The 53,130-nt window shown below is 55.9% G+C and overlaps 5 protein-coding genes across 8 annotated transcripts; 2 read left to right on the forward strand and 3 right to left on the reverse strand.

Moving 5' to 3' along the window:
• Positions 1–1,048: 1,048 nt before the first annotated feature.
• On the reverse strand, positions 1,049–23,708 carry LOC118157533 (armadillo-like helical domain-containing protein 3). 3 transcript variants are annotated; one of them, XM_035311916.1, is made up of 14 exons: positions 23,327–23,708; positions 16,800–16,911; positions 16,299–16,355; positions 16,017–16,163; positions 15,001–15,108; positions 13,784–13,876; positions 12,837–12,911; positions 12,084–12,170; positions 8,041–8,097; positions 6,964–7,007; positions 5,269–5,329; positions 4,617–4,663; positions 3,854–3,929; positions 1,049–1,195 (listed from the first exon to the last, which is right to left on the reverse strand). In XM_035311916.1, the coding sequence occupies exons 2-14, from the start codon at positions 16,899–16,901 to the stop codon at positions 1,064–1,066; spliced, it is 1,086 nt and encodes a 361-aa protein (XP_035167807.1). In that variant the 5' UTR covers positions 16,902–16,911; positions 23,327–23,708; the 3' UTR covers positions 1,049–1,063. The 3 variants fall into 3 exon arrangements, with proteins under 3 accessions (XP_035167807.1, XP_035167809.1, XP_035167808.1); XM_035311918.1 differs by lacking the exon at positions 23,327–23,708 and adding an exon at positions 22,406–22,424; XM_035311917.1 differs by lacking the exon at positions 23,327–23,708 and adding an exon at positions 22,281–22,387.
• Positions 22,883–27,466, forward strand: LOC118157530 (Hermansky-Pudlak syndrome 6 protein-like). Its single transcript, XM_035311914.1, has 2 exons — positions 22,883–22,887; positions 23,751–27,466. Exon 2 carries the CDS (start codon positions 23,854–23,856, stop codon positions 26,224–26,226), a length of 2,373 nt encoding a protein of 790 aa, XP_035167805.1. The 5' UTR covers positions 22,883–22,887; positions 23,751–23,853; the 3' UTR covers positions 26,227–27,466.
• Positions 27,346–29,295, forward strand: LOC118157531. The gene is made up of 2 exons (XM_035311915.1): positions 27,346–28,083; positions 28,264–29,295. The coding sequence occupies exons 1-2, from the start codon at positions 27,381–27,383 to the stop codon at positions 28,692–28,694; spliced, it is 1,134 nt and encodes a 377-aa protein (XP_035167806.1). The 5' UTR covers positions 27,346–27,380; the 3' UTR covers positions 28,695–29,295.
• An 86-nt stretch (positions 29,296–29,381) lies between these two features.
• On the reverse strand, positions 29,382–37,618 carry LOC118157535 (prominin-1-A-like). 2 transcript variants are annotated; one of them, XM_035311921.1, is made up of 25 exons: positions 37,491–37,618; positions 36,358–36,509; positions 35,526–35,587; positions 35,212–35,417; positions 34,693–34,813; positions 34,519–34,582; positions 34,236–34,325; positions 33,963–34,153; positions 33,799–33,873; positions 33,651–33,714; positions 33,369–33,528; positions 33,081–33,233; positions 32,717–32,840; positions 32,511–32,602; positions 32,326–32,410; positions 32,088–32,231; positions 31,783–31,854; positions 31,528–31,617; positions 31,370–31,423; positions 31,205–31,285; positions 30,948–31,016; positions 30,762–30,851; positions 30,578–30,690; positions 30,055–30,072; positions 29,382–29,742 (listed from the first exon to the last, which is right to left on the reverse strand). In XM_035311921.1, exons 2-25 carry the CDS (start codon positions 36,485–36,487, stop codon positions 29,691–29,693), a joined length of 2,400 nt encoding a protein of 799 aa, XP_035167812.1. In that variant the 5' UTR covers positions 36,488–36,509; positions 37,491–37,618; the 3' UTR covers positions 29,382–29,690. The 2 variants fall into 2 exon arrangements, with proteins under 2 accessions (XP_035167812.1, XP_035167813.1); XM_035311922.1 differs by lacking the exon at positions 37,491–37,618 and adding an exon at positions 36,735–37,041.
• A 2,654-nt stretch (positions 37,619–40,272) lies between these two features.
• LOC118157534 (LIM domain-binding protein 1-like) lies at positions 40,273–45,445 on the reverse strand. The gene is given in 13 exon segments (XM_035311919.1): positions 40,273–41,737; positions 42,117–42,215; positions 42,217–42,266; positions 42,431–42,554; positions 42,815–42,898; positions 43,047–43,169; positions 43,376–43,548; positions 43,730–43,832; positions 44,110–44,185; positions 44,391–44,435; positions 44,887–44,927; positions 44,929–44,990; positions 45,367–45,445. Coding segments are annotated over 13 exon segments (1,275 nt in total). The 5' UTR covers positions 45,431–45,445; the 3' UTR covers positions 40,273–41,506.
• Positions 45,446–53,130: the final 7,685 nt, after the last annotated feature.

The raw sequence follows: 53,130 nt of genomic DNA on the forward strand, positions 1-53,130 counted from the left end.
TGAAGTTTTTGTTTTGCTTTTTTCAGTAAATTAAAAAAAAAAAAAAAGAGAATGTGAGCAGGCTGTAGATGTAGGTAAGCATAAATTCTGTCAGTTGTGTAATACAGTGTGTGGGTGGATACATTTGCAACGAACATGGTGAACAGAAGCCCACAAAATGCCCGTCCCTCTACATTTTGTGTTATATGCACACGGAGACTTGAGACATAGGGGGCTTTTTAACTGAAGCTTTTGATATCCATGGTAACCAGACAGAATTCATCCACAGGGAGGATCATCCTTAACTAGGATATCAAATGACCTGAATAGCTGATATAACTAAAGTAACCCAGACTGCTTTTCATTTCATTTCAACACTTCCAAATTGTGCTCTATTCAAAGTGCCTCTATTCTTACATTGAATGCTTTCCTCAGATCTAGATGATGCCATCAAGGTAGGTGACAACAGCCATTTCATCTCCTCTCTTAAACCGGACTACATCCATCCATAACTTAAACAAAAAGGGTTTTACTTTAAATGACTTTGAAGTGTATCTATTTGGGCATATAACATCTCATTTGGAAGAATGATCTCAGTGCAAGAAGTCATTTACAAAGCGTATCAGAGAAAAGGCAACCAGAGGGAGGAATACTTCAGCTCCCAGGCTGGATTCAAATCCCAGTTAATTCAAGGCTGGGGACAGGCGCATTAATAACAAGCAGGAATCCAGCGTGATTTTCTGTAAATCTGTTCCAATGACAAGTAATCCCAGGCAGGAAACCTGACACTAGAAATGCTCAAGAGTAAAAGCCTGCGTAGAAGAGCTAACATGCTGTGTGCCCCTTCACGCAGATACTAGGACAACAGTGTTTTCAGAAGGAGTATCAGAAAAATTTCATTGAGCAATATACAAGGCAAAACAGAACCTACACAAAACATCTATTGAATTGTAGCCAAATACTATTTCTTGCTCATGTTTAGTACAGCAGCTCTCCCCAGCAAGAGAACACCAGGTTACATCTGCTCCAGACAGACCTCATTAGCTGCCATCACAAGGAAGTGCTTTGTTAGTTATTTTACTTTTTAATAGTTTTTCCCCAGAGGAACATTACATTTCTTACCATCTGAAGAAGGCGGGGTGGTTCCAAGCGGAGTGACAGGCGTTGTTGGAATTGGGCTGGTTGGTGTTGTCATGAGACCCATTTCAGGATGGCTCTAATCGAAAACACATGCCCAAACACACAGAGGTTAATAGCTTCCCTGCGCAGCAGTCATACAGACCACTACTTGTGCTGTTTCGTGTTCAGACGTGACTTCAATGAAATCACAAGAAACTTCAACCTCTCCTCCAAAGATGAAAGCTATGTTTCACAACCTTGGACATTTACAGTTAAACCATACGTCAACTTCTTTACTCAGCAAAACATAAAAAAGCAGCGGCTGTCTCCAACAGACAAGTAACATGCCCTTCCCCAGCACAGAATCACAAAAGGCATGCAGAAGCCTACACCATTCATAGTTTCTGACACACACCTCCCCTCAAAACAACCCAAGGGTGTGCATTTGAAGTCTTCCTCTACAATCCTTTAGTTTCTCTTTCTAAAAGCAAATCCTCCTACCCCTCTCACCCTCCACCTGCTCATATTCAAAGACGATAGCACTTTATTACCTCTCTGTACCACCGTAAAGCCCAGGCAATGGAGGAAAAGAGTGTGAAACATAAGTAACACTATTGTTATCGATCCTCTCTGATTCTATCAGCCAGTTTCTCTGCACATTTCATCTTTGCTAACAGTTGCCTGCCTAATTACCGCTTCGATTTTACTCTTCGTAAGCTCCCAGAGCTATCCAAACTGGTGATACAGTCGGCAATCTGCCATGCTATTTTAAATCTGGCTGCCAAGCAGAGTGTCCATTTCACAGGGCATGTTTTACATAAACGCATCATCTGCCTTCATATATCAGCACAATCTCAAAAAAGAAAGGGATACAGAACTGTTGATTTGATGTCGGTTCTTCGGGGTTCTTACAAGTGAATAGGTTCAGTATTGTCTTTGAATATCTCATTTTATCAGAAACCATAAATGCATATATTTTATGGGAAGCATGGACACATACTACAATTCAAAGACAATTTTAATCATCGCATGCACCAAATCAAAATGCAATTTTCCATTGAAAATTTTACATAAAACAGGTTTGCTTTCATAGGTTTTGCCGTGGTGTTTACCTTCCTTTTCCCCAAACATTAACTCTCAGTTGAGAGATAACAGTGCCACCTAGCAGCAAAAACTGAGGACCAACAAGCTAGTTAAGTATACAAAGGGTTCGCACTTCAGGCACCAGAGCTATATCCCTGCTCTTCCTATGTGCTCATACAGTAGCAGGTAGTCATTCAAGCAGTCTGCAGTCCAGCAACAGACACAAACTTGGACAAGAGCTTTCATCAGCTTTTATGAAGTTTTTCAAAGGACAGCATGCCCTGCCTTGACCTCTCTTAAATGAAGGACTACAGACAATTCGCTCAACAACATTAGATCTCAATTTCAATCAAGCCCACTGAACAGTGGCTGCTTCAGCTACCACTTTCACAGATAACTAGTTTATCCTTTTGTTATTAATTTAAGAGCTTTTACTCTGGCTGCTCTTTTCCTACCTCACTTTTTCTCCCTGCCAAAGGCCTCTTCTCCCTCAGGGATATCTTGGCCACACAAAGGCCTGAATTGGTATTACACAGAACTGAAAGCAGAAGACTCTCACAAGCAGTAGGAACGAACAACCTGGGAAAAGAGAGGCAGGGAACTCGAGCAAATTAACCGCCCACGGAACAGAAGCTTTCTTTGGAGGCAGTAGATCTGCCTATCAGGCTTCCTCCATCAACACCACTGTCAGGAGTTCCCCAAAGGTCTCTACTCCCTCTGTCATGCAAAGTGTCTAGCCTGTGATGTACAGCTGCACTCTCTGAGGAGCTGAAGTAACTGGGGAAAGGCGTTAACTGCTTTGCTGTCATCATTTTTGTAAGTACTGCTAGTAATTCATGAGAAAAAAAAAAAAAAAATGAACAGCCTAAACTGGAAGGTCTTCCTAAATTCATCAAGACATCCCTCCACAGCACAATCGTCAGATCAGACAGACTTGTTATTTCTCCCCCAGCAGTGACAGCCTTTGCAAACTTGCACACTGTTTAAAAAAGCATCCAGAGGTTTGCGATCAAAGGTACAGAGCAGCCCACTGCTTCTCAGAAGGCTGCCATAGCTCTGCTTCTTCACCATAAACAGAGCAAGGAGGAATGCTCTGTTCTGGAAGTGGTCTCTCAAGCAAGAGGGATCAGGCTCTCCAAATAAAGCTTGAACACAAAATAATATTTAAAACAACAGCCCTCACACATGGATTAGTTGTTAAGTGAAGGATACCTAAACAAACAACATGCAGGATGTCACAGGCAGAACAATTCATCCAGCTTGGAGCCAGATCAACCTCTTTCCCTCAACTCTAACGTATCATTGGCATGAACTGCTCTAATAGCTGCAGCAATCTTACCCCTACCAGTCATCACACTGCATCTTCCCTGAAGGCATTATCAATAGGACACAGAAGGAATGCAGCTTTTCCTGTTCAGTGGGAAAAATGGTTCATCCTAGCATGAGTTGTGCCCTCAAAATGTAATTATTTTCTGGCAAGGCAGGAAACATTGCCTAAAAGTAAAATAAACCCTGGGCTGCTTTTGATCTTTCCTGCCCATCTACACCCATGACAAGTACCTAGAGGAAAACAAAAAGAAAACTCATCTTTCCACCAATTTGATTCCTGTCTTTTTTCATTTCAAAAGACATCTCCTATGAAGAAGAGGGCAAACACCACGCTGAAACTCACTTGTGCCAGAACTGTGATGAAGTTCCGGTTTAAGTGAACAGCTTCATAGAGGGCCAGCAGTATTGCTTCATTCGTTCTGTGGAAGGGATACACACAAAAGCAGAGTTAATTAAGGGCTAACACCAAATGAGAATCCTGAGATCAAAGCTGCCCAGGAGCACAGCCCATCTGAAATAACGTGTTTTTTTCCAACCATGTAAAAATCTCTCTTTATTTTTTTTTCATTATTAATAATACTGAGCAGTCCATAAAAACACCTTTTTTCAGATCTTAGCTATAATCTTTGTTTCCCTCATGCTGAATGTCTCCATCGTTACTCAGTCTTAAGCAATGTTTTCTTCTTAAAGCCCTTTGTTTTTAGGGTATAGGTTCCTACAGCTACCACAAACCCTCGTATTTTTCACTTGCCCCCTTGATTTAGGGAATACATTCTTCAAGACAAGAGTACATGAACCATTACTTCCTGCCTGCCACTTCCAACATGACTTTTATACATTAAACACACCTCATATAAACCACAGGTTTGTTTTGTTTGTTTAAACACTTCATTACAAGCAATTCAGCAGTGGTTCCTCCTGCTGCACCTTTCTCTTCCTTAAGTAACCAAGAAACCCATTGATTACAGAGGAGTGGTGCCATTTCAGTTACAAGAGAACTGACACCTCTTTCATTTGCTACATTAAAACAGTTCCATGATGGAGGAAATCACATTGACAGAGTAGTGAATTGCCACTCCTTGTGAAACTAACATCTGTTCACTTACTGGACTGATATCTTCTCATCAGCATCTGCTATGAACATGCTGCCCACCTATGGAAAGAAAGAGTATTACAAAGGATGAATTTTTGAAAGTTATTAGACAAGAGAGAAGACATGGATTTAACTAAATCGCAGTGCCTCGGGAGAGGTGTTCTCATCCAAGGCACAAATGCAACTTTCTTTCTAATACCAGCAAAATATAAATGGGAAAATTCCACAAAGGACAGAACAGGATGACCATCTACAAACACATTTTATTTTGTTCTATTGTAACTGACCAATGCTTATTCCGTCAAATGCCAGAAGGAAAAAAATACTACATCTTAAATCCCAACCTGGATTAGTCTGTGATTTTGTGAAAGGACAGTAGAGATCATTTCCCATCTGCTTGTCCCAAAGCAGTAGCAGTTTTACCCATGTCACTCCTGACAGCAATTAACACTGAACTATCCTTACTTTTGAAAGTGCTTTCCCAGCCAGACAATAATATACTCCTCAGAATAAAGCTATTTCAGTTGTATTTGGTTTGGATCAGATCAATGTGTCCCCTCCTCCAGAGCCAAATTCTAACTCAGTTTTTGGAAACTATCACCTTCCTCCTGACCTTCCATGAGGCCCCTGTATTAAGAATAGAAAAGCATTTCTTCCTTGCTTACCATATTAGTTAGGGCTGAGAAGAAACCACTCTGGTGCTCCTCTTCCTTATCTTTGTATTGCCTGAACAAAAAGGAATAAGAAAGAAGCTAAAGGCTTAGAAATGGTAGTATGGTTATCTTCTCTAAATCCTGAGACAGCTTTATCTGATTTGGATACAAGCTGGAGAAAGTTCCATTCACAATTCCTTTTCAAGAAGCCACAAAAAGGGATGCAAGGGTGTTAAAATATTCGTCAATTGCTTAAAGTGTGGGTGCTGAAAGGTGCAACTGATCAACATCTGTGTTGTTATACAGGATATATTCAATCTGGGCTAACACTACGGAGAAGAGATAAGTGACTTTGGAAACTCTGTCCTGCACTGGCGACACAGTATACCACTAACCATATGAACACAGCCAGTAACTACAGACCACTTTAATTCCAACCATCATCAGATACAGACTAAACCACAGCTCATCACCCTACAGCCAGCAGAAACCATGAAGACCCTTAGCTAGTTCATGGCCCAGTCCTGCCTGGTCCCACATCCATCGCCCCAGAGATGACTCGTTAATCTGACCTAACAAACTGCTCTGCTGACTGCTGTCCATTCCTGCCTGGCCTCCTTCCATGGCAAACTAGAAAGCACAAGGATGTTCTGGAGCAGTCTAGGAAACATGACAACATAAGCAAGCATCAGACCTATCATGTACATAGAGCTGGTCCAGAAATACAACACCCATGGGCCATGACATGAGGCCCTTAACTGGGAACTAGAATTGGAGCAAGAAGTCCGATAGATTGGGTACCTCAGATTTCAGCAAATTTGCTTCATTTGACATTGAAATGGGCTAGCAGAGACGATATGGCCATATATTGTCTTTTGTACAGGAATCTAATTACATATAGTGCAACATGCAAAGAAAACAATTGTACATTTTTGGGGCAGGGGAAGGCAGAGATAAGCAGAACAGGCTATCATCTAAGACAACTTTTGTCAGAATGAACAAGGTGGTTGAGTAGGTTTTTTTTGTTTGCTTGTTGATGTTGTTTTCTCATGTTTTACTTTAATATGCTAAATGCATTTACACAGTTTGCTGACTTGCATCATCTTGTAAGTGTATCTATAACAGCAGACCTTCCGAAGGAATTACATTTTCTGGATGTCATCCTCCCATCCCCAAAAAGCCCTCTTGGGTTACCATTTTTTTCCTGAAGAACTTTCTTCTTAGGAAAACTTACATATTTTGTATTGTTATGTATTAAACAGAGGTTGGGAACATTCTATCCCTACTGCTGGCTTGCTTGCTCTTCTTTTAGAAGTGTTATTGCTGTACACCCTTTGCAAGAGCGTAAATTCCCTGATAACCTATGATCTGGCGTTTGTATTGCCCCGGACACATTTGTTTGTAGATCAGGTTTCAGTTAAATTGGAGAAGTACTCAGTGAATCATTTATCTTCTAACCTGGGACCATAACATTTCACACAAGGCTCATACAGAGGTAACGCCCGTGACAATAAAAACACCTGGTACATATGCATTTACACTCGCAGTGACAACAGCAGCTGAACAGAAGTACTTCGAAGCATGACTATTCCCTGCCTTTCCAGATGTATCAGAGCTGTTAAATGATAAGTACTTTAATTCAGAAAAGTTTGTGGAAATGGACTGCAACTACCATGCACTTAAAAACAAGAGACATTTAGGTTTTACCTGTTATACTCTGATAAAGCCTGGGCAATTACGAGTCCCATTCCCTGCAAAAAGTGTTTTAAAAAAAAGTTTATATTACAAGTCTCAATACAGGAAAACAAACAACAAACACAGATCGCACTGCTGCACCCCCCAGTATTCCCTAGCATGCTACAAAGAGTTTCTCCTGCAGAAGTTTGAATTTATAAGACACACTGAGATAAATACGTAAGATCTAAAAAACAAGGCACCAAAATTTAAAGTTGACTATCTAGTTACGTAAATTCAGAGAGGAAAGTTCACTCTCTTTGGGCCTCCAGACATAGCTTACTCACTCAAGAAGCCTCAATAAAGTAGCAAGAACTTCTGAAAGAAGCTTGTATCAGAGGAAGTGTATCCAAAGGTTGGAAACAAAGGCCATAAACACTAATGACATTGTCACTTCTCACAAACAGCCTCCTCCATTGCACAGCTACTGGCCATCCTTCTCTGTCAAGCTAATTTAATTTAATTCAAAATAGCCATTCTCACCCTTTAGTTAGCATGGAGTTTGCTTTTTCTGCAAATCTGAAGGAAAGCTTTGAAGTCCACACCTCTCATTACGCACTGATACTTCTTATCTAGACCCGAATACAAAAACATACACAGCAGCTACAACTTGAAGTATGTTGCAGGACTCTTGATTTGGGTACAAGCTTCTAGCCAGCTGCAGTGTGGACTTTTAAAACAAAATCAGGTAACACATCAGTGGAGAGGAGATGTCCTTTGGCATGAGGTATCTCGTGCCTCTTTGGCAAGTGACAGCAAGTAACACAGATAGCTGACAAAAGCCTAATAGACCAACCTTAGCACGTTCCTTGCTACCTAACATTTTAACAACCCCCACCACTTAACTGAAGATCAAACTGTCCAAATCATGAGCTACCAAATCTATCACAAGAGCGCACTTAAGGCAAAAACGCACTACCCTTATGTTCTTTACAGCAGTACTGCTCCCAGACCCTCTTTGCATCAGACACCACAACTGCATTTGTGGATGGAAGAGCGTGCATGGAAGAGCGTCCCCAGCAGTGCTGGGTAACCGAGTCAGATACTCACATTGAGCGTGGCCTCGTCATCTACGATAGAGAGCTTCACAATGTAAGGATTCACTGACTGCTCAGCAGCAGGGGAGAAGGAAGAAAGAAAAATGGTTTTAAGTTTAGTCTTTACAAGGAAAACAAACAAACACACAAAATATTTATCTTCCAAAGTTTACCCAGCCACCTGGGAAGATTTTCCCTCCTGTCCCACAAAGCAGAACGCACACAAAGCAACAGTAGCCACATCACATGAAGGCTGTTATGCTCAGGACAACTCTTTACTTGCTCAGCCAGGCAGGTTGCTGATTTTATTCAGATGGAGATGGAGAAGAGATGGAGTTGCTGTTCCTTTGCTAGCTGGACTGTCAGTCTTGGAAGTGGAACAGCTGTCCTGACAGCACGTTATCAGTGACACACACACTGTTATGCAGCAAGCACAAGCACTGAAGCTGGGACTCGACATAAGTGTTCTGATATCTCTCTTCTGCAACACCTCACAAAGATTGCTTAAAGGAAGGAGGACTCAGGAAGGCAGACTCAGGAAGGCATGACAATATTACAGGCTCATCTGCTACAGGGACAGAGCTCAACTCCTAACAGTTACCACCACTGAGAGCCAGAAGTCTCTCGAGAATACAAATTATTTGAACTAACCTGAACAAAACACGCAGGCTCCATATATAAAGATAAGTCCTAATAATTTAGGAAGTATTTTAGATTAGCAATGTACTTTGTTGTTGTTTTGTTTACATTTGTCAGTGCAAAACAAGGTGGGTTTGGAACTAGGACAGAGAAGAAAAGGTTCCATCTGTGCAGTAAGTCCAAAGTGGATGGGAATAATAAAGCAAAAATACGTATCAGATACAGCCTTGCAAGTTACGCAGTCACTTGTTTTGCCCAAGGTTTAACAGCAGGTTAAAAATCAGGCTGATCAGAAAACTCTTGCTATTATTGTGTTCTCTGGGAGAATCAGATTTTCTCTTTGGTCCAAGAAAGAAACTGATCAGAACACACCAAAGCTCAACCAGTCGGTCAGCCTGCCTCCAGCAGCACTATCTGCTGTCTTAGAAAATGACACAGAGCACATCTGTGCATGAAGCATGTAAAGAGATTTCCTTGAGGGGGGGGGGGGGGCTATTGAGTAACATACATGCTCCTTTCTGTGCAACCATTCTCCCCTTCAGAAATTTAGTCAAGCAACAAAGAAGCAAGCTTTAAATGTATCTATATTTAACTACAGTTTTTTGAAAGAATGGAGTTGAAGCTTAGTTTGTCTAATTTCATTCTCTTGCTCTCATTATACCACGATGAGAAACTCAGGCCAAGACTCCATACCACAGCTCACACACAGAAGGCTGGTCAACCTGTGATTTGTGACCAATAAAAGTTATGAGGCTTTTGCATGCAGTGGGGCTATGCTGAATTAGGGGCAGCAAAGTTATCCGAATTCCCAGATAAGCAAACTGGCCAATGCCAGCAGGCTGCCCTGAGACATTCCATCCCATCACAGAAAGGATGGCGAACAGGTTCCTTGTCATCTCCAGCCTGCAAACAACTCTTCAGGCTCCCATTGCCCTTTGACTCTCCAAGATGCGTGCTACAGCAAGAATATCAAGGTGCTTGGCCAATAGAATCAAGAAGTCAGCCTCACTTGCTGTGGATCTCTGCCTTCTTCCTTTTCAGTTGCAACTCCCAAAACTGCAGAAGGCTCCTTAATGTTTCCTGTCTGAAATTCTCCATACCTCTGATACATTCCATGCCTCCTCTGGGCTTCCCTAACTCCTTCAGCAGCAAGCAGATGACTAACAGATGCAGTCTACACACAGCATTGCTCTGTACAGGTCAAGGCAGTTTCTCGTGCCTTTCCATTGCAAGTCTGTACTAGCACGATGAGAATATTTCCTGGGCTGCCCAGAGGGAGCACAGTTTGCTCCTGCCACTCCTTTAGAGCCAACAGTTCTGAACAGTTGCTTCCTGTGAGCATTAGTCTGCACATCTGTGATGAACTTCAGTAGCCTACAAGTTGCAGATGCACCCCTCAGACCTCCCCATATTCCTTGCCTGCTTCTCTCTTCCAATCCTATTACCTCACTCTCCTTGGTTTTCCTCTCCCTAGGAATTACAGCAAAATTCTGGAAGTCTAAATTACACCTGCTACTCCACAATATGCGCAAACATGCAATAGCCTTGAAGAGTGGCTAGTAGGCACTTTGAGTGCATCAATGAAGTGGTGACACAAACTTAGAAATAGTTTCTGCCACCACCTCCCTCCAGAAAGAGGAAAAACACAATTCTCAGCTCTTTAAAGTACACACACTATAGCATTAACGTCTTCTTTTCAGTGATGATGGACAGACACAACCTTCTGGAAACTGGGAATACTCAAGTTGTCCTCTATGAGCTACCCACTGTTAGATACCAGCAACCTCAAAGAAATGAAAGTGGAAGCTAGAAGGAGACCATTACCAAGTAATTTCTAAAAGACGAGCCAATTAACACCAGATCAGAAATGTAATCCCCAGGTGAGACATATTACGTGAAGTTGAGAGGTATTAGTAGAAGCACATGGATCTGACAGAGGGAGTGAGACCTCCCCCATGCCCTAAGTGGAAGAAAGTCGTGGAAACAAACCTATGGAAAACAAATCTTTGCTAAGAAAAGAAAGCAGGAAAAAAAAAATCACATATATAATCCCTAGTTAGATGCTTAACTTATTTTTACATCTGTAACAAATGAAGACCAGAGTCCACTTGATTATCCCCCACAAGACTTTTCCCCTGAACGCTCATTAGGGATGATTCAGCAGCTTTGCTGCCAGCCCTGATGAGGCCATCTTCTCTGCAGACAGGCCATCTTGCAGGGAATTGGAGCTTGAATAATGACTCTTTTTGTTAAAGAGATTCATGGAAAATAATTTGAGTTCTGAGAGAACTTTAAAAAAAAATCCAGCTCTTCGGTGTTTTTAAGTCTCTTCAGCACCTGCAGTTTACTATATCAAGGCAAAAAAGCGTGTGTAATTGAATGTGAAGAGACATTGGATATACTGTATGCAGCCAAATAAGTACACAAAGGAAGAGGGAAAACAAAAAGCATTTTGACTAATTTCTTTCAGTTCTGCCTAGCAAGAGACGCAACAAGCAATTCTACTAGGCTGAACGTGAGGTAAAGAAGTTTTCTCTGAGAGTTATTGATGAATCTATTTAAAATTCACTGCTGATTTTATGTTTTAACTTCTAGCAGCCACCCCTTAAGGTGCTGAGAAAAGGACACAGTAAATGCTCTTCATTGTGGTGCTTCCTCTGTTTGGCAGCCTTTTGATTAGTTAGTTTCACAGTTTCCCTATGTAGTCAAATATTTAGTTAACCTTTTACGGTTCTCTCACATTGCATCACCATAAAAATATTTTCTAAGAAATTATGAATAGGATTATAAAACCATAAAATATAGCCAAAGAAGTAAGAGTATACTTCTAACGTTTGAGAATGATTAGCTTTCAGATCAGTGACATCTTTTTAAAGGTACATAATTTTACTCCTAGAACAGAAGTTATTGAGCAAACCAAGGTCATAGCTACACTGGTGGCAGAAGTACAGGCAATACTCCACAGGCAATTTGAAGGAAGACTAGAAAATTCATGTCCCAAAAATATGAAAGAACACGCTTATGTAAAACACGATGATATTCACATTAAAGACAGAAACAAAATCACAAACAACTAATGAATTTCCAGCCTAATTAGATTTTCTTAAGCTGTTGGCACCACAATTTAGCACCAATGAAGTTCAGAACAACAAAAAGATCTATCAACAGCAGCACAGTTAACAGAACTCCAAAGGATTTGAGGCATGAAAGTCTGCCGCAATACACCGACAACCAGGCAACCACCAAACTGACTTTAAAGGCTATGACTGCCTCGCAAAGATACTGTAGCTCTGTGCTGACACCCAGATAAACGTTGCTGTGTGCTGAAAACTGTACTGTAAGCCTTTTTAATAACCTCGAGGACAGTACTAAGTAACAGAGAGAAGAGATGTTTCTGTTACCCAGTAGAATGCTTACCTCATACTTTCTGTAGTTGACCAGCAAGGCAAGAAGGACAACAGCATCATAGCCATGTTCCCTCCGACTAAGTGGGCTGGACAGAATCTGAAATAAAGAATCACATTATTAGGTTCAGGCTTGTTTCAGGAAGCTTGAGGTGACTCCGAGACCACACACAGCAGTGAAACGTATGTACAAAAGCAAATTATACTCTGACTGAAAGAGGATGTCCACAACTTTAGGAGTGTCAGTGCTTCCAAGAAATGTTGCACACAGAGAAACTTACTTATCACAGACAGGATGTACACAGGCTTTCTGGGCATAAAGGGCAAACATATTTCTCAATACCACTGGACAGTATCTCGGTGCATCGCCAGTATTTTCTGTTTCCACAAACCCAGTTCCAATTAAAAAAAAAAAGTACAATTTATCAAAGAGCAGAAAAAAAATCAGTATGTCCAGACTGCCTTTTGTAACAAATTCCTCTGATAAAGGAATCTTCCATGAAATTGGCCTACAAATCCATTCAGCTTCTATCTAAGGACAAATGTCTCAAGTGAAAATACCTGAAATACTCAGTAGTGACTAAAAACAGCAGACTGGAGTAAGGAGACAGCATTAAAAAAAATAGAAACTGTGACTGAGCTATGAATGGAAGCATCATACACTGCCAGTTAGCTTTGCTGCACTGAAAAGGCTGAAAAGCAAACATAAGACTGAAAGCTCTCACTATGTAAAAAGAACCCCTGCAGCTGAAGGAAAAAAACTTACCTGTAAAATAGCTTCGAATATGCTGTTAATCATCACATACTCCAGGATGGTGTTCTGGCTAATGTTATCTGTCACCTAAGTACAAACACAAGTTAAAATCTCACCCAGAGCCTCCCATGATGCTCTAGCTGCCTCTGGCACACACTGCGAACACAAGAATTATACTACCAGATGGACCATTTATTCACAATCTCTCACTTAGTCAGCAAGTCAAGGGTGGGACTAGCACTAGAGCTAGACGGGAAGTAAGGGAAATCTGTCCTGTTTTCTACTCCCACCCTCTCTGGCAAAAGCAAGAGCCATGTACTAAGAAGCTCCCCATTTCTTCTGCAGATTGACATTTTACACAGCTGCATGACAACACGACCAGCAGCTGAAGCAGCCTGCTACACAGGAGGCAGAGGATGAAAAAGCAGGGTTCATATGCTTGACTAAGCAGTTTTCCATCACGCTTGGCAGCAGAGACCTCCACACAAACACAACTATGTCTTATCACAACCAAGATAGTTTGTGGTTGACCATCTCTAAGAGATACTACAACCCTTTTATCCAAGTCATTCTTCACATCCTCACTACTCGTCTACTCCACATTTCCTGTCTTTCCTCAGCCCCTCTCCTCTGCTCCCTTTCAATTTATCTGAGACTTCTAATTATCTTTTTCCCTAAAAAAAATTAACATGAATCCAATTGACACTTCCTACTATGACTCTCCCCTTTTACCCCAGTTGGCACCTATCTCATGAGGTAGAAACAGTCTGCCAGCCTGTGTTGGTGCTGTGGTTGAGCTTTGAAGCTTATTCTGGGCTGTCCATTCTTATCATTCATAGTTTCTTCCCCCCTCCTAAGCTTCACATAGCAGCGTTCTGCTCAAGTTTTGAGCTAGTTCCATCCCTCAAAATGTGACATACATGAGATTTTAAGTTATTATACAGCTGGTATTTATTTACCGTCACCAAGCAGAGAAGCAGCTTCAGACACAAGCTTTTGAGGCTTTCAGAACCTTCTGCACAGAGGAGCGAGTCTAAGCTCTCCATCAGATTCTAAAGAAGAACAATCACATAATTTTAAGTATTACTTTTATGTTATTTGAAATATTTCCTACAAAAGACAGAGATTCAAAAGCGCCAACACAAAGCCACGTTATTCCAGAATCAGTAATTGAGCCATTACTACAGCTATATAGCACAGATTGTATTCACACCATTGGTTCTCAATACTGCTTTGTGTTAACTACATTTTAATGACTACAGGCATAACATCATGATCCAAGAGTTTTCTCTAGATGCGTGAAAGGTTTTTATATACATGTAATAACAGATTTTATTTGCAAAGTAAACCTGACCTCTACAAATACAATCTTAGTTTTTGTTTACAAGCCAGTTATATCACTGATTGCTTTTCTTTCTGCCTTTTTATCTTCAATGTTCCCCCATTTTACTTATAGGCTCTGAGAGATTTTGGTGAAAAGCACACCTGCAATTTAATAGTACGTACATTAATTATTATTCAAAATAGGTACTATATAGCTGTCTGATAGATATTCACAATTAATTGCTTTCCAAATACTAAATTACAGGTAATAAAGTAATTCTCAAAGGGAAAAAAAAAAGTTCTAATATGCAAATAACTACTTAATATTTTCCCAAAGCACTACTACTTTTCATAGAGAGATGAAAAACTATTAATTTCTGCGGAGAGATAAAACAGGTATTCAGCTTTATCACCAATTCCTTTGTCGTTTCTCAAAACTCAGCAGCTTTACAATGAAGAGCACCAAATAAGTTTATAATGGTATATGTGCTGATGGAAATGTGAGCACAAAGGACATTACTATTAGCTAAAAGTTAAGTGCAAGCTATGAGGTTCAATACGAGGTAGTAATGGCCTGTGACAGCCTTTCCTGGCCTTAAGATTTCTTAACCAGAATGAATGCACACCAGGGAATTAAAGGAAAAGAAGTAAGTGCTCTATTAATGAAAAACATCAGGATTTCACACGTCTTTGGGCCACTAACAAGTCAAGAACCTCATGACAGCTATGTTTAATCAGTGGCTGAAATATTTACCCAAAAAGGTGTACCTTGATAGACACACCTGTCTACAAAACACTGCCCCTGCAACAGGGCTGCTGTGCAAGCTGTTTCTGTACATTGGCAAGGCCTCACCTTCATACAAAGCTCTGCCTTATCAAAACCCACAAGCATGTTGATGATGTCAAACCCTGAAGTGGACTTGTTCTTCTGATGGACACCCCGAATCAATGCACACAAAGTCTGCAAAGGGAAAATGCAGAGGAGAAAACGTAAGGCAACACCTACAACTCCATAGCAAAACCTGCCCTAAAAACCTCTCGGAGCACTAGCAAAACACAGATATTTATATGAATACCACCAGCCTAGAAGCCATACATTTTGCCTGATTTCTTCTACCTCTGGTTTCTAAGGAGTATAACCTGGATGTTGAGCTCTCAAAAGACAATAATATATTTGTCCACATTTTTCCTGTCCAATGCCTCCTACAGGTGACTTCCCAAACCTGAAATTTATATCCTATATTCCTATAGCCGAGACAAGCTGGGCCAAATGCATTCAGACTGTTAAGAATCAGGTTGGGAACTAACAACGTCAAGTGTCAAAACTTTGGAAGCTGTCTCCCATACAAGACAAGCGTTGGTAAGGTACAACCTGCAGGAAAACAGCTTCAAGTTCTGGGTGATGATTCTTCACAGCTTCCAACAAGGATGTGTCCAGCAGGGACAGTCCACTGTATGAATTTGACACCAACTTCCCCACTACTTTATTTCATTTTTGACCCATAAGGAAATTCAAAAAGGAGTCCGAAATGGAGGTGAACAGGAGAAAGGAGAAGACAGACAAAGCTACACACTGTACTCTTCATCCCTCAAACTGAGCCTGTAGCATGAACAAGCCCCTCCCGTACCTCCACTGCAGGATCCACTTCATCCTGCAACACCAGACCCACCTGAATTTTGAAACAAGCTACTGTTTCTCAAACACTAAGGATAAATGTTTGTAATCCCCACGAACCAGAAGTAGCAACTGCTATGTAAACATCACTTCTCACAACTAAAGAAACAAGAACAAGATGCTTGACACCAGCAGCAAGCATTTTGTCTCCTCAGAAGCAGATGAGAGCACTGCCTGTCTCTCAGCTGTGGTACCTGTAGTGCATTGACCACTCTGATCGGGTGCTCCTCACCCAGTGCCTGGATGCAGTGCTGAAACAAGCAGTTGATGTTATCTTTTATCTTCATCAGCTCTTCCCCATCCAGAGCCTCCAGCTTGCCTTCCAGATATTCCAGGTTGACCTGTCAGGTTAAGAAGAACATCGTGCATGTTACACAACTGCTGACACCTCAGAAAAGCAAGTCCTCGCACTGACAGTCTGCCACCTCCTAGGCAGAACAGCAACACCAAATCAGAGGACATTCAGCTCCTGTTACCTTCATGAGAAACAGCTCCTCCCAAAACCTGGGGTTGTTCTTACTCGGGTCCTCTGTCTGAAAGAGAAAGGAACAGCCGTTGATAGCAAACAAGAAATCATTCAAGCAGAATTTAATCGAAATCACTATCACAAGGTCAATCGGGATCATCGCACTGGATGACCAAGTGGTATCACAGTACAGAGTACTGTCTACAAAGATCCCCAGAAACAGAACACCAAACAGAAGCAGCTCTCAATTGAGATGCCTCCATATATTTTCTGGATTCTTTTTTGAGAAATACTTGAAAAGCCATGATATTTTGTAGATCACAAATGGTCCTGGCAGACATCAGGATAAGGTGACATTAAGGAAGAGAGCTAGTAGGAGAGCCTGAAGTGTGTGTAGCTATGCTGTGCAACCCTTACCTTGGGAAAAGAATCCACCATGCAGAGCCCTCAGCACAAAGTACACCGAGAAAACGTAATAAACTTGAGAAAGAAGAGGTGCCCAAGTCCTTACCGTGAAAACCTCATCGTACATCAACACAACTTTCTCCTTCAATGGCTTCTTGGAAGCTGAAGATTTCCGGAGCAGTCCGCCTTTCTTCTCTGTTTGGGCCATGTTGCATACCCTGAGGGTAAGAATAGACAAAAAAAGACTAAGGAACCTTGAACTTTTCTTCAAGGCATATCTGGACTGCCTCAGCCACAAAAGACTTCTTCACTACGCTGAGGTACTAAGACTCCCACAAGCCACAAGTAGGGGCTTTAATAACTATACCAGATAAGAAATCAAACCAAAGGTCCTCTCCAAGTCCTCTAACCTATTTCAAACAAATATGCAAGAGTACACCCACAGGCAGACACAGAATAAGCAGCTTATGGGTCAGTTTTCTTAATTCTTCTCTGCCAGAAACTGATTCATGACCAGAACAACTTTACATTTAAAAGGTATATTTTTAAAAAATATCACTTCACACACGGTGATAATTGTTATCAAATGGATATCCAGTCTTCTCCAAAGTTAGTCAAGCCTCAAGGACATCTTGCGACAAAAAAGCTTCTGAAATGGTTTGAAAAAGCCTTCTCTTTTATCTGTTTAACTTGCTACCTGCCAAAGTACTTCCAGTTCTGCTCTTGCACTCCAATGCTACAACCAACACAAGGAAGCATTTGGCTGCAAAGCCTCCCTGAAGCACTCCTGCCACCCTTGCTCATCCCTACCTCTGCACCTTGGCATTCCCCAGCTGTGCCAGCTGCTCTGCAAATCAAAGCAGAAAAGAACCCCAGCCGCAAAAGCATCACGTGTGGTTCAGGTTCTGGAGGAAGACGGAGGAACACAGGGGAGAAGCTTTGCAGGATTTTTTATTACTATTATTATTTTTCAACCAGAAGAACTTCCTGGTCCCTTTGACAACAAAGAAACAGAAACAAGGTTTGCTATAATTAATTGGTGCTTCATGCTTACTGGTTATCTTATTTAAAATATATATATATATATATATAATTACCACAAAATCAGCTGTTATAAAAACAGCCATAGCTGTAGTCCTGAACTATCTGCACCAGTCAAGCCATGTCAGGGCTGACAGTCAGGACGTGTGACTTGCCACGTACTCTAAACCCCACGTCTCATGCTGCGAAGCACATCACCACCCTGACCTTGCCAATATGCATTTATCTGCAATCTCGGAATTTTCTGGCAAGCACCAGAGATTTAGCAGTGTTCTATCCTCCTTTATCACTGCAGCACATCAGAGGTACTTAGCAGAAAGTGAACGCTATCCCCTGGCATATCCCCAAGCTCCAAACCTTTCTCCCAGACCTCCGAAGGTAATTACACACATGGCAGCAGCACACCTCCGGCAGAGGCTTGACTGAAGTCATGCTCCAGAAAAACAGAGGCAGGCTCTTGTGGCAGCGGCACTCAGCCATGCTAAATTATGCATGGAAAGGTAAGTACACTGCAGCCTGCCTCTACGACCCCAGAGCTTTCTGAGTTGGCAGCCATGGAGACTGCTTTGGATTTCACCTCCATCCCAGACTGCCTGAACACCTTCAGCGATGACGACACGCTCAGATCCACCTTTCTGTAAAAAAGCAGGTTCCAGAGACTACTGAATGCCAGTTCCAGGTCTCTTCTGCATTCTTTCCACTGCAGGCAGCTTTTGATTACCCTAAGACTAAACTACATTCCCAACCAGGGCTCTCAAGCTCCCAGAGCCTGCAACAGGTTATTCAGACATCCATCCCTTGAGCCATGAACTTCAGTCCAAAATGGCAGCAAAACATCTCTGGGGCTGGAATAAAAACCTGGTGCTGCAACAAAAGGCCCTGCCCCAGCTGTGAAGGAAAGGAGGTTTGCCTGGCTGGCAAAGCGGTGGACAGAGAGCAGCAGATCTCACTCCTCAAGAGCTGAGATTGACATCCAACAGGGGAGAGGTTTTCTCTCTTCCACCTAGGATGGGAATGCGAACAGCCAGGTGGTTAAGGGCCAGTTTGTGTGCACATTGGGCTGAGAATGGAACCAGACCCAAAAACAGAATCACAGAATCACAGAATCACAGAATTTCTAGACCTCAAGATCATCAAGTCCAACCTCTGACCTAACACTAACAGTCCCCACTAAACCACTAACAGTCCCCACTAAACGTTGGCAGAAGAATCTTAGGACCTTCTGCACCATAACTATGTAAACACAGAAATTACTCCTGTAGCCTAATGGGCTCATGTATCCAATTAAGATGGAGAAAAGGTCTGACAAGTCTAACAAAACGAAGAAGAAAACATTATTCAGTCATCTTGATAGCTTCTCTTTTACAGACTTTGCATTATTTTTAAACTGTCATGGGAAATAAGATATTAATTAGAAACATAATTGGAAACAGAGAGAAATCTATTAAAAACCAAATCAAGAACAATGTCACTTTTAGCTTAGCAAGACAAATCTTACCCAAGATTGCACAAAACAATTTCTCACTAGAATCGTAAGTTTCTGAATCACAAGCAGCCACCATCCCCAGCATACAAACACATCCATCAGCATGCTTCTAATTGAATTACAGCTAATGAATCCCAATGTCAAAACTAATAAACTAACTCAGAGTGCTTCTAGGTCAGCGTTCACATCCCAAATGTGTATGCTTATGGGAGGGGATCAATACACTCTGCCTAATCCCTGAAATTTGCAAACTGTATTTTAGCACTTCTCCTACACTTCCAGAAAGATGGAGAAGTCTAAATCCCAGAAGACACAAATGTCTGATGCTGAAAGAGCACCAGGGGGCCCACATGATCATGTGAAAATTCTAGTCTCGGTCAAAATGGGACTTGGGATTCGTATTCTCTCAACCGGGGCTGCAAAGAGCATACAAAGATGACTGCTAGAGGCAAGGATTGAATAACATTCTTGTTTATAACTTGCTGTTCTACAAACGAGCATATGGAGGAGCAAGGGGAGAAAAGGAAGAGTTGCCTTTCATGCCAATGGTTTATTAGGCTATGCTTGTTTCATGACCTATGACGATCAGGCTGCACAAATGGCTTTTTCTTTTCACTTTATGCAATTATGTTCTCCAGATGTCATAAAGATGGAAACAGGAAACTGCATTTTGTTAATGGGGACCTTGTAGACAGCTGCAGAAAACAGCAATCAAACGCACAAAACATTTACTAGTTGCAGAGGTGTTGAATTATCAGGGCATCGTGACAGTTTATGAAAACAGAGACGCTGAATATAGTTAAGAATTACCCTTTAAAACGTATCACATTTCAAAGGCATCGGTGCAATTTCCACGTTTCAGGTTCAAATGGATAATTTATTCTGTCAATAGGTCAGTCCCATTAACACATGCTGCTAAGTGAATCCTGCTGCAGTCGCTGACTGTGCTGTCCCTCAGGGCTGAGACGTACGCACACGGGGGTTTCGGAACAGCAAGTACTGTGCTGTGCCGCAGGAGATCCAAGATGCTTCGTCTGGAGCTAGCAGAAACCTTGACAGAGCACGAGTCTTGGCAGCTCAAAGGCAGGAAGAAAAAAACTGTAGCAGACAGAAGTTCAGGCAGACTCTTGGTCTATCCGTCATCAACCCCAGGATCAGCTGATCCAGGCGGGAACAAAGGGATGAGCACATCCAACCATCCACCTCCCGTCCATTTCAGTCCAAAAGTCATTGCAGAGATTCAAATCAAACATGTGACATTCAGATGAACACATCCCTGTCAGCTTTCAGTTAGAATATCCATGGGAGAAGAGGGAAAAAAAACGATCTCGAGTCTGAATTTCACTCAGACTCATGCGCATGGAAAACTGTGGCTTCTCCGCATTGTAACTCAGCTCCCGTTCAGACTTATTGTTGTACAGATCTAACGACAAAAATACTACTGTAGAGAAAGGAACATTAATGTGCATCAACACTGTAGCGAAAACAGCATCCAAAACTTGAAACTCCTGTAATCTTGCATGCATGCAGCCTGTTAACCACTGTATTTCACATTTAACAAACCTGAATGTTTTCAAGATTACACAACCCACAAATGCAACCAAACCTGAGTATTTTTTTTCAGTCTATAACCCTCAAAAATATACCGTGACACTGCTAGGCTAAATAAAAAGAAAACAAGCAGATGACAATAAATGGTATTTTCACATATTTAATTGGCATACCGTTTATCTGAAAAATGTCGTTCATATGATGCAACATATTATTTTGCTTATGCCAAAATCAATATCAATCAATATTAATGAAGGCTCTGAGTAAGAACTGAGATACTTTTCCTTCTAGAATCCAAACCCCTGACCTGCCACTGCTACTCAGACTGCCCTACTGGTTTAAAGATTTCAAGCACGGTAGCCAGCCCAACCAACCGCACGCACCCAGGACCCAGTGTGATCGTGCTTTGTCCTTCTAGGTATTTTGCAGGCATCTCTCTTAAGTCAAAAGGACAGTTGTTCAAAAATTATCTAGAGCATGTGAGAAGGCAGGCGATAAACCTCTGCCTGAAGTTAGCCCATGGCTTCTAAAGAAACAGACTATAAACCAAATAATCATTCTATTCTTCAGTGCATATTTTTCCTGGAATTTCACTTAATGTGATAAAACTGCGGAGTCAACACTGGACCCAGGCGACAGGCAGTTAAGTTCTAGCACTCATCCACCTGAGGAAACAAGCGACAACCTGCCCCCTGCAGAGGAGCCTACCAACGCCAAAGCTTGGACAGTGCCTTGACGCAGCCCAAGCTCCAGCATTACACCCGCAGGAGCCCCCTGGCAGCACTCTGGGCAGAACCCTGGTGAAATCAAAGAGGAGAGGGACGCAGCGCGTTAGATTTTGTCAAGGCTTAACCAACCAACAACCAAATTCCTGCTACAAGCCCTTTTGCAGTTTATGCTCTGCGGTTACAGTTCATGCTACTTTTATATTTCATCTATTCTTTACAGCCTTATCTGTATATATTGGTAAACATTATTTGGTATCACTCAGGGCACACAAGCTTTGGATCAATCTGGAAGAAATTCCAGGTGCTTTCCTGTAATACACTACAAGGAATACATTCAGAAGGTATGACACTGACGAAAAACCACACAGATCTTAGTCTTTTTTTCTAATACCAAGCAACACAACCTCTAGCAGAGTCTCGGTATATGCACTTTTACCAGCAAGCCATTCCATCCCACTCATAGCAGCGTACTACGTGTTTCCACACAGTACAATCTGCAGTTTCACCACTGCTAACATATTTTCCACCCCTTGAAAAACAGGAAAAGCAGCTTCCTAACGCAGATACAGCCACAAACCTCCACTACACGTGCTTCAGCAACGATATAAAGAATAACGTCCAAGTTACATTCTCAATGCTTCATCCGTAATTGCCTTTCATTTCTATCCGTCCAGTTAAAGTCACACCCGATCCATCAACTTTGCACCACCAACTAGCTCAGCTTCCTCCTGTCAAGCCCATGTAGACAAGCGTCACATGTTCTACCTCCATCTGTTCAGACCCTTTCTCCAAATTGACTTGTTCATTTCCTCACCCTTCCTTTCCGTACTTCTAGCTGCAATGCTTTGCTCTCTTGTGCGAGGAAATTTCTTTGGGTTTTCACTTTTCAAGCCCTTCAGAATCCATCCCACCTAATTTACCATGAAATACTCCACGCCGCCCCTACGCCCACAGCTAAAAGCTCGGGCCACCTGCAGACCTTTTCAGATGCCTTCCTCCTGAAGGAAAACACCCGGCCTGTCACCTTCCCCTGCCCTTTTCCCGGGGTTTCAGCTGTCGGTGGGGATCCAGGGCCCAGGCTGCAAGCAGCACAGTTACGCAGCCTCGGCTCTGGCCTCCGAGGGAGCTGTGAGGTGGGAAGAGCTGAGGAAGGGAGGCAGCAAGGTGAGGACGGCAGAGCTGCAGAGGTGGGATTGCGGGGACAGGGACCACAGGCCCGCAAGAGGAGTAACACTGACATGTATAAAGTCTGAACACGGATGTTCATGTCTATAAATGTGTATATTTAAATATATATATGAAATCTGAAAGCAAAAAAGGCGCCCAGGAAGGCAGACTATAGCAAGCCAGCGATCCGGGGCTGACCCTTGCCCTGCTGAGGGGTCTCCGTGTGGCAGCCCGGTGTCTGGGCGGGGTGGTGGCACACGAGTGCCTCGCTCACGGCAGCGCTGCTGTCCCTTTGTACACGCTAACCAACCACCACCTAACGCTACCAAGCCGTTTGTCGCGCCTTACGGGTTATTACTGGTGAAGCCGGAGGCATGCTGTGTGCAGGGCAGCTTCGTGCACAATTAACAAAAAGCTTTAGGTAACAGAGAGGGTTACGCTGTCATTAACAGAACCCCAATCTAACGTGTGTCCCCCCCCCGGAACTCCTCGCGCAGTCACACCCCGCGCAGGGCCCAGGGGCCCGCTGACAGGACGCGCTGCCCCCCCCGGCCGTTAGGGCCGTTAGGGCCGTTAGGGGGCGTGGCCTGCCCGGCCCCGCGCGCGGGGGGGGGGGGCGCCCCCCCCCCCCCCCCCCCCCCCCCCCGCCCCGCCGCTCACCTGCGGGCCCCGCCGCTCCCCTCCGCAGCGCGCAGGCGCCGCCCGCGCCACTGCGCATGCGCCACGGCGCTCCCAGCGCCGCGCGGTCCTAGCGCCGCCGGCACCGTGCGGGGCCCTACCGGGAAGGGGGGGGGGAGGGGGCAGCACCGGCCACTCCCCGCCCGGTGGTCCCGGCGCGGCTCCGCCCGGTAGAGCACGGCACGGCTCGGTACGGCTCGGCACGGCTCTGCACGGCACGGCGCGGCGGGGAGCGGCTCCGGCGGGGAGCGGCTCCTCCCGGAAGCCCGCCGCCTCGTGATTGCGCAGCGCCGAGCCGTGCCGAGCCGTGCCACCGCCGGCCGCGGTGCCGGCCCCGGTCCCGGCCCCGCCGCAGGTAGCGCCCGGTGGGGGGGGGAGCACTGGGCAAACGGGGCCGCGGGGGGAGGACGGGACACCGGGGGGGGGAGGGTCCCCGTGGGACTGAGAGGGTCCCCGAGGGACCGGGGGGGTCCCCCAGGAACCGGGGGGGTCCCGCCGGGAGCCCCGGGATGAAGCGAGCGGGGCCGCTGCGGCGCGTGTCCGAGTGGAGCCGTGGCGGCGGGGGGCTGCAGGAGCTGCTGAGCCCGGGCGGCGAGCCCAGCCGCGTCCTGCCCAGCCCCGACGGCGGGCACCTGGTGGTGCAGCGGGGCGACCGGCTGCTGGCCTTCCAGCGCCGCGGCAGCCTCGGCGCCGAGCTGCGGAGGAGCTGGCAGCCGCCGCCGCCCCGGGAGGCGCTGGTGGGGCTGCTGTTCCCGCAGAGCCCGCGGACGCCGGGCGGCTGGGCGCTGGCCGTCGTGTGGGAGCGCGGCCGCACCGAGCTGTGGGGCTTCGCGGCGGGCTGGCAGCTGCTGCGGGCCCTGGAGCTCTGCCAGGGCGCCCGGGCCCGCGTGGCCTCCGTGTGCTGCCAGGGGGAGCGGCTGGTGTGGTGCGAGGAGAGGCCGCCCTCGGACGCGCACTCGGACGCCGGCAAGGGCGCCTTCAGGTTCTGCGTCTGCGCCCGGGCGCTGGAGGTGGAGGAGCAGGGCGTGAGGCTGGGCCCCGTGAGGATCGTCCTGCACAACAGCCCCGAGTACCAAGTCCTGGCGTCCCCTCGGCACGTCTTCATGGTGCCCGCTTCCACCGGCTCCGCCACCACGTCGAAATTCCTCCTCATCTGGCACCCCGAGGAGGCGAGGCTCACCATCGCGGCCCCCTCGGCGGGCTTTGTGCGCAGCAAGGTGCTGCAGTCCAGCAGTGAGTCGGACTTCAGGAAGCTGCTGCTCGGCTCTGTGGGCCCCCTCTCGGCTCTGGCACCCCTGGACATTCACAGCTGCGCCGTGTCTGACTGTGGGGCTCTGCTGCTGGTGAGCACCAAGGGTGCTGTGAACGTGGTGGAGACAGATGGGACGCAGAGACACATCTTTGATTTAGAAGGGGGGCCCCTGGCTCAGGAAAATACTGTTCAACTGAAAACCTTTGGCAGCACCCTGGCTTGCGTGCTGGCCGGGGTCCTGTACCTCGTGGACCAGAACAGTGGGAGGCTCATAGAAAAGAAAACCCTGAGCATGAAAGAGGTGCATTTCCTGGAGTCCCCAGGAGAGGAGGACAGCATTCAGCTCCTCACTCAAACGGGCATCTACAGCCTTAGCTTCTCCAGCCCTGAGGACAGCAGCGGGGCCGAGCCGTGCCTGGTGGAGATGGTGTTTGAGGAGGCCTGCCGGTACTACCAGAGGAGGAGCCTCAGCAGCTCCAAGCTGACGGTGGAGAAGCTGAAGAAGGGCGGTGCATTCCAGGCTCCCGTGGCTCTCGCTGCCATCCTGCAGCACAGCCTCCACCAGAAGCAGAAGCCAGCCCGAGGCCTCCAGGACACTTACGCCAAGCTGCTGAGCACAATGAGCCTCGAGCTGCAGAGCTACCTGAGCCTGGAGCTCCTCAAGTCCTGTGTGGTGGGTGCCCCAGAGAGCGAGGTGGAAAGTTATTGTGAGGAACTGGTGGAACAGGAGGTCAGCCGCGTGCTGCACTCTGACATAGATAAGGACAACTTGGCCTACCTGAACTCAGTCTTTGCCTCCTTCCCCAAGGCTGCCTGGAAGGCCACGAGGAGCTGCCTGCAGCTGCAGCAGAACGGGGACGGCCTCTTGGTGGCCAGGGCCACCCCAGAGGTGTGGAAGAAGGTCCTGGGAGGACCGCAGCAGCAGGAGGAGGTGGGTCAGAACGGCGTGGTCCCAGTCTTCGAGCTCATCTGCGCCTCCTTCCTGAGGTTCAAACCCAAGTGGCTGCCCAGTTTTGTGGAGCTGACCCAGCAGTACGTCAGCCTCTCTTGGGCGTACAGCAGCAAGGAGGGCCCGGAGGGCCGGGTGCCGCTGTACAAGAGAGCTCTGGGAGTGCTGGCCAGGAAAAGCAAGCGCAGCGAGGTGGATGAGGAGATGGAGCTCGAACTGCTGCTCTGCAGCAAGAGGCCGAAGGCCGTGCTGCAGGCTCTGCAACTCCTCATCCGCCTGAAGCGGTGGCAGCGGGTGGTGGAGGTGGCGGAGAAGTTCTCCAAGCTCAGTCCCTTGCTTAACAAGGAGATTTTTACCACGCTGCTGGCAGAGTTCGCCCAGCACCGCGAGCTGGACCCTTACGTGGACACGCTGTGGCCGCTGTGCCCTGCTGAGCTCACTGCCTCGGACATCCTCACTGTGGTCCTGCAGCACCTCCCTCGCACCCAGGGGGACCCGGTGCCCTTCTCGAGCGAGGGGAACCAGCTGACTGTGGGCTTGCTCAAGCCGCTGCTGCAAAGGGTTGTGCAGCGTCCCTGCGTGCAGGACGAGATGTACTCGGATGCCTTGCAGAGCCCCACATTCCCCCCCCCCGCCCCCCCCCCGAGGGCCCAAGAACCCCCCAAAAGCACCGGTCGGTGATGCTCCTCAGCCACCCGTGGCAAGGACTTCCTCCCCCTCGACGCTGGTACAGGGTGACACCGTGTGAGGGGGGGAAGCACGACAGGGTCTCAACCCTTGGGTGCACAAGAAGGGGAAAGCCACATCCTCCCCTGGAAATCCTGCCCTGCCTGGCGGTAGGGAAGCCTGCTCCTGTTTGAAGCCTCCCTGCAGCAGCATCTCAAAGATTCCTTCGGGGGGCTGGCGCTGGGGTGTCCCACCTGAGGCCAGGACAGGCTTTCTGGTTGTTTATAGCAAGTGCAATTTGTCTGTGCCCCAGTGGAGGAGCAAATGCCGGGCGCGTTTGCAGATGAAAGCACTGGCTGCACTACAGGACTGCGGAACTGCTCCCTGCCCAAAGCACTTTGTTTTTGGTTTGCTTGGCTCCTTTATAACCTCACCTCTAGTCTTCTGATCCCCTGCGAGTGGTGGCAGAGAGGCGCACAGGGACATACACAGCCCTCCCACCCCATTCTCTGCTCAAGAGGTTGGGTGATGCCTCCAGGCTCTGCCTCTGAGAAACCGGGCACGTTTCCTGCGGCGGGGCCGCTGAGTCCTGCTGCCCTGGGCTGGGTGAGATGCTAAATGCCAGTGCGGTGCAGCTCCGTGATCCTGGGCATCCCAGCACGTGCGCTGGCAGCTGCAGCACTCCGTGTGCTGTCTCGCTGCAATTCCTCTGGGATCAATCCTGTAGCTGTGACTGATTGCAGCTACTTAGCTGAAGAGAGCAGCCTAATTCCCTTATCTCTCTATCCCAGCCGGCACCCAAACTCTCTTCTGAGCTGAGAAGCTGGCAGCAGCCCGGGCGAGCTTGGGGCTGGCCCTGCCTCTCCCTTTCCTTTGTGGAAGCTTCGATTATGCTGCAGGACGCCAGGGCCCTCTGTTCCCATCTCTCCTACCTTTGCCCTTTGCACACAAAGGGGCTTTGTCAGGGTTGTCTGGCTCATATTGTGCCTCTGTTTGCAAAGTCAGTGTAACTTGAGAGCGCTCGTGCAGGACGATCCCAGGCTCCAGCCTCTCTGCAGTGCCTGGGAGAGAGACCCCGGCCTGGCTTCGCTCTGCCTGGGGGCTGTGCTGTGGGGCACGGCCTGGCCGGGGGGGCACCTTGTGCCTTACCGGGATCGGGGGGACGGGGGATGTTCATCTGCGTTAGTCCTCCTCCTGAGGCTGGGGCTCAGCGTGGAAGGCAGATTCATTTTAAAAATAAAAGGTTCCCAAAGCAGTGCTGGGGCGGTGGTGGATGTTGTGAGGCTGCACGCTCTCGGGAGGAGCGCTGTTTCATTTTGCTTTTGCCAGGCTCAGCTCTCAGCAGGGCTGCCCAGCACAGCTCCCCGCTGGTCAACGCTGTGCCCAGCCAGGCTGTCCCCCTTGCCCCCCTCAGCCTCCCTGTGGCTGTTTGGGGCCACGAGCAACCCCTGAAGGCCGTCAGGGTGTGTTCCTGGGGGAGTTGTGGCTGGCCCCAGTGTTGGGCTGAAGAAGGGGGAGTTTTTCTCAAGACCTACAACGTGTCCCTCTGCTGCTCTCCCAGCCGGGAGCACCAGGCTGGCCGCAGCAGGAGCCCCGGGCTCACGGTGCAGAGCTGCCTTCGGAGGGATCCTGGCCTGTGCAGACGCTGTAAGGATGTGCCAGTTCCTCCCCCAGACAGGCGCTCTGCTGCAGAAAGTCCCTGCGGTGGAAGAAAAACACAGGCAAAGGGGAAGTGGAACTGCTGCAACAGTTCTCTAGAGACCGGCTGGCTATCGGGGGGACCTTGCTTACGGTGGGCCTCGTGCTGTGGCTGCGGGGCACCGCGGCCGGTTTCCTGCAGCTGGCACGAAAGCAGAGCGTGCAGCACCCTGGTGGCAGCTGCTGCAGGCGTTTAGCAGCGAGCAGCCATCGCCTCTTCCCGGAGCAGCTGCTGGGCCAGCTGACGCTGCTCTCGCCTCCCCAGCTGCGCAGGAGGAGGAAGAGGATGGGCCGAGGCCTTTCGGAGAGCCACGGCCCCCAGGGAAGGGGATGCTGCCACGTGTTGGCAAAGGTTGGGCAGTAATTTGGAGGGAGTTTTTCATTGCCAGGGCTGGGGATGGATGCAGGCGGCCACAGTGATGCAGCAAACGAGGAGGGTCAAGCAGGGAGCAAAGCCCAGGGCATTCAGCTCCTGGTTCCAAGGGGGAAATCCTCCAAGCTCCCTGCCTCCCAGCGAGGAGAAGACCCCAGGGAGGGAGCAGCGCCCGCAAAGCCAGCGAGCAGGAACTGAAGCCAGCAGTGGTCCTGAGCCACAGCACAGAAAGAGGAAGCAGAGGCCGTGCGGTGGGGACAGCTACATGCCCTCCGAGGGGGGCAGGCAGTCCCAGGGCCAGAAAGGGTGGGTGCCCCCGGGGCAGCAGGGGCTGAGCCGCCCCCTAGGACAGATCCAGCAGGGTGAGCACGGGGCTCTGCTTAGGGTCAGGATGTATGCGGGGGGGAGATAGCAGGAGGTAAGGCCAGTGCAGCTTCAGATAACTCCTGGAGGGAAAAAAAAATAGTGTTTAGGAGATCCGAAAGCAAATGGAAAACGTGATAAAGCAGATGTACTTTGGGGAAGGCGATCTGGCCAGCTCGAGCTCATCGCTCCCGCCGATAAGACTTGGACTTTGCGATGAAGGAAGTGAGTCAGGCTGCTCACGTACGCCTCCCATGCCTGGGCTGGCCTTTGGGACTGCCCCAGGGCTCGAGCCAAGGAGCAGCATGCCAGCACGCCTGCGCTTGCCCCCACCACGGGTGCAGCCCAAGTCTGGCGGCCGATGACCCTTGGTGGGTGGACACGAGTGGGGCAGCGCGTGGGACCTCCACCGCGTCCCCTCACCAGGGGAAAGCCCTCGCCCCGGGGAGCACCGTGACACCAGGACAGCAGACACAAACCCAGCTCATGCCAGCAGCGGGAAACCATCCCGCCCCAAAGCCCCTCCATCCCGGCCAGAAGCACGCATGCTGTCCCGTGCCTCCAGCACACAATCTCCTCATTTATTGTTCCACACCAAAAATCACAGTACTGGGAAGAGCCGGGCTCCCTGCAAAAATAAATACTCACATTGCCTGGGTGAGCAGGCTCCCCACGGCCGACAGCTCACCCTGCGGCAGCACGGGTGCTGCCCTGTGCCCACGCGGCCCAGCCACGGGGCTGGTGGTCCGGCACGGCACCGGGACACGGCTGGGACAAGCCCCGTGGGAGATGTTCGGCTGCCTCGTCCTCTTCCCTGCCACCACCCTGGGCTGGCGATGGGGGGTGTCAAAGTCTCAGCTGGGGCACCACGAGGGGCAGACCCCCTGTTTCACACGTTATCCAGCTGCAGCGCATCATTGCACTTTGGGGAATGGGGCAGGGAGGTCCAGAAGCAGGGGTCCGAGCCCGTTCCCCGGTACCCAGGGGGAAGGTGCAGCGGCCGGTGCTGTCGTGTTCCGTGTCCTGTGTGCCACGGTGACGGGGGCTAATGCCTCGTGGATGGCCGGGGGATTCTGTACAGGTTGTACGCGGGTCCTCTGCAAAATCAAGGTCACCTGTGTCACCCCCAGCCACCGAGGGGAGCAAGGGACAGCCCGGTAGTGCTGGCAGGGCCAAACCTCATCCCAGCCCCCCAGGGAAGAGGGTGCTGAAATCCACCTGCAGGCTTGGGGGAGGCTGGGAGCCAACAGCACCCCCAAAGGTGACAGGGAACCCCCAAACTGCCGCACAGGTCCCACCCAGGCAGTCCTTCCCTGGTGCCTGCACCCTCTTTGGCTTGCACTTTTCTGCTTCCTTTCCTTGTCCCCCCATCCCCCCCATGCCACAGGAGACGTGGCGTTGCTACTTACATCTCCACAGCTTCGTTCCTGGGCAGAAGGAAAAAGAGGAGACAGCATCAGTGGGGCTGGAGGTGCCCCGGGGACAGTCCACCAGCCCAGCATCGTGCTGTGGGACCGGGCCCTGCCCCGGGGCGCACAGGGGAGACACGGGGGCTGCGGGGGGTGACAGTGCCCTCCACCCCAGCCACCCCATCTGGACACAGCTCAGGGGGCTCCTACAGCCTCCCTGGACTCTGCTGGGAAAAAAGAGACCCCCAGGGAGCTGGGGGCAGCCCCAGGGTGCCGGCAGCCCCGTGAGCACGAGCGAGCAGTGCACCCTCGTGGTGACACCAACCACGCACCCTGCTGCCTTCCTCCCGTCCGCACAGCCCCCGGCTGCGCTCCCGTTGTGTGTCCCGGCACAAACCGTGCTGCAAAACCATTCGAGGCGGGTGGCGGAGCCCAAGACGGGCTGGGGGCTGCAGCCAGCACTGCACAGTCGGGACCTGACGGGGACCCCCATGCCCAGCGCCGTCGCGGGGCAGCTCCCCACCTGTAGACGTCGGCGATGTGCATGCGGCGGTAAAACTTGGCGAGCCTCACGGCCAGGACGATGCTGGGCAGCAGGAAGACGGTGCACCAGCCCAGGCTGAACCAGAAGGCGTTCTGTGGGCCGGGGGGAGCCGTCAGTGATGGGGACAGCACCTCCCACCCCACACCCGGGTCGCCCCGCTCACCAGAGAGTCCAGGAGGTAGTCACAGGCAATGGCCTCCACGTTATCCAGGGTCTGCGCTATGGGCTTGCAGCGTGCCACGTCTGTCCTCAGCTGGGGACACGAGGGGGGACAGGACAGGTCAGGGCCCCCCAGAAGCCTGCAGCCCGTCCCCGCTCCCCTCCACCCTGCCGAGGAAGGCTGACTCACGCTGCTCTTGGCCCAGGCAATGTAGGTGTTGAAGAAATCCAGCATCTCCTCCAGGAAGGCCCACGTCTCCTGGGGGGGCAGGCAGAGAGTGGAGATGCCTCACCCCCAGCCCCCTCCGTGCCCCATGTCCCCTCTGCATCAGGACCAGGGCTTTCAGGCCGCCTCCATCCAGCAGCAATGGGGCTGCAAGCCACCCCCGGGGAGCCCTGGCCACATCCCCACCCGGGTGGCCCCCCAGCAGGGCACGGCGAGCTCACGTTCTTGATGATGTTCACCATCTCCCTCCCCAGGAAGTCCTGGGTCTCCTTGGCTTGGTCCAGCGTGGTTTTCGTCTGTGCCTGGGGCAGAAGGCAGTGTGCTGGGGGCTTTTTAGGGTGCCACAGAGCAGGGTGCACACAGAAGCCCCCCCCCAGGCAGCTCACCTCGAGCTGGGCAGCCCGGCTCTGCGCCAGGTAGATGTTCTCCTTCAGGCTTTCCTGGGGAGGATGGAGAGAGAGGGCCAGAGGCGTGCACCCCACAGCTCAGCACAGACCCCCCCCCGCCCGCCCCCCCCGCCCCCTCCCCACCCCGCCCCCCCCACCAGCGGCCCCGAGAAGCTCGCCTGCATCTCCCTGTCCAGCTCCTTCAGCACGGCAGCGTCAGCCTGCAGGTCGTCTCTCACGTCCGTGCCCTAAAAGGAGGAGCCATCAGCAGTGCCCCCCACCACAGCGATGCAGGGGAGCTGCGGGGACCCCCCTGCTCTGGAGAGAAGAGCCAGGCAAAGGACAAGGGTCTCGTCCCCCCACAGCACCCGGGGACAGGGTGGCTGTGGCCCCGGGGTGCTGCCACCTCTCACCGCTTTGTCCACCAGCTGCTCCAGCTCCGCGGCCAGATCCTGGAGGCTTACCAGGGTCACATTCTGCTCCAGCTGCAATCGGCAGAGACAGAGCCATGAGACCGGGGGGACGGGGCTGGCAGAGGGGCTTCACCCCCCTGCACCCCATCCCCGTGGGGCAGAACGGAGCCTGGACCTCCCGGCTGCAGGAGGGGGGTCTCCCATAGCAGCAAAGCAGAGGGAACAGAAATGCACCTGGACCCCCCGACCCGACACCAGGCTGCCCCCAGCCCCGGGGCTGCCCCCCCCCCCCCCAGCCCACCCACCTGCTCCAGGGTGCGGGTGAAGTTGGGGGGCTGCGCAGCCCGGCTGGCGTTCAGCAGCAGGTCCCCCTGGCTCTCATTGAGCAGGGAGATGGGGCTCAGGGTGATGTTCACCTCCTCGAAGGCTGCAGAGATCTCCTCCGTGTACTGCCGGGGCCAGGGGAGCCGTGAGGGACGTGGCACCACCGTGTCCCCCAGGTGGGGGGCATGGCCCAGCACCGCTCTCTGCCCCCGTGCCCACCTGGCTGATGTTCAAAAGCTCGTCCAGGGACACCCTCTGGTCCAGGTGCAGCGTCTGCCACAGGGCAGTGTCCTGCTGGCACTGCCTGCGGGAGGGACACGGGGCTGAGAACGGGGCAGGCCAGTTCCACGCCCTCCCAGGAGCACGTCCTCCCTGGGACAGGCAGGTGACACCTCGCTCCTCACCTGTATATCTGCGAGAAGTTCACGGTGCCGCTCTCGTCTCCCAGCACCTCCGACAAGTTGAAGCCAGGTATGAGGCCGGGGGTATCCACGAGCTGAGGGCAGAAGAGATGGGGACAGTAGGCACGGAGCAGGGCGGGACACCTGGGGAGAGCATCCCAAAGGGACAGCAGAGGCGGCTGGGCAGGGGCATCCCGCGGGGAGCCCACCTGGAAGAGCTGCTGGCTGCGCCAGGACTCGCAGATGAGCATGTAGGAGTTCCCCCCCAGCAAGAAGGTGAGCAGCACCACCAGCATCAGCAGCCAGGAGAAGATGAAGCTGAAGCCGACGCCTCTGCGGGCACAGAGACACCGTCAGCACCCGGGGCACGGGGGGCACGCAGGCGGGCCGTGCCACCACGGGGCCAGAGGGACATCAGCCTCTTTCCCTGGCACCGCGCTTCGCCCTTGCACTCACACCCTGTGCAATGGGTCACCATGGGGCAGGACGTTAAATAATTCAAGTGTCAGAGCCTGAGCAGCCCCAGGACAACCCACCCCGTCCCACCACCCCGAATTTATCCCGGAGCCTCACGCCATGAAGAAGTCCCCGCCGGTGTTGGAGAGGCAGCTGCGCTGCGTGGGCAGGGCGCTTTCCTTCAGCCCCAGGGGCCCCAGCAGCAGCCCCAGGAGGTTGCAGAGCACCACCAGCAGCACCAGGCAGCACAGGAGGGCACACACGCTCCACCTGGGGTTAAGGGGACGGGCAGGGCTCAGGACCCGCCGTGCCAAGCAGCGCCCACCATGCACAGAGCTGGCTTTGCGGGAGGAAGGCGGACGAGGCCGCGGGGGGATGCGGGGCCAGCAGCAGCCCCTCTCCTACCTGAGCCCATCCAAGTCGGTGACCGGCTTCTGGCAGTCGGCCAGCACCGAGGTGGCGTTGCTCATCACGTTCCCGATGTTTTCCTCCACCTCCAGCAGCGGCAGCTGCTGCTGCAAGCTCCTGATCTCCTCCTGGATGAGGCCCAGCTGGTCCTGGGTCTCTGCAGGGGACGGGATGGGGACGGGAGCTGCTGCTGCCCCGTCCTGCTGGCTGGGGCGGCGGGGACTCGAGGAGAAGGTGGGCAGGGGGCAAGGAGGACATCAGCACGACAGCCCTGCTTACTTGTCACCACTTCCTGGGACTGCTTCTGCACCTCATTGGGGGTCTTCTCCAGCGTGCTGTTCACCTGCGAGGAGGGGGCGGCGTGCTGACCGTGTCCCTCTCACAACCCAGGAGTCCCTCCCCGTCCCCCGTGGCAGCAGCTCCTCACCTTCTCCAAATCACCCGCGAGGCTGGAGCCCAACACCTCCCCCAGCGCCTCCAGCTGCTGCTCCACACTGGGGATCTGCGGGGAAGAGCTTGCGGTGACGGGTCTGTGGGCCGGTGGGCTGGGGGGGGGGGACACAGATGCCAGGACCCCCGTCCCCTCCTCACCGTGCGGTAGTTGGTCCTGAAGGCGATGCCATCCGGCGAGACGCCGCCGCAGGGCTGCCCGCAGCGCTGCAGGGTCTGCCCGAGGCGCCCCCGCAGGTTGCCCAGCCGCTGGCTGTAGTTGCCCTGCAGCTCCTCGAGGTGCCCGCGGGTGCCGTTGATGGTGCCGAAGGCGGCCGCCAGCGTCTCCATCGCTGGGGAAGCAGCGAGGGCTCATCCTGCCTGTCCTCACCCAGCCGTGCCCCAAAACCCCAGCCCTCAGCCCCGGGACGTTACCTCCCAAAAGGCTCTGGAGGGATCCCAGCGCCCCGTCCACGCTGCTCCTGATGCCCGAGACGATCATGCCGCCCAGGATGGGCCCGATGTCTGCGGGGATGGGGGGGTCAGCGCAGGGCCCCCCAGCAGCAGCAGCAGCAGGACAAGGCTGAGCTGTGCTGGAGCCCGAGCATCGCATCACCCCCAGCAGCCCCCACTCCTCAAATCCCCCCAGACCCCCCCAGATCCCCGCTGGCTGTGGGTGCAGGAGGCTGCCCCAGCCCCCCCCGCCGCACGCACTCACTCTGCAGGCTGGTGTTGGTGCGGCCCAGCGGGACGTCGCTGCGGTCGATGACAAAATTCACTTGCTGCAGGGAGAGAGACGGGGCGTCAGCGTGGGCTGGGGGCTCCGGGGGGACCCTTCCCCGCCTCCCGCCCCGCTGCCACCCTTCCCCGGGGGGGGGCTCTTCGGACATGCCTGGGGGATGGAGGCCAGGTAGGTGCTGAGGTTGTCCACCGTGGCGTTGAAGTTGGGGAAGGTGCCGCTCACGGCCTGGGAGAGGCGGGTGTTGCTGATGAAGGCGCAGACATCGCCGGCCCTGCGAGGGAAGGGTGGGGGGGTCAGCAGGTGGGGGGCACCGTCCTCATGTCCCCCCCTCCAAATCCGGGTGCTGCTGAGCATCCCTGCCAGTGCCTCGCTCACAACCAGAAAAAAAAAAAAAGACAGGGAGGGATGTGTGAGGGTCATGCCCCAGACTCGACCCCTTCCCCTACTGCTATGGGGGAAACTGAGGCACGGGAGCCCCGTGGCGAGGCTCTCAGGAAGGGAACGTGTGGACCCAGAGCTCGGCCCTGCAGGACCAGCTCCCCACGGCCTCTGCTTCCTCTCCTTTGTCCTGCCGTGCCAGGAGCCGCTCCTGCAAACAATGGCAGCTTCCTGGCCCGGCCGCCCCCCAGCCAACGCCGCCCGCGTTTCCAGCCGCCCGCGGTCACTCACAGCAGGAGGGCAGAGACCAGCAGCACGGAGCCGTAGAGCGCCCGGCGCCGGCAGCCCATCCGCCGGCCCTGCTTCTGGTACATGCGGCCCCCGCAGTGCCCGCAGCAGCGGCAGCAGCAGAAGCAGCATCCCACCAGCGGCACCAGGACGATGAAGAGGAGCCCGATGGCCGCGCAGACCAGGAAGCCCAGCTCGTAGTGCAGCAGCTGGGAGAGGAAAGAGGAGAGGCAGCACGAAGCCGGCACCCTCCGCCCTAACCAGCCCCCTGGACAGACCCCGCGGGGCGGGATGGGTCTCACCGGCCGCCCGCTCACCTCCTGCACGTGCTTCTCGGACGCCTCCTTGCTCTGGGGCTGCACCAAATCTGCAATCAGATCTGGGAGACAGGGAGCAGAGAGGGCTGTGAGCTGCCGCTGGGGCTGGGGGCTCTCCAAGTGGGCCCCCCCACCCCGGAGAGGGGCTCCCAGCGCCAAGCATCACCTACAGCCCCGTGCATGCTGGGCACCTTGCTCCCTTCCAGCTGTACCCCCCGGCCATCATTTTGCACAGCCCTTTTGGCATTGCCAGTCCCCAGACTCTCTGTTTCTGGGAGGTGCCCCCGATGGCTGTTTTGGGGAGGATGCTCTGACAAATCCCCCAGCTGCCCTCGCTGGGTGCCCTCCTGCAGCCCGGCCCCGCACAGGAGCAACAGGCTGCGTGTGGCTGGCATCCGGGTTGGGGACTGGGAAATGTGCACCAGTGGGGGCAAAGTCCCCCCGCGGTGCTGCTTTCCTTCATCCCCGGGACTCGCCCTGCCCTTGATCCAAGGCCCTACCATTGATGTCACGCCGCGTGGTGTAATTGCACCCCGCTATTTCATCAAGCCATGGGATCATGCAGGTTGGAAAGAACCTCTGAGATACCTGGTCCAATCCTTAGCCCCGTGCTGAAGTCCACCACTAAACCGCGCTACCAAGTCCTGAACCTCCACGTTTCTTGAAGACCCCCAGAGATGCTGACTCAACCACTTCCCTGGGCAGCCCGTTCCAGTGCCACACAACCCTTTCAGCGTGGAAATTTCCCCTATTATCCAACCCAAACCTCCCCAGGCTGGCCTGGGACCCGTGCTGCTCCTCCCACCCCCCCAGCGGCCCCCCGTGCACCCACCGATGGGCAGGCCGTGGGGCTGCACCAGCCGCAGGAAGCCGTGCACCATGCTGACGAGGCCAGGAGTGCTGCTCCCCGGCGCCTCGGGGCCGGGGCCGTACAGGGGCTGCGAGATGTTCCCCAGCTCCATGGCGGTGGCTCCGGGTGGGCGCCTGGGCACAGAGCGGGGACATCAACGGTGGCAGGGCATGGGGGCCTCCCGTCCTGCCCTGCCTCCAAGCAGGAAATGCGGGGAGAAAAATCAGCCACAATGCCTGGGAGCCAAGCGAGGCGGGAGGGACGGGGAGGTCAGGGGCAGCGAGGGGGAGATGCCAGGTGGGAGATGCCCGCGAGGAACCGGAGGGGCTGGGGGGATGGACTGGGGACGAAGCGCTTACCCCTTCCTCTGGCACCTTCCCGCACCCGCCGCAGGGACCAGCTGCGCAGAGCCAGCGCCCGGGCTTTATGGTTTGTTTAAGTTTCAGCTGTGATTACTGAAAAGCTGTTTGCCAGCCAAGGCGGCGATGCCGGCATCGCCCCACCCTGCCCGGCCACCTCCTGGCACCCGGCCACCCCCGACTGCCTCTGCGTACTGGGGCCAGGGTCAGCACTGAGCCACCCGAGGGGGTTCCCAGTGAGCACGGGGGAGAAGAGAAGCCCCTCACCTCTTCTCTCCCACCTACTGCTTCCCCCTGTCCCAGCCCAGAAGCTCAGAGCTCCCCAGAGCCAGGTGGGTCATGGGGGTCTGAGGCAGCCCCCCCCGGCTACTCCACCCCAGCACCCTTCAGGATGGGGTCCACCATTTAGGCACGACCTGGCCCCCAACATTTTTCACGTGCACCTCAACCCCTGCAAAGCTGGGAAGGGTCACACCAGGCCCCGGGGACCAACAGGGGAGATTTTTCCTCCGCGACTCCACCAGCCCCCTGCTCAGCTCCCACCACCCCACCCCAAGCCCACCCGCAGCGGGCTCTGCCCCGTGTCACCGCCCCTTGGCCACGCTCCCGCTGCCCGTCCCCTGCCCCTGGGCACGGGGGGGATGTCCAGGAAGGTGTCCCCGCGCCCTCCCTCCTGCCCTGAAGACCCCCGGGCCGGGGAAGGCGGGGGGCGGCCGGGGAGGGGTGGTCCCGGTGCCGGGAGCGCAGAGGACGCACCCGGTGGGCGCAGGGCGCAGGGTCCCGGGGCTGGTCCTGGCGGCTGCAGCGGGAGCTCCCCGGCCCGGCCCGGCTCTGCACGGCGGGGGGGCGGCCCGGCACGGCCCTGCCCAGCCGGCCTGGGGCCGCCCCTTCCGTCCCGGCTCCCTGCCCGGGGCTGGCCGAAGCCCCCTGCGCCCACCGCGGCGCGCCCCAGGGAGCCCCCCGCAGCCGCTGCCCTGCCCACCGCAGCACCCCATAAGCGCCCCACAGAGCCCCCTGCTGCTGCCCAGCCCCGTGCACAGCTGGTACCACCTCTCTGCCCCCCCAGGAGCTTCCCTGGCCCCTGGGATCCCCCCTGCCACAGCTCCCACTGTGCTGCCCCCATAACCACCCAGTCCCCATGTCCCCAAGAAGCCACCGTGTGCCTCCCACTTTGGGGCAGACACCGTCGGGGAGACGAGGCCAAGCTGTCCCCAGGCCGTACCCTCACGTCCTCGGCTCCCCAGCACTGCTCGCTCGCTGGCTGCCACCTCCCAGGTTACTGCTTAACTGTCCCCGGCTCACGCGGGCGTCACGGCTCTCGGCGACCTTGGGCGAAGGTGGCACTGGGTGGGGGGCAGCCTGGCCTCGGGGCTCTCCTGGCCTCGCTGGTGCCGGGTGCCCCGGGGGATGCTCTGGCTCGGCACAGGCACCAGAGGATGCAAGTGCCCCAGAAAAAAAAAAAAAAAAAAAAAAAAAAAAAAAAAAAATCCTATAAATTTAAAACTTCAATGCGGTTCTTGCAATGCTTGTGCTGATGCAGGAAGGGAGGTTAGGGGTTCACCCGCAGCCCTCCCGGCTCATCCCCCGAGGTTTTGGGGCGCTTGTTTCTGGCTGCTCTCCCCAGGGCACAGAGCTCGGCCTTTTCCTGGCTGCTGACACCCTGCGCCCGCCTGGCGGGCACGGGAACGTCCCTGAGCTGCTTCCTGGTGCAGCCCCGGGGACACCTCGTCCAGCCGGTCCCCCCCAGCTCCTCGCAATCCAGGAGGCGAGGAGCGGCCGGGCCCTCCGCCAGCTCCTGGGCAGCGGGGGAGGAAGGCTCTGAGCGCACCCCAAACGGGCTGCGCATGGGCGGGATGCGGCCGGGCACCCTGGGAGCGTGGGGAGCAGCTGGGACTGGCGGTGGCTGGTTGCTGCCAGGCCTGCCTCCGCTGTGCCGTGGTGTCACCCTGCTCCCTGCACTGCTCCTGTCCCACCCCGGGGGTCCTGTGAAGGCCACTGGTGCTGGGTGCAGGAGAGAAACGGGGCTGCTGACACCCAGGGTCAGCGGGACCGACCGAGAGCACCCTGCGGGCACCCAACCACCCACGTGCACCCATCGTGACCCCGTCACCCTGCAGCCACCCCGGCCAGACCTAGGGCAAGGATGACGAGGTGACATCCCTCAGCACACGTCACCCCAATCCCTGCCCCTGTCCCCTCTGCTATGAGGAAGTGGGCCCAACCCTGCCTCCACCCTCCAGCAGCCGTTTCAGGAGCCCCATTTTTCCCCATTTTTCCTGCTGTTAATGCTCCCCCTTGCTCCAGTGTTACCCACAGCAGCAGGCTCCCTGCCCCGGGGGGGGTAGCTCGGGGTGAAACACCCCCGGAGCTGCTGCCCAGGGGGTCCTGAAGGCCGGGGACCCAGGGATGTCACCGCTGGGGGCAGCTGCTTGCCCTGCTCTGGGGACACAGGGGACCAGCATCTCGTCCCCACGCTGGCACGTGGCACCCCTGGGTCCTGTGATGGGAAATAAGCGCTCGGGACAGCCTCAAACCGAAAAGTCGTTTTATTGGTACCATACATGACTCATAAATGGCACAAACTATGGAGGAGAAGGAACAAAAAAAAAAAAAAAGAAAAAAAGAAAAAAAAAAAAAAGGCATTACCGGGGGCCCGGGGGGGGGGGGGGCAGCAAGGGGCGCGTCACCACCCCAGGGGAGCCCCAGCGACGCGGCAGCGGTGACAGTCGTACCTTAACTGCAAAGCAGAGCCCCCCCCCCCGCCGCACCAGGCTCCCACCGTGGGGTCCCCATGCTGGGGGGGGGGGGGGCAGGTCTGAGACCTCAGCCCCCGGCCGCCCCGGGGCGCAGGAGCCACCCCAGGCGTCTCGCTGGGGTTTTGGGGCCAGGAGCAGGCCAGGGCTGAGCGTGGGGCTCAGGCACCATCTCCCAGCCCCACCCCGGAGACAGCAGCGGGGGGGGTGTCACGGGGGTCCCCCCCGCAGCTCGGCCACCCCCCCACCGTGTCAGCCACGGGTGGGAGAGACACAGAGTGCGGGCGGCCCCCCTGCTGCGCCCACAGCCCCCCACGCTCACGGGGAGTCCCCCGACGGTGCCAGCCAGCCCCCAGCCCCACGGGGCAGCGGGGGACACCGGCTGGGGGGGGGCAGCGGAGGGAGGGGGGTGCAGACCCCCCCATCTCCCCCAAACCACAGGGCTGCTCCGCGTGCCCCAGGCTCCCTTCCACACGCACACGCAGCCCTCCTGCACGCACACGTTCTTGCACACGCACGTGCACCCAGCAGCCAGCCCTGCCCGGAGCAGCCCCGGACCCCCCCCGGGGCAGCACATGCTGCAACCCCCCCTCGGGGGGGGGTAGCCCGAGACCCCAGCTCCCCCCAAAACGCACCGCCGAGGCTGTCTGGGGGAGCTGGTGAGCACAAACGCCCCCCCAGGCACCTCCTGTCTTCTCCGTGGAAGAAGCCTCGGAAGGAATTTTTTTTTTTCCTTTTTTTTTTTTTTTTTTTAAACCAAAAAAAAAATAATAAAACCCAAAAAATTATTATTATTCTCGTTGTTTCCCCTAACATCGATGGAGGCACCTGCTCTAGTGATAACACATTGAAAGAACAGTATCGTACACACTGTCTACAGCGCGGAAATGTACAAGCACGAGGTACACGAACCGGGGGGGGGGCAGCGGGGACAACAGCACACAAGATTTACATTGAGGAGGGAGGCGGGGGGGCTGCCCCCCGCCCCCTGGAGGGATTAGAAAGGAAGTCTGCAAAGTCTCTCCTTGGTTTGAAGCTCTCCGAACTGGATATAAAACGAGACTCCCAAGAGAAGAAGCCTGTACAAAAGTCAGGACAGGGTGAGAGCGCTCAGGGCAGGGAGGGGGCACCGGCGAGGGGAGGGGGGTGAGGGGGGGCTTTTCCCATTCTTTTTTTTTTTTTTTTTTTAAAATTACATGTTTAATAAAATTTATTTTTTTTAAAAAAAAAAGACAAAAGTAGGAGGTACTGGGAGCCGGGGGGTGGCCAGGGTGCTCCGGGCAGGAACGCAGGGGCTGCAGGCACGGAGCAACGGCACCGGCCACCGGCACAGACCTGCGGCCTCGGGCCCCCCCCGCGCCCCCCAGCCAGGCGATTCCTATGTACACAGCCCCCGTGGGCCCTGCTGTGGGGCGAGAGAGGGGATGGGGAGCAAAGTGGGGGGGCAGGAGAGCGGGGAAATGCCAGATCCTCGACAGCACCCCCAGCGCAGCAGGATCTGACCCCCGGGTGGGGGCTTTGTCCTTCGCCGCCCCCCCCCACCTCCAGGTCGGGCTGGAAATGTGCAGCCAACCCTGCGGGCTGCTGCCCAGCAAACCCCAGCTGTCAGACCCAGAGCGAGGAAGAGGAGGAGGAGGAAGAGGGCCGCAGTGCTGGGCTGGACCCCAACGCAGGGCGGCTGCGCCCCCGCTCCCCCCATTCAGCAGGCAGGGGCCGGGCGCACCAGGAGGGGACGATGAGAAGCTCTCCGGGGAAGAAGCAGGGAGGAAAAGGGAGAAGGGGGCAATAATGAAGCTACGGCCCCGGATACCCACCCCTGCCCCAGGGTCTGGGGGGGGAGCAGGGGGGGCGGCAGGGGGGGAGAGGGCTGGGGCTCACCCCCGGCCGTGCATCCCGCCGGCCGCGCGGCGCCGGTGCGCCCCGGTACCTCGCCGCTTCCCAGTCACTCTCCGTTGCAAATGTACAGGTAGATCGGTTTGGACTGAGTCCGCGGGGGGGTTGGGGGGGGCCGCAGGGCCGTTACTGCGACGCCTGCGACGTGGGGTTCTCTGACTTGCTCTCCTGGCTGGAGGGCGGTTTGCTGTTCCAGGGGCTGTTGGCCCCCAGCGCGGGCGAGTTGTTGAAGCTGTCCTCGTCGTCGATGCCGTTGGCGGCGTCGAACTGCGTGTTCTCCAGCCGGGTGATGAGCCGCTCGTCCTCGTCCCCAAACTCCCCCCCCATCAGCGTGGGCTCGCCTACCACCATCACATCCTGAAAGGGGAGACGGTCCCGAAACATAATCGAGGTGGGGGGAGCCCCGGCCGCCGCACCGCCCCCGACACCGCAGCCCCTTCCCCAGCCACGGGGCCATCTCTCCTCGCCCCCATCGCCAGCCCCAAGGCTTGGGCACCGCCTGGGTGGTGCTCAGGGGTGCAGCCCCCCCCGTCCCTGGGCTGCGACTTGCGCTCTGCAGGGGCTGAGGCCGAGGGGGGGTCCTGGGGACTGCCCCCCCCCGCTTGTCCCCATCACCAGGAGAGGGCTGGGGGCTCGGACAGGCAGCCCTGGGGCTCTCCCCTTAGCCACTCGCCGGGGCTGGGAGCCCTCCCCTCCCCCCCAGGGAAGGAAGAGAGAATGGAAACGGGATGCTTACAGGTACCTGACTGGACAGGGCGAAGGTGCTGGCCGGGCTCTTCTTCTTGCTGTTGCTGTTGTTGGTGTTTCCCCCGCCGGAGCTCATGGTGCTGCCCCCCCGACATCTTCCTTTTCCGGCGCTTGCTGGGCTGCTGCCGCGCTGGCTCCGCTGGCCCGGGAGGGAGAGGCAGTCAGCCCCAAAGAGAAGCAGCTGGTGCCCCCCTACCCCTTTTTCTACAAAGCCCTCTACCAGGGCCACCTCCTCCCCCCGTGACAGCCTCGCTCCCTTCCTCCCGTCGGCACCGAGAGGCCCGTCAGGCAGCGCAGACTCACCAGGCGGCGCGACCATCCGCTGCCACTTCTGGAACAGGCAGGTCTTGAGGCAGTCCCGGGGACTGAGGCTGTAGGTCTTGTGCCGTGACATGAGCTCCTGCATTGGTTCTAGGATTACACAGAGCTGCGGGGAGCAGACAGGCTCGGGGTTAGACGCAATGCCCCTGGCACCTACAAGAGCCCCTCCGTCATGCAGCCGTCCGCGTTGCACCGACCCAAGCCGCACGTGGAGCTCGCAGGCTCTAGATTTGCTGCCCCGCTGCTCTGCATCATCTGCCCCTCTTCCAGATCCCCCACGCACAGCCTGCCCTGCTCCTGGCTGCAGGTATGGCTGCCCGGGGGCATCCGAGGTCCTGCGTCCCCCCCCGCCCCCCGCGCACTTACTCGGAGGTAGTTGAGTGTGGAGTTTGAGAGCCCGCAGCGGGTGATGTTCTTGGATAACTGGTCCAGCATCTGGGGGTCCTGTGCCTACGGGCGAGAGGGACAGGGCTCAGCTGCGTCCACGATGAGGACTGTCCCCCCCCCCAGCCTGTGATGGGGGGACAGGAGGGGCCCCCTCGTGCACAGCAGGGAGAGGAGCTCAGCAGCCCTGCCTCGCCCCCGGAGCGGAACTCACATGCATGGCAAGGATGCTGCGGGGGATGAGCTCTCGATGCTGGCGGATGCTGAAATGCCACGTCTTTATCCTCATCATGTCGTCGAACATGAACTCCAGGTAGAGCCGCCCTTCCACGCACACCTGGGCAGGGCAAAGGGTCAGGCACAGGCTGCCGGCGCACGCTGCCACCCCGTTCCCCCAGCCCAGACCCTCGGAAACCCGTTGCTCCTGCACACCAGGACACCCTCCCCTTGGCCTCCCCACGCTTGGTACGAGTCTTGGCACAAGCCCAAGCCATGAGCCCACACAACCAGGGGTCCTGCGCAGAAAGGAGATGCTGCCGGCACCTGGGTGAACATGGGCTTGCCGTGCTGGGTGACCATGGTGCACTGGTCGCAGTCGAGCGAGACGAAGTTGTTGTGGAAGGACTCCTTGGGGTGCTTGAGCACGTAGTAGAGCTCCGTGGCCCCTCCTTCAAAGATGCTGCGGAAGTAACGGGGAATCAGAGTCCGGCCGATCGCTGGAGCGGGAGAAGGAGGAAAATAAGGTCAGTAAATCTGGCTCACTAGGGGGTGCTCGCCTATTCCTCGGGCTGCACATGGAGAGGGCCCCCAGACCCCACGGCTGGAGGCAGCTGAGCTCCAACCCCCTGCCCACACCTCCCCTCGGTGAGCCGCGTGCCCGGCTCTGCTGCTACTCACTGTATCTCTTTGGTCCATCCTCCAAGCAGAAAGTGATTGTTAGCATGGCGTCATCCTCAAAGAACTCCGTGGTGAAGGCGTCCCACCACAGATTGTCACATTCCTGGGGGTGCCAGAGAGATGCCGGGTCACAGACAGCCCCGGGCCGTGCTCAGCCCTTGGGGGGCTGCGGAGAAGGGGCTGCCCCCTGGCCAAGCAGGACCCTGCCGCCAAGGGGATTCCTCCTAGACCCCACACAGCTTGCGAGGACGGGAAGCACAGAGCGCTCTCAGCGTGGGCTCTGTCCCCGCCCTGCCGCAGGGACCCTGTCCCCAGCACGCCCGGCTGGGAGCATCCCCCCGCCCCTGGCCACCCTCCCCTGGAGCTCCCCAGCTCCCCACCTCTGTCCAGTTCTGCAGCCGCTTGTTGAGCTCAAATATCCTGTAGTCGGTCTGGTTGCCGTACGGCGTGTGCCTCCTGCCAGGGAGCAGAGCGGGAGCGGTCAGAGCGGGAGGGAACCCACCGTGGGGGACCCAGGGATGGGGACACACACCCCCTTCAGGGCTGGGCAGAGCCCCAGCACTCCCCGTAAGTCCCCACGGGCCAGCAGCGTGCCCACCCTCCAGGACACCCCCATCCTTCCCCAGGCTCCCCGCCTCCCCCTTTGCCCCCCCGTGCTTACCCGATGCCAGGCTCCAGGTACGTCGGTGGGTACATGGGAGTAGGGCTGGGGGGGGAAGCAACACAGCCGGGTCAGCAATGGGGACGCCTCCATCCCTGCCCTCCCCCTTCCCTGCCACCCGCAACGAGCAGTCGGGATGCTGACGTCCGACAGCCCCGCAGGGGGACTCGCACCCCAAAACTGGGCTCTGCTCCCCGGTCCCAGGGACCTGTCCCACAGCTCCTGGGAGCCGAGCCCTGCTCCTCTGCAGCTGGGCAGGGTTGGGGTTGGAAAAGGGGGCATTTGGCCAACCGCTCCCTGTCCTGGGTCGTCCCAGTTTGGCCTGGAGAGGGACTTGGTCCTGCAATGCTTGGGGACCTGGGGCACCCTCGATCCCAAATGTCACCCTTTCTCCACCCAGCCCCACCAGTGCCTGCTCTGGTCCCATCTCTCCCCTCATATAACTGAACTCCACGAGCCCCAAACCCAGCAGGCCCCTCCCCGAGGCCCGGCTCACCCCACATCTCGATCCAGCATGGTGCCCGGGTGGAAGGGGGGGGAAGGCGTTGCCGTTCGGGGGCTCCTTTGGCGAGTACAGCTTGAACGACTTAGAGGAACAGCCTGGAGAGAGAGGGAGGGCGCGGGTCAGCCGGCTGCACCCTGGCACCGACCACGAGGACAGACGTATGGAGAGACGGGACATCCCCATGGCCAGGGGGAGGAGGAGGAGGAAGAGGAGGGATACAGCTGCTGGGAGGTGCCTTGACCTGAAAGGCAGGACGCTGCTGTGCTGGAGAGGCCAAGCCCTCGTGGGCAGAGCCCCATCCCTCCTCTGCTTCACCCCGATGCCAGCCGGACCCATGGGTGCCCAGGCTCGGGCATGGGTGCAGCTGGAGTGCTCGGGGGCAGGCCGGGCCCTATCCACCCCCCAGCCCTTCCATGCTGCTCCTAATCCTGCCGCCCCGACCCGGGAATCGCAGGGGATCGCTTTGCTGACCTTCCCATCGCCATGGAGACGGGTGAATAATCGCCCGGACGGCGGGTCCCCAGGCAGCCACCATCTGCCACTCAGGCAGCCCGGCGCTCGCCGTGCTCGAGCTGGAAGGAGCCGCCACAAACCATCCCCGCTGCCCCCCCGGCACCCCGCACTGCCACCCGAGAGCGACCGGGGGAGGCAGGGACACCCACACCCCGTGCCCCGGCTCCCCAGGGGACGTCAGGGTGGGCTCCCACGCTCCCGGTCCCCCACCCGGCGGCTTCCCGGGAGCGCCCCGGCACGCCCCGCTGCCGGCAGGACCCGGCACGCCGAGCCGGGCGCCGCCGAGACACGTGCGGCGGGGATGAGCCGCTCCCCGCGGCCGGGCTCGGGCTCGGCCCCGGCGGGCAGCCAGGCAGCCGGGCCGGCCCGGACGGGCGCAATGCCAGGGAGCGCCGGTTTCACCGGCTCGGCCGGCCCCGCCGCCGCGGGGACATCCCCGGTGGTGCCGCGGCACCGGCCCGCGCAAAGCAAAGGTGGTGCGGGGAAGGTCTCCGTCCTCAGCAGGCACAAAGCAGGAGCAAAAAGCCACGAGGAAAGCGGGGCACGGCCCCTCGCTCCCACCACAGATTAAAAAAAATGAGCCGCGGAGGTCGGTGCTGGTGCTGGGGAATTTCTGCTTTCTGCTCCAGTCCCAGTCAAGTTGTGCCCCACGGAAATCAGAATTCAGCTGAAGCCGTGCGAGAAATACGGCGTTTTCCTCGCCACCTTGCTGCTGCTAAGTGGCATTGAGCTGAGGCGTGCTTGATGCACAGGGAAGTTTCCAAAGGTTTCCAAGCCAATCCATCACGCGCAGAAAGCAGCAGCGAGAGGCTGAACCCCGCTTGCTTCTGGTCACTACGTCCTCTGGAAAAAAAGCGAAAGGGAACCAGCGGATCTCGGATCTCGTCCTCTGATGTTTTGTTTCCATTCATCGATGAGAGAAGGGAGGAGAAGCCTCCAGGGGTTCCTGCATTGTGAATTTCTCTGATCAGAGCTGAGCCGCAGACCACGGACACCCTCTGGGCACGGGACGGTCTCCCAGGATGGTGTGAGGGGGGAGATCCCACCCTGCCTGCTCCACCCCGAGCAGACTGAGCAGCGCTGGGGTCAGTCTGGGGGCTCTGCTGAGCGGCCTGTGGCAGCAGCTGGGGGTGGGAGAGGAGCCGGTGCCGCGATCCCAGCACCACCAGCACCCTGAGTACTATTTTCAACGCGGCGTAAAATACGCTGCCCAGTTAAGTGCTTTTCGGTAACGTTAACAATAGCCCTGAGATTTACCACGGGCTGCCCGAGTGCTAAATCCACCGCAGCTACTCATGCTCCCAGCGGGGCAAGGCCACGACCCTGTGACAGCACCGGTGCTGATGTTCACCCAGGCACGGAGCGCACCGCGTGCTCGGGGCGATGCCGCTGCTACCCCCGCTGTGCTGCAAACCCCGGGGGCACGGGGTCCTGGACCCCTCCCCACCCTCACTTGCCCCCCTGGCAGGAGGCTCGGCGCCGCGAGAACGCGCACGTGGTCGGCGAGGAAAATCCGGCTGAGGCTGCGGCGAGGGAGCTGCCGGCCCGGGCAGGTCCCGTGGGGCGGCGCGGCGGGGGAGGAGGGGACCCCCGGGGGCTGCGGGCAGCCCACCCGCACGGCACGGGGCTGATGCGCGGGAGGAGGCGGGGAAGCAGCTCCACGCCTCCGGAGAGAGCAGGCGGGGTGCTCCGCGAGGGAGCCACGCACCAGCCGGCGTGCCCAGCACTCTGCCTTCTCCTCCGCTTCGCCTGCCTGTTCTGCTGAGCGTCCCAGCCTGGCTCCACAGCTGGAGGTGGGATGGAAAATCCCAAAGCAGCCCCCAGAGCAGGGGAGAACGGCGTTTGTGGAGCCAAAAGCACCTGCAGCCGCCGCAGGGACCAGTGCCCTCTGGCCAAGAGGAGCCTTCCCCACCTGGGGAGCCGTCGTGCTTTCTGCACAAGCAGAGCTCAGAAACAAGGCAAGACGTTAACAAAAATGCAAGTGTAAGGGAAGAAGCGCGGCCCAGAAGGGGCTGCAGGCCCTGCTCCAGCAGGGAGCATCCTGCTCCTCCCAGCAGAGTGGCAGAGGGGCGAGCCTTCGCGCGAGGGCTGCCGCTGCCTCCCGGCATGCTCCCGGCCCCGCTTCCTGGCTGCCTAACGAGGCTTTAAAGTGTAAATAGCGGCATTGTTTCGCAGGCGCTGCTTTGCGGGCTGTGGAAGCCGTGATAGAGGCAGGAAATCCATCTTCCCAGCCCTGCCCTGCTGGCAAGGGCGCTATCCGGAACTGGGCGCAGGACGGCAGTTCTCATTCGGGTCAAGTAATTCGCGTGGCTTCGTCCGGTGAGGGCTTCTGGTGCTGGGGGCAAGGCAAAGAGAAGCATCCAGGGCGGCCGAAACAGGCAGAAGCACACGGAGCGGTGCAGTGTGTCCCACAGAGCTGCTTCTCCAACCCTTCTTCCTCTTCTTCGGAGAGGAGGGATGGGGAGGGCAGCTGCCACCAGCGATGCTGTCGAACCGAAGGCGACCCGGGCAGCACACACCAAGGCACCACCGACACCTCCTGCTGCAACCTGGAGCAAATACCAGTGCACAGCAGGGCAAAACCCACGGCCTGTCCCGCCGTGCACGCAGATTACTCTCACTTTTCTCGAGCCACGCAGCAGCCGTGCCCACATCCGAGCAGCCTCCGAGCTTACCCTGACCCATTAGCTGCCTCCTTGCCCGCACCGTGCGGCCTCACCGCCGGCACCCAGCGACCTGTCGCAGCACGGCAGCCCCGGGGACTCCCAAAAGTGCTTTGGTTCGCTGCTGCCGAGCTGCCCGAGGAGCCGCGTGGCTGAAAACCGAGCACGTTGGGTTCCCCGGCTCCCGTTTGGGGTCAGGCTCCTCCCGGGGACACGCGGGGGACACGCCAGGCGGCACCCCAGCTCACCAGCACCAAAGCACGCCGAGCACACCGGAGCAGGGAAAACCCAGGCGCTCCTTTCTAGTGACGGAGCTGGAAACTCAGGGGGACAGCGGCCGGCCAGAAGAGCAATAATTAACTGCAGCCTGACGGATCTGGACTGCGGGAGGCGAATTGGGAAGGGCTGATTAAAAAGCCGTCGCAGCTGGAAAGCTCCCGTGCCCCAGCGCTTCCACGGCGCTCCATCCCCCAGCCCCTCGCCGTGCGTCCCCGGAGCAGCTCGGACCCTCCGGAGAGGCTTCGGCCGAGCCACAAACCTCGGGATGTGGATTTGTGCCCCGGTCTCTGCTCTGTCTGATGCCAGGCTCTGGCGGGGCCAGGTGCTCAGCAGGGCTGCTGGAGGCTGCTCGCCTCTCCGGTAAGCGGCTCGCGCCCGGGGCGAGCAGGAGCCCCCCCTTCGTGGTTAGGACCGCAGCCGATCCAGACGTGTGGAGGGAGATTCCAAGCGGGAGGGAGCGCGCCCTGCCAGCTGCAAAACTGTCTGAAAATTGAATCACTTCCAGCGCTGCAAACCCCAGATGCAATCCCGCAGATAACCCACTTTTCAGCTCCACTGCTATCAACTTGGCACGAGCCAGTCATTTCCTGGGACGCTCAGGGACATATCCCACTGTCCCTAATTGTTCCTTTCATCTTGCTGTCTCGGACGAGAGATCCCTCATCAGGCACCGCCGGTTTCAGCCTCAGGAACGTGCCTTTCACATTTCCAGCTGCTCGGCTTCCCTCCAAAGCCCCCCACCCTCAGGCCCTGCCACCTCCGGGGCTTGTACAGCAAAAAGGGGGTGCCCGAAATGAGGATGCTCGGGGCTGGGCTTCGGTTCTCCCGCTGCGAGCACGTGGACAGCACAGGGAAATAAGTGAACACCACGGTGCTGGAACCACAGGGCTGGAGAAAACCCTCGTCAGCATCCCGTGGGGTGGAGTGACCAAGGCTCCTGACAGACCCGGACTTGCATTGTCAAAGGTTTTTAGGCTGTGACAGCAAGGAGAAATACACAAGTGTAGCCAGGCACGGTGATGCTCCCCCACAGCCCGCAGGCAGCTCCTCTGCCACAGCTCACGGCTCCTTACACGCACGCAGCACAACAGAACAAGACGATCCCTGCAGTTTTGTGTGGCTGCTGCTCGGGGCAGCTCTCAGCAGGGACAGGATCCTCCCGCGGGGGCTGGAGCCGCGGTGACAGACCGCTCCCGTCCCCTGCTGCCTGCCAGCCCCCGGCTCCAGCAGGGGAAGGGACCCTCGAGGACGGGCAGGGGGGGAAGGCAGAGAAAAGCCCGTCCGGCCCCGCTGCTCCCGGGGCCGAGGGAGGCTGTCAGCCCCCACGTGGCGCATGGAGGTTGGCAATCCCGGGATGCAACGCTCCGCTCGCTGCCGGCCGCGGCGAGGAGCGCCGAGCGCTGCACGCTGGGACGCGTAGTCCCCGGGGACGCGGCCCCGCCGCCCGCAGCCGCCTCGCTCCATGTTGTGTCCCCGCTGCAGCCCGCGGACGGGGACGGACCGCGCGGTGCCATCGCCTCCAGTGGGACACCCGCCCAGAGCAGGGATGGCACGAGCAGCTCCGCATGGAGCGAGCTTGCCCACATCAGAACAGTTTGCAAAGTGCCACCTGCCTGAGCCGAACGTCAGTCTCGGGTTAAACCGAGCAGAAACAGCCCGTGCTGGACCTCAGAGCAAATACTTTTGGCTGCTGGACTTGCGTGGTGCTGCCTCACCGGCAGCACGCGCTGTGGCTGGTGTTGGGGCTTTTGGCCCAGCGCTCAGGATCCCTGCAGCCTGACACCAGGCTGCTCGCCGTCCTCACAGGCAGCGCGAGCACAGCCCTGCACCGAGAGGCAACCCCAGGGTCGGCTGGAGGCAGGGGAACCACCCCTGGATGTACCCACAACGCAGCCGGGGGCTGTCCGGCACTTCCCAGGACCGCTGGTCGGGCTGGGATCTGCCATCAGCACCAGCAGCTCCCTGTGCATAGCACCGCGGCGATGGAGGAGCTGAAGCCCCCTTCCCATCCCAGGAGAGCTGGCAGACTGATCAGCACAAACCACGCCGCAGCAGGGAGGGCCAAAACCCCGGAGAGCCACAGGTTTGGGACACGTCCACCCGGTGCTCCGGAGGCACGCATGGCACAGCCTGAGCTCCCCGACCCAGGAGCGAAGCCCCGCAGAAAGCACCCCGACCTCCGCTGCCCAGCCCCGGGCCAACCTCGCCCGGGCATCCCCGCTTTTAAGACCAGTCTGCCTGAAACAACAGCCAGGAGGGCAACCGGTGGGGACAGCCAGCCTCGCCACCGCAGGTGTCGCAAGCGGTGCGCAGGCACGGAGCAATGCACATCCACAGCACCCTGCCCACCGGGTCACTCGGAGGCCGGGAGGTTTCCAAGGAGAGGTGGTCGGGAGAAGCGCTGCTGCCGCTCCGTGCTTTGTCCTTTCGGGCAGACCTCGGGCTCGTGCCAGGGTGCCCGGAGCGCCGGCAGGGCGCACGCCGGCGCAGAGCCGAAAGCGCGCAGAAGGCTGGCACGAACGGCGGTGACGCTGGACGCGGTTCAGAGCCCCTCCGAAAGGAGCCGAGATGCTCCCAGGGCCGGCCAGAAGGGTCTGGAGGAAAAAGGTGCCACAGGTCAGGGTGACACAGAACACCTGGGGACCATCAGTGCCGTGTCCAGCGGTGCTGCCCTGCCAGCCGTGGGACAGGGACGGGTCCTCGTGCCCACCTGGCCCATCTCTTCTGCACGTCATGAGGGACGTGGGACGCTGCTGCCTGCTCTCATTGGTCTCCAAAAGAAGCTGAGAGGCTCTGCATCACCGGTGAAAGGCTCCTCAGCTCATAACCTTTTGCATCCTTTCACTGGCATCTTCCTATTTTACATCGGCCACAGCCAAGGGGGAAAGTCCCCAGCCAACCACGGGGAAAACCCCGCACCGCCAAACCTCCCAGTGGGAGCCTCTCCTCTCGGATCGCAACGTTCCTTTTCTAAAACAACACAGCTCGCACACCTTTCTGCCCGGCACTTCTTTCCCGAGCCCTCAAGGTGTGCTTGGATCAGATTTAGGATTTCTACAACATCAGGAGGGCAAAGACCACGTTCCCTCCTCCTCTAGAGAAAGCCACAACTCTCCCACAACAAGAACACACCAAATCCCGAGGCTTTCAAGAAAGAAGACACCAAATTCACCGGGACTTAAACCGGGAGAGCTGACATCTGGCCGACTCTGGAGGAGTCGCTACAGAACTGCCGAGACAAAGCGCCGCGGGACGCACGGACAGAACAGCGCCGGCAGAGCACGGGGAGGAGGTTTGCTCCCACACCTGCAGCTGAAGGCCACGGGGTCTGCCCCGCCATCGCCGCGAGGAGCGCCGGTCCGACCTGTAATCCCGGGCGGTGCTTTTAGGACAGAACAAGCTGCACTCATTCAGGGAAGAAAGTTTTCCAGCCGCCACAGGATCCCACAGCCTCTCAGTCCTGTGCTCACACCTCGACCAGGGACCCTCGCGGCACGGCTGCCCTCCTGAGCCCTTCTTCACCCCGCTTCTCTTTCAGGCTCGTGCTGCAGCCCCGCTCTCCTGGCCACATCCCCAGCCAAGCCTGCGCTTGCCCATGGCCCAGGACCCGTCCGGAGCCACCAGCGCCAGGTCCCAGCCAAGCAACCCTGCAGCTTCGGGGCTCTTCTCTCGCGGCCACTCGGGAGAGGCGTGGGAGAACCGAGATTTTCAGTGGGAAAATTATCTGCCCAGCCCGAGGGCCCTGTGCCGCAGCGTGGGGACACAGTCCCCTGCCCGGGCGAGTCGCTTCAGCTCCCCGGGAAACCACAGGGACGGGACGGGGGGAGCCCCACGGGCGAGGGCTCGCGGCCCCGCAGCTCATGCCAAGCCTCCGTCTGCATGGGGCTGCCGATGGCAACGGGAGCAGCCCGAGCGCGGAGAGCCCCGGGCGCACGGGGCCGGCGCCACGGGGTGCTCATCTTATCACCCATCCCGGAGACCGCTGGAGGTCAGGGCAGCCTGCCACGGGACGATCCGGCGGGGGGAATTCAGGGGAACCCCCCCCACCAGCCCCAAAGGCAGCCCCACGAGCAGGGTGCCCCACCACAGCCCCCTCTGCACACGCAGGTGCTGCTCCCCCCGCAGCGTCCCCTGTCCCCGAGGACCCCGTGCCCCCCCTGCGGCCCCGACAGGCTTTGTCTGTCGGCGGGGATGAGCTGCTTGCTGCCACAACCCCAAAGCCTTGCAGCAGCCCTGCTTCTGCAGCCCCTCGGCTGTTTCGCTCCCTCCGAGGTGCTTTGGAGACGCTCGCGGGACCCTCGGAGCTGCAGGAGAGGACAAAGTTGCGGCGGGCAGGGAGGAGAGGTGGGCGCGCAGCCCCCCGTGACAGCGTGCCCGGGGGGGACCGGGGGGGGCGCGGGGCAGCTGTCAGGGGGCTCGGCCGAGGGAAGGAGCTGGGGGGAAGAACAAAGGGAGCTGCCGGTCGGGATGGAGCGGGGCACGAGCGCTGCCGGCAGCGCCAGGGGATGGGGACACCTCTCCGAGAGGCAGGACCCGGCTGATGGGGAGAGGGGACGGAGCCGGGGGGACGTGGGGACGAACGGGGGCACATGGGGACAAACGGGGGAGGAAGAGGGGAGCCCGGGACAGATGAGGGAGCTGGAGAAGGAGCCAAGGCGAGCTGGGGCTGGGGAAGGGAGCCAGGGGGACGCAGCGCGGAGCAGGGCTCGGGAAGGCAAGGCAGGGACCCGGGGCCAAACGGGGCGCGCACCGGGAGCGCACCGGGACCGGGGGGGAGGGG

The sequence above is a fragment of the Oxyura jamaicensis genome, assembly GCF_011077185.1.
Source record: "Oxyura jamaicensis isolate SHBP4307 breed ruddy duck chromosome 6 unlocalized genomic scaffold, BPBGC_Ojam_1.0 oxy6_random_OJ106635, whole genome shotgun sequence".
In the NCBI taxonomy this organism is placed as follows: Eukaryota; Metazoa; Chordata; class Aves; order Anseriformes; family Anatidae; genus Oxyura; species Oxyura jamaicensis.

Coding starts and splice junctions, on each gene's coding strand:
- LOC118157533 (XM_035311916.1), bottom strand. CDS start 16,901: ATGGCCCAAACAGAGAAGAAAGGCGGACTGCTCCGGAAATCTTCAGCT. Junction 16,356..16,799: donor TGTACGATGAGGTTTTCACG/GTAAGGACTTGG, acceptor TTTCTCTTTCAG/ACAGAGGACCCGAGTAAGAA. Junction 5,330..6,963: donor GCTTTATCAGAGTATAACAG/GTAAAACCTAAA, acceptor CTTTTTGTTCAG/GCAATACAAAGATAAGGAAG.
- LOC118157530 (XM_035311914.1), top strand. CDS start 23,854: ATGAAGCGAGCGGGGCCGCTGCGGCGCGTGTCCGAGTGGAGCCGTGGC.
- LOC118157531 (XM_035311915.1), top strand. CDS start 27,381: ATGTTCATCTGCGTTAGTCCTCCTCCTGAGGCTGGGGCTCAGCGTGGA. Junction 28,084..28,263: donor CAGAGCGTGCAGCACCCTGG/TGGCAGCTGCTG, acceptor GTTGGCAAAGGT/TGGGCAGTAATTTGGAGGGA.
- LOC118157535 (XM_035311921.1), bottom strand. CDS start 36,487: ATGGAGCTGGGGAACATCTCGCAGCCCCTGTACGGCCCCGGCCCCGAG. Junction 35,588..36,357: donor GCCCCACGGCCTGCCCATCG/GTGGGTGCACGG, acceptor CCTGTCTCCCAG/ATCTGATTGCAGATTTGGTG. Junction 31,618..31,782: donor AGCAGCTGGTGGACAAAGCG/GTGAGAGGTGGC, acceptor TCCTCCTTTTAG/GGCACGGACGTGAGAGACGA.